The following is a 61079-nucleotide window of genomic DNA, read 5'->3' as shown; positions in this document are numbered from 1 at the left end:
ACACCTGGGTGGAGAGGCACCGTGAGAGTAAAGTGTTTTGCCCAAGAACACAACACAATGTCCCCGGCCAGGCCCCGAACCGGGACCACTTGATCCAGAGGTGAGCGCTCTAACCATGAGGCCACCGCACCATAAGGCTTTCCTTTACTCTCAATTTGACTCTTATTTGAGAAATGATAGAGCATGTAAATGAGGCTTTACCCTTACTTTGGAGAATGGAAGCTTGGCATCAATGGAAACCAAAAAACGATGTTGTTTCCTCAATAAAGCTCTTTTTGTAACCAATAGTTGAATGAGGATGATAAAAATAGGCAACAATCTGTATCAATCTGAATGATAGCCAAAATGAGGAAAACAAATGTAAAATCAGAGCTCGTTTTCCTTTCACGTTTATTTAAACTTCTTTAAAATACCACGAAATGAAAAGGACAAAATTTTCATAACATATGTCCATTGACAAGCCAATTTTTCTGCCCTACAGAACATGTAATCAATTTCCAGTTAAAGAGTTTGCCACATTATGGGAAAAAAGTCCATTCGAAGTTGCACATGCTGTTTCTTTTGAAGTAAAATAAATGTACATCAAATAGGTAAGCTTCCTCTCACAAAAAAAAGAAAAAAAAAAAACCCATGGTAAAAACCCAATGGCCACGAGTAGACAATCACTATGTTGTGCTTTCTAACAAATAAAAATCAGTTTCTGTCCTATATATATATATATATATAGGTGTTTTGAGAGTAACCAACTGATCTATGGCCTTTCCTGGCGTGCTTTGAAAACCAATGTTTTCTGTCTGTTGAGGGCTTTCTTCATGGAGTCTTGATCTCTCTTTACTTCTGACATGCCTTCATACAAAGTTTTCTCCAACTCGCTGATTTGTCTATTCATCAGTCGTGTTTCGTCTTCCTTTTGTGTAGATGTATAGGCATCATTGACTTGTCTTTGCTTGAGATTCATAGCTTTACCTCTGGATCTGGATAACTCCAGGTTCAACTCGTTCAGGTTAGCTGTGGAATCTTGGAGCTAAAAAAAAAATTAAAGTTAAGTGTCATGATTAAGTGAATTACGATTGTTCCTATGGTGATTGTAGTCCTGACATGCACTGTTTAGGATGACATTGACTGACATTTCCACAGCCTGAGCAGAAGTCATCTTCAGAGTCAAGTGATTTTTTTAACGTCAGTAGATGGTTTGAACCATCTATGATTTAAAAAACATTAAAGAGGAAAAGTTTACTCTATTGGACTTAATAAGGTTGTTTTCCTAACATTCAAGGCCACTTGTTTGATAGCCAATCAACTCCAACCCATGATTAAACAACAACCAAGGTTCTAGTTTCGCCATGAATAACAATAATCATTATTGTCTTAATTAAGTTAACAATATAATACCGAGCTGGAAGACAAAAAAAAATTATGCGAACAGTGGAGGGCAAAAATCTTCTGGAAAATCTTCCTTGATTGATAAATAAACTTGAATTAAATTTCCCACCAATCCAGGATTTGGTTTCTAAGGCTTGGAATATCTGAGCCCAGTAAGCTAATGTGTTGGTTCAGGATTCTGAAATCCAGAAATCCCTATTGGTGCTCAGACTTCAAAGTAATCACTTATTCCGTCCTTGACTGACCAAGTGCAACCAGAACCAAACACATCATTAAACCATCTTAAAGGGGCTATACAGTACCATAAATATTATTTCAGGGTGTTTAGGGGAAATCTTTAGTTAATCACAAGTTTAAAACCCAAAAATTGTAATTACTAATGTGGAATTCCTTATTGATAAAATCATCGTTGCATCACAATCAAGATCATTCTGAGCAAAAACGACCTTTATTGGGCAATTTGCAATAAACTTGACAAATATTAATGTTGGGCCATCCGTCCATCCATGCTTCTCTTTCTGTTGCTGTGTTTCTTTCATGTTGTTCAATAGTCTTAAGTGGTTATTGCAATGAACATTTCATTCTACTTTTTGGGCATTTTGGGTGACGTAGGCCCTTTAAGATGGCTACTAACTTTATGGACTTGGGCGACCACTTAAGAAATTCAGGAGACAGCTGTCTCCTTGAGAAATAGTCAATTTTGTGCCCTGAGTCAAGTATTGCAAGGTACTACATTGTAGGAATATTTGCACAAGCATGCTTCAAAATCTTGCTGAGGGATCTGAGGGCATGAACATCCACACAAGAGTACCCAAGAAGTAAAATAACCAAAATAGTATTACATGTACATACATAACATTAAAACATTACCAACATATCTGTATTAAAAAATGTAAATAAACGAGATAGGGCAAAACTCTTAAAATAAGTTTAAGTGAGATTAAACAGATTTTACTCTCTAACGCCATCTGATGATTCAATGGATTAAGGTACACCAAGCATTTATTTGGAAAGACAGAGATAAATGAATGTCCACCTAGGATTTGATCTGCAACTGCCTACGAGTAATGGGATATATCAAAGTTCAGATTATCCCAAAGTCCAGCATGGGCTGGGACGGAAAGGCTCGGATTTGGCCATTCTTCCCACCCAACCCAAAAAGATACTGTACCTGGAATAAATTTCCCCTTTAGTCCTCTGCTCAACCAAAAATTATGTCAAGGCACAAATGCAACTTTAACAAATAAAACTGGAATTTTTTGCATCTTCCTCAATGGCTTTTAAGTTATGTTTTTCAACATTTATTTGGTATAACACTATGATTATGTAGTGAGGATGTGTCAGACTTTTTAACTGCAAAGTTTTAATTTAAGCGTAAGTTACACATCCTGCACATCAACTGAGCGACTCCTCGACTGGTCTTTTACTGTTAAAGCATGTAGCCCACCTTTGATAAAGCTGTTGTGACAGCTTGGTCTTGTGTTTTCAATTTCGCTGGTAATTCAGAATAGCCATATTTTTCTTGCAACTCTTGTAACCATTCTGCCAGCTCTCTTTCGCGAAGCTCTTGCAAGTAAGTCTTATGGATTATCCAAGCGGCGTCGATGTAAAGCTTTAGATCTCGTTTTCCCCAGTCATTGTACGCACGGTCGCTACACAATTCTTCTGCAGTGTCGTTCCAGAACCGCCAGTATTCCTTTGTCATTTCAGCGTCCTGCGACTCTATTTCTCTATCACTGAAAATTCGAATTCCCCGCGATCGAGCGTAGTGATACTTGTCTTGGCCAGCGGCGGCTGAGTTATCAGCTTTTTTTGGAGTGCTTTTTCGTGCTTTTTTCTTCGGTGGTTCGTTGTCATCATCGTTAGTTTGATTTTCCGTTGTATCTGCTACATCGCTTGGGTCATCCGCTGCCTGTTCGTTTCCTTCTGTTTGCGCGGATTGTACTTGAGATATTTCACTTTGAGGCAGAACCTCAGCTATGACGTTCTCACTCATTTGCACGGCCACTAAAAGTTTTAGGACTGATTCTGTTTCTGCAAATTGTCGTGCTTTAGGACAAGACTCTTTCCAACGAACAAAAAAGTGCCAGTGTGGAAATAAAACCACCCCTCCCCAACAACTCCTAGCATTTGATTAGTCACCAGGCCGTGCTCGTTTCTCTATGGGTCCGCAATGGGTACCTTTGCATAATAAGGTAGGTGGCTTAATGAGGCCCACCCAAAATTCTCTTAAGGCCCTTTATTTTTAAGGGATTCACTGTTACAGTCCCGAGTAATTACGAAAAAGAAATCAAGTGAAACTATGATCCTGAAGGAAAACATTATATGGTCAAGAGATGTACTCCCTTTAAAGATGACTGCGGGCAGACTCAGAAAAAGACACATTGCTCATTTGCTGTGGTTGAGCTTTCTGATTTCTAGTTGTGATGATCCACCACTGAGCTGTAGGATACTTGTGAGAGCGAGCACATTATAGCCCATTGTAGGTTCCAGTGACAATATTGAAACAATAGAACAATAGAACATCTAACATCTTCATTAAAATGGCAAAAATACTCCATTTTGAAAATTCTAATCCAAGCAGTAGAGCAGGAAAACTGTAACCTGAACCTAGTTTAATGGCCTACATCATGTAGCCCTTTGATCCTCCAATAGATTAGTGGTGGAGCATCCAAACCAGTAATTGCAAGATTGTGCAAATTCAACTCCCCCAAAGGGAGTCAAGTCACCTTTTTCTGAATATCCCAAGTCACCATTGCAAAAAAAAAAAGAAAGAAAAAAACAACAACAACAAAAAACACATCCCACATCATTTAGCAGGTTAACATCTAACATTGCTTTTATTACATTAAAGAATAATATGGTGTTCAGAATCCTTCCAAAGAAAAAAAAAACCCTTCTGTGCCCCTGCATGAAAAAAAAAAAAATCTCAACCCAAGAGATAAGCTGTCATTGTTGATGCATTGTCATTACATTGAGGCTCAAACACCTGTACTCATATTCAAATCATAAATTTCATGTTAATAATATTATACAATTATTTCCTATTTTCCCTCCCTGGACAAAGAAATTATAACAAGGGGCTACGGGTAACTTCCTCTAAGTTCACCGTAATTCAGTGGGTTTTTTTTGTTACAATATCTTGGTAAATATCCAGTTTAGATTCCGTAGTCCGAAGTCCACAGTCCACACTGACTTATAGGGTTATTAAAGTGCAATCGTGGATATCTGTTTACATTTGAAACTGTTGTTAACAGCATTGATTCCAATCAAAACCAGAAAACAGATGCTAATTTGCAAGTTTCTACAATGATACTCTAAAATATTTAATACTTTTTCTTAACAATACTGGGAGAATTATAAAATTACAATATAGAGTCATACGATATATAAACTGGATATTGGATTGCATGCAGTGAAAACACAAAAACTCGTTTCCGGTCACACAAACAATTCTTTAATACATATTTCCCTGACAGTCTGTCATGTGGTCTTCCATGGTTTTGTGGTCATTGCAATTGGCTCTGAAGGAAGATACCACTGTCCCAGCTATTCAAGTCTAATTTAAAGACATTATTAAGATATGTGGGGAGGAACCGGTTTTCATAAGATCAGCTAGATATTATATATATATATACAATCTCAAATGACGCATCATCAAGAGGGCAAACGCTTATCGGGGAAAACCTTCGCGCTGCAGCTTATACTTATCCAAGAAATTGTGCATTTTGTCCACCCATGGCGCTTATCTGTTAAACAAGAGATTTGAAATGATCACAAAATGTCGCCATGAAGCCAAGTTCTTCGCTACCAATCACGGAAAGCGTTGTTCCAAAAGTCCTTAATTTAAAATTTGAATTTTACCGTTAAATCTGAGGGTTGCTCGCGCAGCAATTTTAGTCTGATGATCACTTCATGCGTGAAACTAGAGTAAAAACTCTCTATCTTTAAACTTATAATATAAATGTGGTGGTAGAGTCTACCTAGGCATAAAGATGAGTAGCACAATCATGATGTACATTTGTGTAACATAGTGAAATTTTACAAAATTTTTCATGCTGCCATAAAATTGGATGAAAAGGAACCTGACAAAATCAAATAGCCTCTTAAGCTGATATCTTAATGTAAAATGAAATTTTTTGTACTGATGGATCAAAAATAAGCAATTTTAAATTTACCCATGACCCCTTGCAGGCATGGTAATTTCCTCATTTTGCCTAGATTATCCTAAAAATTTTGTTAAATAACCCGAAATATTCTCATTTTTAACTTTGACATTACAGAAATGTTAATTTCAGAGTTGATTATATGCTTTGCTTGATTCGCAATTGAGGAATTCCAGCGAAATGTTCCACATGGATTGCAAAAAACAGGGCAAAATGGGCTGAAGTCCAGAAAAAACTGGTTTAACTGGATAAAAACAAGTCAAGGCCTGGTAGCAAAGCTTGCTCTGAGGGAACGTTTCGAAACGTAATGGCGGATCTGCAAGGAGAAACTTTTGGTTCTTTCACGCTCTAAATTCGCTTTGTCAACCTCTGAACGTCAAGAAGTGTTTCAGACTCACAAAGAGGTCTCGTTCTTTCACAATTTGAATTGTTTCTTTCTGAGCTTTGGCATGTAATTTGTACATGAGATGAGCATTCTGTTTTTCTTTGGGTTTTGTAATGTGAGCTCGGACAAGCAAGATACAGAGGACATTTTGCGAAGCTGTGCTTTGGCTCTAAGGCAAATTGTAATGGCGGACAAAGTGTTTCAGACTGAGAAAAAATGCTCTGGCTTCTCGTGTGCTGAGAAATTTTCGGTAAAACTTTCTCCAAAGCAACTACCACAAATGAGCATTCTCGAACCATATTTTATTCTGCCTAACCACAAAACATCCGTGGGTTACAGACGCAAATTGCAAAACAGCACTGAAGATTTTAGGAGCGTGACGCTCAAGACTGTTGTGCTTTTCGGCCTCTTTTCTCCGTCATTGGTGAGAAATCAACCACATTTTTTTATTTACCGGTTGCAACATTGTTTATGTGAAATATGTTGTCGATTTCGTTGTGAGGAATAAAGTACAAGCCGTCTCAAGAACCTTGTTGTGCTCGTCTTACTAGTTTGCGTGTTACGCGTGACACGCAATTTTTTGTCTCCAAAGTGGAAAACCTAATCCTTTTATTCTAAACTTAAGCGACCGATTTCGCTAATCTACACAGTAAATGTTGCTTAATATGTAAGAAGCATATCTGTGAAATGTGAGTGGCTAGCACTTTTTACCAGCGGAGATATGGCCTGAAGTGTTCGTTCAAGATACTGGTTTCCCAAATGTACATCATGATTGTGCTACTCATCTAAAGTGCTCAATGCTGTGGTAGCAGAGCTAAGTATATATAAGTTGAAGGATTTAAGAGGATGCATCGATTCTCTGTGACTCTGAGTTTCGCACCTAAGAGCTTGTCTGCCTGACGAGCGCTTACAGTAGGTGCGAAACTCAGAGTCACAGAGAATTGATGCGTCCTCTTTAATCCTTCAACTGATATAAACATATAATTATATATATATTGCAATAAATGTATTTTCTTTACCTTTCATTACCAAAAAATTAATACAGTTCAAACAGTAGCCTTTCCTTTTCTTCAATCCCAACCTCAAACACTTTTAACAACCAATTCACACTGATAGAAGAACAAAAATGCATTTGCATGTATTACATGATTGTAATAGGTGTGCAAGAAAACAATAATTATGACAATAATTATCATAAATTTGTTAAATTGTATACAAGGGTTATTTTATAATTACAAAATTGAGGTCACTATTTCCTTAATGCTTGAACAATTGTTTCAATGGTCATCGTGGCATTCCTTGATAAATTGATCATACTCTGCCTCCGATAGAAGTCCTGGCTGCATAGCTTCAGTGAGTTGAATCTTTACTAGCCAACCTTAAATGAAAACCAAAAAATTATTGTTGAAAAACAAAATTAGTTTAATTTAGTCTCAAGCTATGATGTAGAACAAAACACTGATTGGGGGGACTGTTAATCAGATCAAGTTAATTGTTGGTTTTTGATGAGGAGAGAAAGCCAGAGAGTACCCTGAGAAAAACCCATAGGAACAGCTGCTTCCACAGCCAATTCAATCCAACCTGCTTCCATATCAAAATAAGGAAGAAAAAGAAAAGGAAGTTCAAACTTATTTAGTTTAAAGGTAAATGTTTGCCATGCATAAAGGTAGAGTTGAGGAAGACATGCAGTGTGTTATTAAAAGTACTAGCCATCAGTAAGACTACTTGATACAGGTGGCCTAAGCTCATGACAAAACAAAATTAATTTGTAAGCAAACCTGCAGAAAACACAAGTGACATTTTATGTCACACACTGTGTTAAAAAGATCAATTTTACATAAATTGTATGGGAACTTGATGTACATGTTCATGGCACAAGTTTGGGCTACCTGTTGACTACTTTCTGCTAGCTTAGCCAAACTGATTAGAGGATAGATCATCAACAAACAATAATATCCAGCACTTTGTTCGTAATTTTAGCTGTCAAGTGAGGTGTTATAATCATACAACATGTACATGACAAAACACTTTATATTAGTCAATAGCTAAAATAAAGTTGTACATGAAGTGGCCAGTCATGTCACAATCAATACTTTTGGTGTGAGGCAAGAAGAACGTATATTCAGAAACAAAAGTTCAAAATGGCAGGCTTGAGAAGTCAGCGGTAAGACTTGTATCCCTCAATGAGTAAATAAAGTAGTTGAGACTGGAAAGACTACAAAAAGGTGAAAAAGAAGGTCTAAAGTGTCTCAACCCTTTTGTCACTTATTGTAGTATCAATAATATTGAAAATATTTAGTCATGGTGCTTGCATTGAAAACTTGTCCTTAAACAAAGAACCAGTCAAAGACAGAGCTGTACATGTACATGTATGTCTGACTCAGTGACGAGAGATTATTCTCTGGTAATTGACTTTTTTCCATGCAAGCAATTTTTTTTGTTTATAAGAAGTGAAAAACATCAAGGGAATAAAAACCAAGATTTATATACAGTACTTTAAAGGTTGTGTGGTTGATATGTGATTGTGGAGGGGGGATGGGGGATGGGGGATGGGGAATAGGGAATAGGGAGAAAGGGAATTAAGTGACTGCTAATAAAATCACAGACTGTTCCATCATCATTTCCATGTGCATGTGATGCTCACCATCGTCATAGGGTGATTTATTTACTAATTCAGGATTCTCTTCCAATAAGCCATTAATCTCAGCGATTGTTCCTGATACTGGTGAGTAGACATCAGCGGCAGCTTTCACACTTTCCAAAGCACCAAACACCTCTGCAAATAAGCAAGAACGATTGGTAAAGATTGACAATGGAAGCAAATATGAATGGAAAAATGTCATTCAAAGGAGACTAAAATGCACAAAACAATTCCAAATTAATACAAATCAGGGCAACCTATTTTATTTAAAATGTACAAAAATTAACAATGAATGGCAAGTTATGATTATCTTACCTCCCTCTTCCACTTCTAACCCAATGTCCGGAAGCTGAACGTATACAATATCTCCAAGTTGCTCCTGGAAAGAAAACAATGGCCAATTTCTGTATCATCAGGCTGTATGAAGTGCAAAGATTTTCGCTAAATTATCAACATTATACATAGTCATTTTATTGATGAACTGGGAGCCACATGCTTTATCTGCACTGCAAGATGAAATGGGAGTAACTGAAAAATACCAAACCACTACTGTGTTCTCGTAGTGGCATCATTTGAAGGATCAAGTATGTAAGAATACACGCCATTCAAATACAAATACTTTGTTGGGTATTCTGCAATTTAGGAATGAAATACAAGGTTGGGGGACCATAATTTCAAGTCAAAGAACAGGTACACGTAAATGCTCATACTCAAGCTGACATAAATTAGGATGAATTGTTTTGGCATCTAACATATAATTTTTGACATTATTACAGCAGCTGACCTGAGCATAGTCTGTTACACCTACTGTTCCTACTCCATTGTCCACACTTATCCATTCATGCTTTTTTGTAAAATGCCTCTCTGAAAATTGAGAAAAAAAAACACTACACCAACAGAAAAACTTTTGCAAAAAGAGAACTCTTTATTTCTACATCCTATCGCTGACAGGTCCTTACGCACTGCGGCTGCCACAACTTTAACAATCTCTGCTGCAGAATAGCATGTGGATATATTTTTAAATAAGCTCTACAAAAATTTGAAACATTCACATTGATGATTCATGCTATGCCTTATGACAAACTATTTGTAACTCCTACCAGACACGGTTTGCAGATGGGGAAGAGAACTTATTACCGCCTGCAAACGCTCAGAAGTCACTAATCCTTTGCACAACGTCCAGCATTAACCAATTGCTTTACAGGTTTGAAAAGGTGCCATACCTGTTGTGCTGAAAACTAGGGAGAGCCCTGCTTAACCGGGCCACACAGGATGTCCCGAGTTTATTGACAGACAACGAGGCCCAATCTCGACTCCAAAGGGAGGGAGGGAAACAACCAAATCATAAAGCACACTAATATATTGAGAGCTAACTGCGCTGAACAACAGAACATAAGTGATCTCTAAATAGCTTTCATATGCTTTTATAGCTAGACAAATGTCTGCTGGCATAGCCAGTCGAAAGAGCTGTACTACGAGAGAACTTAGTGTTACATGTGCCAACTCTTAGCTATGAATAGAGCTTTGAAAAAAGCACCAATGCCATGGATCGTACTAGCCTGCTAGCGACAACAAAGCTGCGAAGTTCGAAGCGAGAATACAATAAATCCTTAGTGTTTGCTGACCTTGGCAACTAGACGGCACAAATGCTACATTGAAGACAGAGCTGCCATGAAAGGGTTACAGATAATATTGTCATGATCCATTAACTATATTTTACTTGCGTGACAGTAAAATTGCCTTATACAATATAGGATCTGGTGTCTCACAAATAATAGGAAAAGGTCCATATGAATTTTCGACAATGTTGTACTTAGTAATGAGCACTGCCACAGTCATCCTCCAATCCTGACTGAAGTTACAGAACTTTCAACAGATAATTATCTAGGGCTAGATTGCAGAATTACCGGCCCACCAAATGTCCTACTTAAAAAAGCTGCCACCGCGGTCCCGCAGTCGTGTTTAACAATGCTGCTTCCGCATCCACTAAATGTCTTACTTAAAAAACTGCCACCGCAGTCCCGCAGTCGCGTTTAACAATGCTGCTTGTCTGCAGTGGCATGGGACAGAAAACGATATTCATATAAATAACTCTGTTCCTAAACCGGCATTCTGCAATCGCTCCACTTCTTAAATTTCATTTTGCTGTTCCGTTAACTACACTTTTCAAGAGATTGTGTGAAGAAGAAAGGATTCGTTTACTCATTAAGCCTAAGCGCTCATTTCAGTGATTAGGTCTAACCACTCTACCAAAATTTTAGCTTTCATTTTGCGGTTCGGTTAACTACACTTTTCATGAGATCGTGTAAAGAAGAAAGCACTCGTTTACTGATTAAGCCTAAGCGTTTGCTTCAGTGATTAGGCCTAAGCATTCTCGTAAAATGTTAGCTTTCATTTTGCGGTTTGGTTAACTACACTTTTCACCAGATCATGTGAAGAAGAAAGCAATCGTTTACTGATTAAGCCTAAGCGCTCGTTTCAGTGATTAGGTCTAATCAGTGATTAGGCCTATGCATTCTTGTAAAATGTTAGCTTTCATTTTGCGGTTCGGTTAACTACACTTTTCCCGAGATCGTGTGAAGAAGAAAGCACTTGTTTACTGATTAAGCGCAAGCACTCGCTTCAGTAATTAGGCCTAAGCATTCTCGTAAAATTCTAGCTTTCACGTTGCGGTGGTAGTGCGTTTTCCATGGTTGCCCATTCATCGACTCAACCTCGTCCCCGGGGTCTTTCTTCCCTGGGGACGAGGTTGTCATCGACAACGGGACTGCGGACAGCGGTGGCAGTTCATTTTACTGCTTGCCCTTTAACACTTTTCATTCAACAACTACGGGACTGTGGACCGCGGTGGCAGTTCATTTTAGTGCTTGCCCTTTCATTCAACGACTACAGGACTGCAGACTGCGGTGGCAGTTCATTTTAGTGCTTGCCCTTTCATTCAACCACTACGGGACTGCGGACCGCTGTGGCAGTTCATTTTACTGCTTGCCCTTTAACATGGGTCATTTATTTATTTCACACTATTTACATAAAATTAACATAGAAAGAAAAATATAGTCACAAATAAATATGTTTACAAGATAAAATAATTACAGTACAGGTTATAAAATGTGTATGGTGGTCAAAGTAGCGAGGGCTTTCTAGTTGACCACCAGTTTTCATTCAACGACTACGGGACTGCGGACCGCGGTGGCAGTTCATTTCACTGCTTGCTCTTCAACACTTTTCTTTTCATTCATCAACTTCAGGACTGCAGACTGCGCTGGCAGCTTTTTTAAGTAGGACATTTGGTGGGCCGGGTATTCTGCAATTGCTCCTTATCTAGTATCGATCAGTGACTAACAGTGCTTTCAGTACGTTTTGAAGTAGACGGCTGGGAAAGTAAGGTAGACCTTCATGGAAGCGAGCGCCGAAGGCGTAAGCTTGTAGGGGGGTCTGTGAGCATGCTCCCCCAGAAAATTTACAAGCTTGGAAATGCCATTTCCAGCGTTTTCCAACATGTACATTTATTTCCCTCTCAAAGGGAACGAAAATTAGGCAGTAAAACACTAAAATTATTGCAAAAACCCTTACACAGTAAAACTTTCAAATGGTCGTGCAAAGTCGCCGACGGGACGGAGCAAAATAGTAACCCGGCGGTCAATCAACGGTAGCCGCCTTCAATTGAAAATAAACCTCTGGCGATATTAAACCTGTTTTGCTAATTTCACTGACTCAAAAATAACCAGATTTCATTGCAATTCTTCACGATCAAATGGACGAAACAACCAATTCGCTTGATAAATTTGCCAGTGTTTTCCATTTGAACAACGTTAACAGCATGCCATTTACGCGTGTCAAGTGATTTTACGCGCGCAACCTCAAGGGCAACTTCAAAACGTTCTGGAAGAAGAGGAAAGCTAAAATTTGGTACCTGCTAAGAGCCTTCTAGTAACATGAAGATGTCGTTTGAGTTGATAGCTAGAACTGCATAACTCTGTCCGTTTCGAGGATAAGTTGAATACACGGGGAAAAACCCTGCAAAATCCTCCCGTTAGAGCCGCCATTTAATATCAAGTAAATAAGACGAGTAGAGCTAGGCACTAGTATTGGAAGAGTACACTCAGTGCGCATGACAGCACGTGCGTCAAAACGTAATGGCGGCGTCCTTGTAAGTTGTATGGCTTTAGCAATTCTTTGCAAGATCTTCAGACGTTAACCGATATCCCTTGTGATAGCCTTAACAGGAAGGACTGTAGGAACCTTTTAGCTTTGAAATCGTAGGTCAATTAAGGTGAGTAGATATAGCATACTTTTGACATAATGAAAAGCTTACTGTGTAGTTCGAAGATCAATCAAGTTGATGCACTTGTGTTTCACTTATGGCATGTTTTCTTCAGCCTTAACAGCAACATTATATCGAAGCTCGATTGTTGACGAGGTTGTTGTTTTAGTGTCGGTCGTTTCCTTCGTTCCAGTGGGTTTCTTTCAGACATTGTGATTTTTTAAAAAGCTTTTATCACAAAGCAGCTCAAGTTATAATTATTACCTCTTAGTATACATTTAACTATAGAGTACATTTTTACGATTGTTATCTTCCTTCTTTCTCAATTTTAGCAGATCAACATGCATCTCTATGCATTAACTCTCCAGAAAGCCTCGACCATCAATCATGCCATTCATGGCAATTTTTCAGGCTCTAAGCAGCAGGAAATTGTCATCTCAAGAGGAAAGATCATAGAAATCTTGCGTCCTGATCCCAATACTGGGAAAGTATTTCCTTTGTTAGCTATGGAAATGTTTGGTGTAATAAGAGACTTAATCGCATTCAGACTCACTGGAGGATCAAAAGGTAAGCACTTGCAATAGGCCTTATCACGGTTTTCGACGCCATCTTGACGGGTAGACAAAGCGGTCAGAAATTACAGTGTTTGTATGGGAATCTGATAGCAAATAACTTCTTCCAAAATTGAATTTTACACAATTTGTGAATCAAAACGTTAAAATACTAGGTAGAAGGTTGTATTCACCTACTTTGAAGGATGTAGCTTTCCTATAAATCGCTGAGCTATTTTTTTTTAATTTCCATACATTTGTCTGTAAATTTGGCTGGTAGACGTTTTGGTTCGCGGTCCGCTTTGCCTACCCGTCAAGATGGCGTCGAAAACCGTGATAAGGCCTATTATTAGTAAAGTCATGCGCGAGCCACTGGAGCTTATCCTGTTTCCAAGTACATTTGTACATGTAGTATGAAGGGACTGAGAGTATTGAGCACTTCCACCCCCCCCCCCCCCCTCCCTCCAGTACAGAATGGTTGTCCATTGTACATGTATAACTGTCATGGTTCTTTTTTTTCCTGATTTTTCTTTGCACAATGTTCATTATCATAATCTGAAACAAAGGAAAATCAAAGTTTAAGTGGTTTAAATGTTAAGTCAGTAAGCAATGCAAAATCACTGTTTTTCAACCCACTTGTAGTAACAGTACTGTTCTAATTTTTCTACCTATGTCAAAATTTGAGGAAATCCTCTACATGGAATGATTTTGGCATAAACTTCTAATTTCTTTCTGAATATAAGATTAATGTAAATTTGAAGTGAGAGTTTTAGGCAAAAGAGCTGAGTGATCCTTGTACTTAGCTGGACAATTTAAGCTACCGCTGTAAGTGGATTCTTTTAGATATCTATAAACTGGCAATTGCTTATTATAAATTGTCCAGTTAAGTGGGAAGGTATTTCTATCCTTCATCCGTAAACCGCCCTTCAAATAGACAGTTCTTTCATTTGTCCGTCCTTTCTTGGGAACAATGGGAACACATGAGCCCAACAGATTGGCCTGCTCCCAACTGTTTAATTAACTACATAAACACAGTACCGTGCAAAAGTAAGTTGACAGTCTTAACTGGAAACTCGATCCCTGATCCTTAATGTTTTTTTAAAAAATTGAGTTTTGAGGCTCGAGATTCAAGTTTCGAGATTAGAGAATCTAGGATTGAGTACAGTAGTTCTAGGAAATATGCATACCCCCCACGGAAGGGATTTTACCTACAGTACCGCTCAAAAGAAAGTTAAGAGTCACTCGCAAGTCGCGAAACTCGACTCGAGACTCGATTCTAGGTCTCCCTCCCCTTCTTATATGGGATCCAAAAATTTTTGCAACAGTATAAGTATAAAACAAAGAAGTAAAAGTATCTAAAGTATGAAAATGTAAAAAAGGGGTGTTAAAAATCATGAAAGAACCTTCACTTTTTTAATCACCGCTCATGTTTTCTTGACTTCATTGTTCTTACCAGAATACTATTGATAAACAGCCCTAATCTGGACGCTGAAAAATTGAGAATGATCTTTGGTAAATGGAGAGTGGCGGCTGAAGTCTTCCACCGACCATACCAAATGTAAACAAACTTCAAGTCGGAAAGTTACATGATACTGTGCGATACAAGAATTTTATATTTCGTGAAGACCATTTTAATTCATCTCCAACTGATTCTTGTGCTGTCAACTAAGTTCAGATGCTTTCAGTATTGAGTAGTGAGTGTGGCATGACTATATCGGTGGTGAGGGGTGAAGGAGATGAAAACTTAAAGAACCCAAACCTTTACAAAAATGCTAACCTTAGGCCTAAACATTACCCAAAGCATGTATGCCTTTAAATAACTGAGGAGAAAGTGCTGCCTTTGTAATTACATCTGCAAATTGTAGCTAAATTACTTTATTTAGGCAAAGTTAACCTCTAGACAGGGCTTGCTGGCCAGCATTCATTCCCCAGGCTCATTTGCTTATGTGGGGCAGCTGCTAGTCTCCAGGGGCATGTACATGTGATTGCATATAATTATTAGCTCTCTACTTTCTTGCTTGCTTGATCTTTGTGGATCATTTGCAGTCATTGCTTGCAATAGCTGTTTGTTCCTGCTCCCATCCCTCCCTCCCTCCCTCCCTTTGATGGTAAGTATGAGGTTCGATAAGCATTCCACTGAACTCGTTTCAGTGTGACGGTGCCTGGTGGTTGGCGCTCGCATGGTTGTCATGGTGTCCATGGTTGCCTTTGGTGCGATGCTGCCAGTCGCACTCTAGACCCTTCCACCTTTTAGGCACCAGCACCCAAGCTCATCTTGTCGATGACTTTGACTGTAGTGAGCGTACCACTCTCATACACGGCAGAGGGAGTATTAAATATTCAAGTGGAAACCAACAGCACGGGCACAAAGCAACCAATCGATATCGCAAAACAATTGTAGGTAAACACGTTTTTTCCAAGTATGTGAAATAATTTAAAAAAAAATTGAACAAAGAAAATTTGTGTCTTGTCAGAGTTTCTGACGAACACGAAAAAAGATGGAAAGGTACAGTAAGATCAAACCCATAAAATAGAACTGAAGAGACGTGTGAAAAATTAATCGAGTGAAAACTCCTTTGTTTTCTTCACTCAAGATCTAGAGTCTCGAAAATTTCTCGAAAACCCTCGAATGTTTTGAAACTAGACTCCAGTGTCGATCCGCGAAGTTTTTGAGAATCGAGGATCTAGAATAGAGTTTCACGGATCAATTTTCGAGGGGCTGTCAGCTTACTTTTGCACTGTACTGGACATACACTGTAGCTCAGTTGGTATCTAGAGCTTTGCAATGGCATCACAGAGGTCATGGGTTTGAATCCCATTGAAGACACCTGAATGTTTCAGGTGTCGATAAAGTGACAATTATTGCTGAATTAAATTGTCCAGTTAATATTTAAAGTGCGTGGATCACTCAGTTCTTTCTTTTGAGTTTTCTTGTACACCTGACAGGTTAAAATGATCTAACCTTGAATTTTCCTTCATGCAGAATTCAATATTAAGCAAATAAAAAGTTAAAGGATACCTCGCAAAATGAGTGTCAGACATTTTTTACATTGTTTGACTACCGTGCAACGGTGGCTCAGTTGGTTGAGCATCGGGCTGTCATGCAGGAGGTTGTGACTTGGATTCCGGCCGGACTAACACTCAGGGTCTTTAAATAACTGAGGAGAAAGTGCTGCCTTTGTAATTACATCCGCAGATTGTTAGACTTTCAAGTCTTCTTGGATAAGGATTATAAATGGTAGGCCCAGTCTCACAAATATCTTCCATGTTTATAAGTTCTCTGTGGGGTGTTAAAGAACCCTCAGACTATTCGAGAAGAGTAGGGGATGAATTTCCCTGTAATGTGGCTGTCCTCAGCTGTGCAGCTGTGTTCTTTCCAGCAGAAGTGGCCGGCTTGCTGTAATGTCTCCAAAAAGGCTTGTGGTGTATGAGGCCACCAATGCAAAAGCAGCCATAAGTCAAAAAACCTTTGCCGAGTGCTGGGCCATGTAGCTGATGTAGATGTAATAATATTGTAGTCAATAAAGTAAGAACCATAACCAAGTTGCAATAATTATAGTAATATATTTTAATTGTATCATCTCTGCTGTTATTTGACTGGTAAACAACCTCCTGCTCCTGCCCTTTAATGCTGACTTCTATAATCTACAGCTGTACTAAAATATTATTAATAATTATTGCAACTTTCAGACTATGTGGTAGTTGGAAGTGATTCTGGAAGAATTGTCATTTTGGAATACATTCCATCAAAGAACACTTTTGAAAAGGTACCAAATTGTTCAATGTATTTTTTAAATTTTTTATGTATTAAAACACTATGCCAATTTTTTGGGGGATACAGTACCGCTCAAAAGTAAGTTACCACCTTGTGCAAGTGTAAAAAATCTGTAAATTCATTAACTGGAGGATCATGCGCATTCTTAATTGGCTTTTTGGATTTGTTTATGAAAGCCCCAGACGCATAACAAACACGCATTTAGTCATAGTTGACTGAAAAGCCGCCATACAGTTGGCTGGTGTGCGCCAAATTGTGAACTGTGCTGTCAGGAAACATGGCAATGTGAATCGTAAGCAGTTTGGAAAGGGAAGAGATATACATGTACATGTAGTACAGTTGTGGTTTAGATCAACATGTATTTTCGTTTGTTTCAAGTTGGCATATTAATTAAAATTGAGATTACCCGACATGTGATGGAAAGTCAGGAAATCCTAACAGGCTTTGTCGATCCGAAATCTTCACACAACAAAATTATTTTGAGTCCACAAGTATTACAGTGTACAAAACAACCTCATCGCTTTAGGCCCATTCAGTCGAAAGAAATTCAAATTTTTACGCATGTCTCGGCGTTTGTTTCACAGCTGCTGAAATTTTTATACTGTCATACGTCAGTGTTCGCACAACAAGATTTTTTCTTTTGTGTGGTCTAAAAACTACAATTCCTACAGCAAGATAAACAAGATATTAGTGACTTTGTTAATCATACCGCTTCAAACTTTGGCATCTCTCTTGCATTGTGTGCAAAAACTGTGTTCAACTCCGCTTTCACTTTATAATTAATTTTATCAATTTGGAAATGGCTTTCAGATAGATTTTGTGTTCGATAGGAAATCCGAAGATCCAGATTTTAAGATCTAAATCCGGACGGGGAAGCTTGTAAAGGGTTTGGGTAAGTTGGCAACTCATCTGTCGCACACAGCTTATGATCGTGCAATTGTTACTTGCTGTGTGAAATTAATTGATTTCGCGTAGGAGTCCTCCTAAATTTATACCCAAAATTTCTGCTTCAGTGACTCACGCTACGCGTAGCGCAGGACGCGAATCGCATCGTGCCTGGAACGTGATATGACTCTGTCTGGTGACTTACACTTGAGCGGTACTGTACATGAATGTGTTGCAGTTAATTTTTGTTTTCAGTTAATTTTTATTTTCAACTAGTTAGTTTTTTTCTAACTAGGCGACTTTTATTTTTAACTAGGTAGTTTTTTTGTAACTAGGTAAATGTTTCAAAAACTAGGTAAATTTTTTTCTCAGGTGCTGTCAAAGACCAACAAAATTAATTTTAATGTCACACCAGTAAATGTTTGTCCCCCAGCTACTTTTTTCATTTCCCCGCCTACTTGAAAAATTAGTGACAGCCCTGACTATACCATTCAGTCGATCTCTATCAAAGAGAGGAATGTTGGAGCTGCCATTGGTTGGTTGGCATTTTCTAAGCATGGAATAAGCACATTTACACTATTGCATTGACCCCCTAAAAAAACCAAGCCCCTGTTTTTTAACTACATCCCCCAAAAAGGGAAAATCCCTTTTTAAGACAGTTGATATAAAAACCTAGTTTAAAAAAATTATCTTCTAGTAGTTTAAAAAAATTACCTAGTTAAAAAAAAATTAACTGAAACGAAAAATTAACTGCAACATATATGAACAAGCAATTACAGTATTTCATTGAGACATCCACCATTTGGTGGACAAAATTTGTAACAAAAACAATGCATAGTTGTACTAGGGATCTGTTTTGTAAACAACAAAATTAACGCATGGAAATCAATCCGTGCATGTTTCTTTGTCGATCATTTGTAGGTCTGAATTTCTTCATTTGTTTGAAAATTAGCGATACACTCTCATATATCGACGAAAAAATCCATCTCGAAATTGCTCTAAGGAAATGACGTTTAAGCGTCAATAAACATGCGTCTGGTTTACATACGAGAATTCTGATGGAAAATAATTTCATCATACATGAACAAGCAACGATTTCGTTGAAACATCACCCATTTTGTGGAAAATTTTGTAACAAAAACAATGTCCATAGTGGGTAGCCAAAATTTCTTGCCAACCGCAAAACTTTTGGAGTGTTTTTATTATTATTATTATTATTATTTTATTATTATTTTTTCCACGTTAATACTCGAAAATCAAAAAAAAAATTTAATTAAGCTAAACGTGGGAGACAGAAACTTTTGCAGTGTGCAATTTGAAACAAACATTTGTTAAATATCTGAAGCCTGAACCAAAATAGGTCTACCTGTGCCTGGAGAAGCTGGTAATTGTGCAGTGGAAGAGGCCGCTGGCAAACTGTGGCCCGTCAAAGAAAAACTGGATGTAGCTGAAGATGTAGCCGCCAGCAATGATACAGCTGAGGTGTCCTGAGTAAAAATCGAAGCAGTGAACAATTCTAGGGATAAACCAGGGCCCGAGTCGTGATAAACAGAGCATAATGCTAGCTGAGCCCGCTGAAAAAGAACTTGCTCTGGTCTGACGGGAGAAAGATCCAAGTTTGGGTTTTTCTGGATTGCTGGATATGTCAAAATAAGCCCTCACTGTAAGCGAATGAACGCAAAGTACTTAGTGCTTTCATTTTTGATGAAGTAAGTGTAGGAGCAAACAAAGAACCAGCAAGAACAAACAAGCAAAGAGCAACTCAAGCAAAAGCACATGGCAATGCCCTTGCAAACCTCTGTGGAGACCCTGCCAAATATCCCAGGCAAAACTGCTGCAATTGGCTTGGTTTTAACTTTGCCTTTTAGCAGTCTTAAAAAAATAATATTTGTATATTGCAGGTGCTATGGCATTGCTTACCAGCATGTTAAAAGTCATTATTTTCTGTTTTATCCACTAGATCCATCAGGAAACATTTGGCAAGAGTGGGTGTCGTCGCATTGTTCCTGGACAGTATTTAGCAGTTGATCCCAAGGGTCGGGCAATTATGATTGGTATGGATAACATGTAGCCAACTGTACTAAGCAGAGTGCAGAAAAATTTTAAACTCTTATTACAAATGTAATTATTTGGAGCATGTTTGTTTAGGTTTGAAGACAACATTTTAAAATGTTGTGAACAGTAATTGGGTCGTAAGATAACTGGATATCGAGTGGAACGAATAATACCAAACTGGCCTCCCACCAATATGGCCCGGGTTTGATTTCCACACTCGGCGTCATATGTGGGTTGAGTTTGTCGGTTCTCTACTCTGCACTGAGAGGTTTTTCTCTGGGTACTCTGGGGACTTCCCTCTGATACGTGTAGCTATAGCTTTAAATACAATGTACCTGTAAAACAGAGCACTGACCAAGGCAAGAGGGTAAAGGGTGTACAGGCTTCCATTGATACCAGCCTTGTAGCTGAAGGAACTACCGATGTTAAATAAAGTTACTTTACTTTTACTTAATAATAATAATAATAATAATAATAATAATAATAATAATAAATAATACTTTATAATAATATTAACAATTATTGGACGAGGTTGAGCAAAATATCGTGATTTGTCAGTGGCGAGCAGATCAATTATTTGATCTGAGAGACACTGACAAATCACGATATTTTGCGATAGCCGAGTTCAATAATTGTTTTATCATTCGATCACCGAGTTTGTCTTTTGTTTTTGTTTCCGGGAAGCCGTAAGCGCGCGCTGCCTTGCAGAGTCAAGTTATGGCACCAATCAATTGATTTCCTTCTCAGCATAATTATATTTGTAGATAGCCATTTATATTTGTTGATAGCCATGTTACAAAACGTCTAGTTAAAATTAGACGGCATTCACTCCCATGGATGAACAGTGAAATACGCAAAGCCATGAACAAGCAGTATAAACTCTTAAATCTTTGTGATGGTACGCCAAATACCAAGCAATACTAGGAGGAATATAAATTCGCTCGAAATCAAGTCACTGCTTTATTAAGATCTGCAAAGACTCAATATTGGAAGGAAAAGTTCGATAAAGCCAACAACTCACGTATGTTTTGGAAAACTGTACATAGCATATCTGGTAGCCAGAAGTCCTCCAGAATTGGACCAGTCAAAGATGAAAACAGCTTGGAGGTTTTGGATGATGACATGAAGGCTGACTTATTTAACCAATATTTTGTAAATATTGGCAGAGATGTCGCAGAAAACTTCCCTAACATCCCAAACCAAACCGATATACAACATATTTATAGAGTCTCGGCACCTTCCTGCAACTCTTTGGTTCTGGATTCTGAAGATATCCTCAAAAGTCTTAAGAATATCAAAAGTAACAAAGCAGCAGGCCCTGATGGTATATCAAGTTCAATTATTTCTCTAGCCGGCCCTGCAATCATTAATGGCTTGGAAAATATCTTCAAGCGCAGCTTTGTCACAAGAACTGTTCCCATTTCATGGAAAAGAGCAAAGGTTACCCCTATCTTTAAAAAGGGAGTTAGAACTGACATTGCCAACTACAGACCTATATCTTTGCTGTGTATTCCAAGTAAATTACTTGAACATCAGGTTTGTAACATAATTGATGAGCACCTAAGTAACTCCTCTCTAAAAAGCCCTTCACAGTGGGGCTTTACAAAAGGTCTATCATCAGAAGGCATGTTACTAAAAATGACAGATACCTGGAAGATGAATATGGATAAAGGTATGATTGTGGGTGCAATATTTGTTGACCTTAAGAAAGCTTTTGATAGCATCTCACACAACATCTTGTCATTAAAACTCCCAAGCTATTGGATTAAGTGGGAATCTCCACGAGTGGCTGATGGATTATTTAAAAGACAGATTTCAATACACTGTGGTAAATGGCCACCCTTCTAATCTGGATGAAGTAAAATATGGTGTTCCCCAAGGATCCCTCCTGGGTCCAAGGCTTTATACTATCTACAATGTACGTCAATGACCTCCCTAATGCTATTACATCTGGAGATGTGTTTATGTATGCAGACGATACAACATTATATTGTGTGGGGAAGAACTTTGATCAGGTTTGCTCACAATTAAATAACATTCTCAAGCAACTTCTGCTTTGGAGTACAATAAAATAAAATTTGTATTCATCCTGTAAAGTCTGAGTTATGATCCTTAGTACAACGGGCTTCATTGGTCCTGTTCCTCCAATCTACTTTGGAAATAATTTTATTAATGTTGTGAATCGCACTACTTGTTTGGGATTAATCATTGACAATAGGCTTACATGGGCAATGCATGTAGACCATGTAAAAAAATCTTTTGCACAGAAAGTAGGTGCATTAAAAAGAATGAAGAAGCTTCCTGTGAAAGTGCTGGAGGAAATTTATTTCAAATCTATTGTACCAGCGGTATCGTACGGTATTGTGGTGTGGGGAAACTGCAATTACTCTGTTATGGAATCCTTAAACCCTATTCATGCAAGAGCTGCACGAGTTATCCACCAGGATAAAAGTCTTGAGGAGCTAAATTGGTTGCCAATTTCTTATATATATATAAAAGAAGACTCCTTCTTCTAATGCATGATGTTTTAAATGATAAAATCTTATATGCCCCTTTTAATTTGAGGTTAGGTAACAGACCATCACGTACAGGAGGGTTACAGGTTGAAATCCCTAGAGTGAACTACAAAGTGGGAAAGGAATCAGCACAATATAGAGGACCTGTAATCTGGAATTTTATTGCTAGGCTGACAAATTTTAATGTAAACATTCAAAAAGACAGTTTTAAAAACATTATACGTAGGCTATCACAGAACATAAATAGCTTATCATTCGAAGCGCCTATGATTGCTATGAAAGACCGAGATTTTGTATATTTTTAAGTTTGATTATATTGCATGTAAATTTTAGATTAATTCGTAACTTATTTACCTATGAATCTTATTTTAATGATTCGTATTGAATATTTAAGTACTATAGGATGATTTTATAAATTATTTTAGATTCACATTTTATTAGTTCGTTGTAGGTCCACATCAGCCTTTTGGCTGCCATTCTGTAACCTGCATTACTAAATAAAGTGATTGATTGATTGATTGATTGACTTCAAATTGTACTTACAGCCTAACATTCAATAACACTAGGCATCAACAAAGCTGAAGAATTTCACAGTTTTCAAAGCGTATCCCGAGAAGGGAAGATTTGGTGTAAAGCTCGCCATTCTTTTTCTGGCTTCAGCATAAAATCTCGTCAGTACATATGCATTCGCCAACTTGTCGTGTCGATGACACGAGTGACTCTTCGTCTACCTTTCTTTCCTTGAGGTACTTTCGAAATACGTTGAAATTTTGTTCCTTTGTTAGTATTCTCACTGTTCTTTCTATCAACTTAAGATGTCCAATCATTCTCTGACAGCTCGGGGAACCAATCTGCCATTTTCTCACAAGAGCGTGAATTGCGCATGAGCAGAATATTATTTGCAGCAAAACACTTATTCGTAAGCAGTTATTTGCAGGTCACGTGGTGACAAAATACATCGAATGATAATAATGGTTTATTGCAGAGTATCTGACAAAGTGAGGTTCTTCATCTACAATACCTACAATATAAATCAACTCAAAATAAAATAAAATGAAGAATAGAATATGTACATACATGTATTAATTTTACAATTCTGTCTACTGCTTAAGGTTCCTTACATGAACAATTTCTCTTCACACTATAACAAAAGGAATTGTACTCAGTTATGTTTCTATTGGCTGCAGGGAGCTTATTAAAAATAGTTGCTGCCAACTGCTGAAAAGTACCTGATTCTCTCGGAGTAGAAAGGACAGGCGCAATCGAAAATCTCAAGCTATAATAACTGACCTTAAGATACTCAGGAAATGTATCATCATATAGGGAGTTATGAGTTAACTTAAGTATTATTTAGTTCACTTTACTTTTACTTTACTTCACATTACTTTACTTTACTTCAGGTGCTGTTGAAAAACAGAAGTTGGTTTATATTTTGAACCGAGATGCTGCAGCTCGTCTCACCATTTCATCCCCACTTGAAGCCCACAAGTCTCACACCCTGGTTTATCATGTTGTTGGTGTTGATGTTGGCTTTGAAAATCCAATGTTTGCTTGTTTAGAAATGGATTATGAGGTAAAATTAGCATTAAAATAGCACAAGTGTGTGCCAGTTTGAAACAGATAATTATACACTCTGTTAGTGGTGGGCCGATGATCGATTATAATCGAAAGTTGATCGAAAAGTTCAAGCGACCCGACAATCGAATTTTATTTTTTAATAATAGATTGACGACGAAAAATTAAAAAATTATTGGGGACAAACAAAAGTATTCTCAACTCTTGTGTGAGTTTTCTATATTCATGGACTCTAAATTCTAAGTCACAACAGCAGATATAATCTAAGATTGCCTGTGTTTACCTGGCGGTACCCTGTTCGCTGTGTTGTTGTCACTTCAAATACCTCACGCTTATTTGAAAGATGTGGCATGCTAAGCCGCTTTGTATTTCGTAAACAACTGAACCAAAACATAAATTACAAGCTCACTGTTTTGCGTTTGTAGTATCACTACCGTCCAAAATAAGTTTTGAAATAGATCTCAAATGTATTTACAAATCACCAGAGGAAGATAATGTCACCTCTGATCCAAGATGAACAATTGTTCGTTTTGGCTTGAAAATGTTTGTTTCGCTCTCCCCAATCTCTCCCCAATTCCCAGTGTCCTCTCTCAGACATGCCTCGCTTACATGTTGCTGACGAGTCCAACATGGCAGCTAAAATGGACGAGTTGGAGATCTTTCGCTATCCTGGAAACGCCAGGTCAAAAGTGTGGGAATATTTTGGTTTTCATCAAGTGAAGGAAGGGCCCACTTTGACTTCTATTTAGATGAAAAATATGTGGAATGCTTATTGGTACATGTAGATTTTTCCAATTATATTCGATGATCGATCGGTTGGGGCAATCTGATTATTTCTGATGATCGAATGTGAAATCTCAACCGATTCCCACCACTACACTCTGTATAAATGAGCAAGACTGCTGCCTGACCATCGCCCGGTCGCCTGGGGTACCCTATTATTTTGTGAGCGCAGGCAAGTAGCCTTTATCACAACTGAGGGTGATTCATCCTCACTTTTAATTAATTAATTCTGGCCTCTTTAAAAAGTGACTTGGGCTACTAACTTTTAATGCTGGAAGTGCAAAGGGCTCTGGAAAAACTTTCTTAGGCAGCAGCCTTGATGAACCTTCTTTACTTACAATTGTAAGTTTGAAAAAATAATAAAAACAATGCTTAATATGCACATTTTTGGAGGGACAAACAAAGAGACTGTGTTATGGTATTTTTTGATATTGGCTAATGTTGCACTCTGTTAAGTACATGTATCATTCTGTATTCTGAAAAAAGGGTTGTTATTACTTGTTTACAGTATGTGTAATCATACTAAATCACCACTAACAGAAATTTTAAATATTATTGCTAAAAACCAGTGAATAAATTAAAGCTGCAAATGACTGGATGTCATTTGTTTTTTTTTTAATTCACTGATGTTTCTCCAATGCAGTAAATATTATTATAATTATAAAAGTAACATACACTGTAGTATACAGATTCAGTGCTGCACATACAATGTTGTATTACTAAATGCAATATTAAGCATGAAAACCACAGGGCTCTTATAGTAAGTACATTGCAGGAGGAGAGGAGATGACCACTGCAGAAGTATCGTAACTCTCTTTGATTAATTAATACTGTACCCTTTATACAGTAAACATGCACTCTAACTTAGGGCTTTGTCTGTCTTCGCAGTTCTATTATTCCTAGCACTTCCTCACCCATTTCAGTGCAGCTCAAAGATAAGCGAACCAAAATAATTATATGAGTGAAACTCCTATATTACACGTGTAAGACCCTATGGTTGTGCTCATTGACCTGTGTGCATATGTGTATGTGCGAATATGAATTAGCTTATTGCTTTCTCTGTTGTGGAAGTAAGATTACTGTTGATCATGACTACAATGGGAATTGTACTGGTAATTGCTGGAAAAATTGGTGGTCAACTTGCACCAAATGTCTGTTGATTGATGTTTGGCATTCTTCACTGAAAAGTAAGGTAAAGCCCGGTAATATACATGTAATAAGCGAGTTCAGAGTTTAAAAATATGTGCGCATGTCAGAATAAAAGCAAGCATATAATGTGTATTTTTAGAAAAAAACAAAATTATGATTTCTAAATGCAACTTCTGGCAGCTATTAATTTATCATAACAAAAAAGACAATACCAGTAATTATTATATGCTTGTTTATACATGCACATTTGTTTCTTCTAGGAGAGGCACAGGTCATGCATCATGTTTTTTAGTATTATTTTTTGACTCAGTGGTTTAATTTTAACATGCCGTAGGATGCAGATTCTGATCCAACTGGGGAAGCAGTCCACACCACACAGCAGACCCTGACGTTTTATGAGTTAGATCTGGGTTTAAACCATGTGGTGCGCAAATACAGTGAACCTCTTGAAGAGCATGGCAACTTGCTTATTTCTGTTCCTGGGGGAAATGATGGCCCTAGTGGTGTACTGGTCTGCTCTGAAAATTACATCACTTACAAGAACTTTGGTGATCAGCCTGACATTCGAATGCCCATCCCACGGAGAAAGGTTGGTTATCCACTTGTATTCTCTTTCATGAATTTCCTTTATTATGTATTAGGGCTCAATAATAACTGACAATTGTTTTAACTTTCTCAATCAAATTGGCTCACACCAGTTAATCTGTGGTACAATACATATAGTTAATGATATATATAGTGCAACTGAAAATCATATTATCCTTCTGTGAAGTTGCTGTTTTCAAGAGAAAGGTAATGGTTACACTATTACAGTGATCATAAGCAGCCATTTGTGAACAAAATAGTGGTTACAAGGTCAGAGCTTTTAGGGATGTTTGGTGTGACATTAATCAGTCGTATTCATGTTCCGACTAGGGTTTTATTAGCTGTTGAGATAATTTTGTCTTTTGTTCAGTGGTTGGAAAATTTGAACATCAAATTTACTTTGATGTGTGTCAACAGTGAATATCACTTAATTAATGTAATATTTATACTACACAGTGGATACATGTACATTTAACATAATGTATATAAAACAACTCATTTAATAACTAAGTTATCATGTATGTTACTTAAAGTTGTGTGTATTGCTGTGATCGTGATGATTATTCTTGTCATGCTCTTTTGTACAGTTAATGTATTGTTCTCATTCTTACATTTATACCTCAAGTATAGTGCAATCAACCAATTATGTTACTTAATCAAGATTATCAAATACATGATTATTTCTTAATTGTCAGTATGATCTGGATGACCCAGAGCGAGGAATGATCTTTGTATGCGGTGCTACTCACAAGACAAAGGTAAAAATGTTGTTATCATGTCATTGTACATTTATTTCATGACTGCACATTAAAAGCTGGTTTTTGCCACTCCATGGTCATCATCATCATCATCATGCTTGTTTTGTTCATGTACATTGAGGAGTAAATAAAACAGTCATGCATGTACATGTAACTGACCTGAACTAGAATGAACAGGTCAGTACCTATTAGCACAAAAGGCTTCACCAGGGTTGTCGCTCCTACGAGTAGCCATCGGATTGCAATAAACTAGGTAGCTTTCATTCCAGTTTGCACACAATAGCATGCATTTGGCAGGGGTTTCAATAACTTCTGAAATAGCCGTCCATGATAGCCCATTGAAGGCGGCAGTTTGACAAGTTTATGATAGCATTTTTAGTGAAAATCAAGGCAAACTAGCCGGCGGTGTGAGGCAAAGCAGGGCGGCAGTATACCGCCAGTAAACGGCTTCTATTGAAACCCCTGATTTGGGTGACAGAGTGGATCAGGGGGCATGTCTCCTTCCCAAGAAAGTTGGGAAGCAGCTTCATTTACATGTAGCTGTCATTTCATGTGATCTGGGATACATTTTTTAGGAAACGTTTCATATCCTTTTAGTTAAGAATTCAGCAACAAATTTAGCATACGCTATTTTGCAACATATTACATGCACCAAGTCCATTTTTAGTGTCCTTCAAATTTGTTTGCAAGTAGCCTGGTTCTTTGTTACAGCGAGAAACAAATTTTCATGAAATTCACTATTTTGTTGGAATTATTTTTTTGAGGATGTGATGCTACATTTGAAAGAATATCACAGGCAGAATCTCTGATAAGATCAGAATAAATTATAAAATAATGATAACAAAAACAGGTTATCAGATTAAATGAGGCATCATCAACACCAAAATCTCTATCATAAAATAGCATTTTATAGATTTCTTTTGGTTTTTACAAAAGGGCTGATTTAAAGACAGAGCTTTACCGAACAAATAGTGCAAATCAGGTGAAAATGCGAAATATGTGTATAGTGACTGAGCTCCTGAAGGGGGGACTGGAAACTAGACATTTCATAAGCCTTTTTCTTGAAAACTAGCCACATAACTAGGATTAAAGTTGGGAATTAGTAAACAATATGAAGACGAAACTGTCAACATTAAAAAAAAATGTATCGGACAGTTTTTCAGTTATTATCAAAGTAGACAAAAATCAACGTTTTTGCTATTTGTGAAAAACCTGTCTGACAGATTTAGCTACTTATTTCTATACATGATTATTTTTCTCGCTGAGGAAATCCTGAAATTTTCAGGTGTGGTCCTTAGAAAACTGTAGCCACCTAAACTGCTGTTTGCCTGTACATGTATTTCCATACAGTGGCACAATGCCCATCCTACCTTATCATCTTTGCATGTAGCAGTTCCCATATATGCTTTTGGCTGCATCTCTTTAAGCAGTGTCCTTTGTTATTACATTGTTAAGATTACAAGGAACAGTGCAATGCGCATACACCTGCATGTCTTTTTTGTTTGTTTGTTTGTATTTTCACATTTTTTTATACTTCACGCAGGAATTAATTAATTAACGATGCAGAAGTTTGAAGTGTAAAAAAGTTGCAATTAATTTTTTCTGTATAATTATATTATTAATTGTTTGAATTTTGATAATATTTGCATGTTTTACACATATATTTACAGTATGTTTTCAATGTTCTTTTGCTGTCTAGTCTATGTTCTTCTTTCTGATGCAAACGGAACAAGGAGATATTTTCAAAATTACTATGGAAGTTGATGAGGACATGGTAAGTACATATTTTGATAACTTTAAAATAGGGCAAATGTTGAGCTAATGCTCACCCTGTAGAACTTTGTAAATATCATTTCCATGCTTAGCCTCAAAAGGACCTCAACATACATATATATGTGTCACATATCAACCACCTCGGAAGATGCGTAGATAACATACGATAGAGCTGTTACGTCTTCAACGTTAATTTGTCGACTAAGCTTTACCCATTCTGGTAGAGTTACCTGGGTCTTGTTGTTTTTTTGGAGTGTTCAGTGCAATACAGTGGTGGATGTACAGTAGTAACTGGCTCTGGAATTACAGCACTAAATATACATCATTGTAGTTATGTAATTTGGGCAGCTATGTGTACTGGTACCAGCAAAATCTGTGGTTTTTGGAGAGGTCACATTGTCCATGTTGGTGTCCCAAAACTAAGAAATGTCAGCCATGTTGGTGTCGCAATATGACTTCTGATTTCATGAAAACTAAGAATCTAAGTCTGTCTGCAACTTTAGGCTGATGATTGGATGAATTTAATTATGTTAGAGCACAATCATCACAATAATCACTCCTTCCATTTGCCAACTAACTTGTGTACTGACTCTGATAACAAAAATTAATGTTGGATATTTCCTTCTTTTTTTTTCGTCTGTGCATGCTTATAATTATTTGTTGGTTTTAGGTAACTGAAATCCGCATGAAGTACTTTGACACTGTGCCAGTATCTGCTGCCATGTGTGTTCTAAAAACTGGCTTTCTGTTTGCAGCCTCTGAATTTGGAAACCAGTAAGAACTGAATTATTTTCCTTACATTCTTTCATAACCTGTGGCAATAATAATTGTGTATACACTGTCCTGTACACATGTACATTGCAGTGCCAAATGTAATTAGATCTGAAAAAGTCTTTTCAACCTAATGCTGTTTCCTTGGAGGATTTTAGTTTACACAAAGGAGAAAAAAATTAACTGGTAACATAATAATACAAGTACAAGCATGTGTAACATTGAGGACACTACTCAAAGGATTAATAATTATTACTGTAAAGAAAATGTTTGGAAAATAAACAGACCCTTTGTTCTCAAAAGGTGTGGTCATTTGCTAGCAGTTTATTGCTTCAGTCTCATTATGTTTGGTTTGTTTGATTTTTGACAAAATCAAATTGCCTTATATCTTTGTACTTTTTTGAAGTAAAAATAAAGAGGTGGTTTCAAAACACTGGCCTGTTTAGTGCAATTTAAGAATTAAAAATAATTCTTTTAACAGCAAAAAAAAACCATTAGTGCAATTTAAGAATTAAAAATAATTCTTTTAACAGCAAAAAAAAAAACCAATATTGGTATTGCTCTTCTGCTCTCCATTCTGTTCCTCAACTTTACTAAACTTTAAAAAATATTACCGCTGCTGTTTTGCCTCTGATATCAGTTTTGACTAGCTAAGGTAACAAGAACTAATATTTAGATCAAGAACCGCTGTAGAAAAATTGCATCCAGTTTGGAATATTCAATAAGGTGCATGATGATGCATTTGTCCTTTTCATCACAGTTACTTATATCAAATTGCCCATCTTGGTGATGATGATGATGAGCCTGAGTTTTCCAGTGCAATGGAGCTTGAAGAGGGGACCACTTTCTTCTTTGCTCCTAGAGGCCTTAAGAATTTGGTGCTTGTGGATGAGATGGAGAGTTTAGCACCTGTTATGTCATGCCAGGTACAGATTGAAAAGTAAATGTCTCCTTGGTTTCTAAAGTAACTTGTTAAGCTCAGGGTTGGAAATTTATTTGAACAAAGTGTAATGTACACTGTGGTTTTAATGAAAATTTGGTTTTCTTGGACTTGTAGTAGTGTTGTTGATAACGTGTTCACATTACATTTGTGCTCTTAGATAGCTGATCTAGCCAATGAAGATACACCGCAGTTGTATGCTGCATGTGGAAGGGGTCCTCGTTCCTCCTTGAGAGTTCTGAGGCATGGTCTAGAGGTAAGAACCTTTTGTTCTCAGTATGAAACTGAGACTGCCAGCAAAATCAATATTTATTTAGTGAACTTAGTGAAAATCAATGTCCTTTCAAACAGGAATGGTTTTGCTGCAATTAGTAAACATTATTTTTTGTGTGACACAAGTTGCATGAATAGCGTAATTATATCTTAGCTTTGTGTGTTTATCTCTTTGCAATTGGGCAGGAATTCGGAAAATAAATAGCGAAAAAAATGACTTTGGAAAATGTTTTTCCTTTGTCATTCTTACAGGCTCTTAAATGCCCATTATGTTCCTTTCTTTATTTTTATCCCATAGAGATTTTTTCATTAATATTAGCTTTGGTTAATAGGCCTCTTTTGATGTATTAAAATTCAGCGCGAAAGAGATGTTTAGAGGACAAAGGCAAAGGAAAGTGGATGATAAATTATGCAAATATTTTCCACATTCATTCCAACTTGTTTCTATGGTTTTTGTCCTCACTGCCTCACTATCAAGCTGAATACGTATTTGATATTTCGAAAATGGCCTATTACTTAGAGGATATTATGTCATGGTCGCGCGGGGATCTGAATTTTATCTTCGAGTGCTAAAGTATCTCTCAAGAGTGAGCAAAGCGAACGAGTGAGAGATACTTTCAGAAGGAGAGGATCCAATTCATATCTCCAAGCGGCCATGTAAATTATGTTCTGTTAATTATATAGATATTGATGAAATGTCTAGATTTAAAACAACTTGTTTTACTCATTTTTGAAATGATGAAAAGTGGTCACCAACCTCTAAAACATGCATGTTGTGTAACATGAAAAACAAATCATGTAAAATTTTGCAATAAAAATGTTTGATGTAGTAGAGAAGAATTGTATTAAAGCACAGAAGTATCTTACAATGAAGAGGAAGCTCGCGTTTTATTGGCTAATCGTGTTCATTACCATGATGACACCTGTATTCTCACTTGTGAAAGATAAAAATGATATGTTCACTGCAAGTGGTGAAGAGATGATTTTTAGTAAAAGGAGAAATCCTGGTATTTCATCAGTATCTATATAATGCATGAGAAATGAAATGATGGTAGAACCAACTGGGATCTCGGAAAAAATCCGAGCCCCAGATGGGATTCGAACTCACGACCCGCCGTGATCTAGTCAGATGCTCTAACCACTGAGCTACTGGAGACTCCATGGCGAGCAAGGGTGAAATGTGGGGCTTGGATTTAGAGGAGTAGCTCAGTGGTTAGAGCATCCGACTAGATCACGGAGGGTCGTGGGTTCGAATCCCATCTGGGGCTCGGATTTTTTCCGAGATCCCAGTTGGTTCTACCATCATTTCATTTCTCATGTGTTTATATCATTCTCACATTCGCTTCTCTATATAATAGATGGTCATAATCTATCCACGGCACTCAATACATTAGACTTAACTGGTTAAAGTGTAATGTGAAGTGCTAGTTTTCTACTCCATATCAACCATGTGATCGTTAGCCCTACTAATGGAAATGGGCCCACGAAAGGACACAGAAAAACTCTGACCAGGGTGGGAATTGAAGCCACGACCTTGGTGTTAGATCACCTCTGCTCTACCGACTGAGGTACAAGGTCAGACGGGAGCAGTCCGTGGGAACTGAAGATGTTCAAGTCACGGCAATGAACATGTACAAGTATATGGAAGGGTTAGGTTTTTGCAAACGTTGGCCGTGTAGCACTTTATAATTATTTGAACAGACTTAACTGATTAGAGTGTAATGTGAAGTGCTAGTTTTCTACCCCATATGAACCATGTGAGCGTTAGCCCTACTAATGGAAATGGGCCCACACAAGGACAGAAACTTGCTCCCGTCTGACCTTGTAGCTCAGTCGGTAGAGCAGCGGTGATCTATCCCGAAGGTCGTGGGTTCAATTCCCACCCTGATCAGAGTCTTTCTCTGTCTGTTGAAATATAAGTGCTACACTGCCAACGTTTGCAAAAACGTACTCAACGTACTTCCTTGTACTCAAGACATTAGTTTGCTGATAAGAAGTTGAAGCATACTGGATACTTGTGTATCATGTTTATTAATATTTGTTTATACTATTAGAAAAGTGAGCACATCAGGGATGGGAGCAGGGCTGGCACAGTGGTGAGAGCATTTGCCTCCCACCAATGTGGCCTGGCTTCTATTCCCAGACTTAATGCCGTATGTAGGTTGAGTTTACTGGTTCTCTACTCTGCACCAAGAGGTTTCTCTCCGGGTACTCCACGTGGTTTTCCCCTCACCTCAAGATGCTATCAATTGATTTGATTTATTTTTGTACACGGTGCCACCCAATTACTGCCCCAGTCCTAAATACACGTGGCCTTAAAATAAATAAATAAATAAATAAATAAATAAGTAAATAAATAAATGAAGTTCCTCTAGAGCACCTGGGGTGTGATATCCAACCTTGAGAAGTTAATGTTGAGACTTTTTGTTAGAAAGGGAATTGTCATAAAATAAAATGAAAATGTGTTCCCTTTATAGGTATCTGAAATGGCCGTATCTGAACTTCCTGGAAACCCTAATGCTGTTTGGACAGTGAAGACGCATACACAAGGTGAGTTCAAGTTGGATCAAGATACAAAATGAAAAATTTCCTGCAAAAATGAACTCAGTGGATATTGTTCGCCGAGATGGGGCCATGTAGTAGTTGCCGCTAGCACTCCTTCATTTGCTCTCCTCAGTTCGCAAGGAGAGGACAGGAATGAACTAGGGAACCCCATCATGATAGGTTTTGCCATATACCCAAAACAAAAGTAATTCATGACCACTGATTTGATTTTTTTCCGTTGTTCAACTTGCAATATCAAACTACTGTACGTAATGCTTTATTCACCATGTCAGGGGCCGTAATTTCTTTGCAACTTTCAAACCCATGCACATGTTTCCAGTTCTATTTTCAATGGCAACAATGCCTGTTTTGATTTTTGCTCTCTAGGCCTGATTTTATTTTAAATGGAGGCATTCCCTGTGGTATATAAGCTTAAGTTTACACATGGCGGTGTATTGCAAGCTTGCAGCGTGTGGGATAGCTTCATGTATATGTAGGTACCCGAGCATGCTCAGCGCCTTGGTTGCCTTCCAGCAGTGACCTTGGAAAACTCTTTTCAGGATTTGAAGATTGAGGGAAAAGTTTAATACTTATTTTCAAGTATTCTTAATGAGTCTCACGGAATTACAGAACTAAAATGTTGACCTACGCTTCCCTTTACAGATGAATACGATTCGTACATTGTGGTGTCCTTTATTAACGCTACGCTGGTTTTGTCCATTGGGGAAACAGTTGAAGAGGTTACTGATAGCGGTTTTCTGGGTACCACACCAACCCTGTCCTGTTCACAGCTGGGTGAAGATGCACTTTTACAGGTAATGTACATCTGAGAATGCTTGTGATGTCATAAGCTCTCCCCCTTTCAGAGTTACACTGTGAGCATTTTCATTTTCGCGTAGTCCATTGAGAAATGACGCAAAAATTAATGCTAACGAGAGAAAAATAGCTGTACGAAATGTGAACGCAAAAGAAACAAGGGCCTCTTTCGCGTTGAATAGTTTTCCTCTCTGTAATCTTTGTCTGCTCCAATCAAAACAAGGAAGTGTTTGATGTTAGTTGCTTTACGCGGCTTTTATCATTTGAACATAAAAGAAGATATCAATTTATACCCACATTTTACGTACATGTTAGGTATAAGCCATAATTCATCCTTGCTCTTTTTAACCAGTTGCTACAGTGTTTTACCCATTTCTGTTTGCACCAGTTGTAGGTGCAAAGGGTTTGTGTTTGGGTTGCTTTAACTTCGTGCCTGTGTTTACCTGTAGGTTTACACCGATGGTATTCGTCACATTAGAGCTGACAAGCGTGTAAACGAATGGAAAACGCCTGGAAAGAAAACCATCGTCAAATGTGCTGTGAATGAGAGACAGGTAGGAGCAGTGTCGTTGCTTGTGCTGTAGTGTAGTGTGTAGGGAAATGCTACTGCGGTCGGTAGCATCAGACACTGCGTCATTTCGATGCAATTGTTTTGACTTGAAGAAACTCGTTAGAGACGGAACAGGTTAGGGAGAAGACGCATCACCAATATAAAGATATCAATTCAAGCTTTTCGGTGTAGGAAAGAAAGGCCCTAGCATATTGATTGTGATTTTGTTCAAATAAGAACGCGGAATCTCCACATGAAACCTCGCAGTATTTACACGCACTGAGGCGTCAGCACTTATCACTGTTCATGCAAACGTTTGTAAGTTTTCCAATTGGCAAATTTTTTCTCCACCGTATTGAAGTTGAAACCCTAAGAGTGAAAACCTGGAAAGCAGCGCAAATACCTATAACTTTGCTCCTGCAGATTGTGGTTTAAAACGCTGTTTGCAAGGGAAGAACATTAAGCCAAACCGAGGCTTTAACACGCGAACTTCCTAAACGTCCGAATAAAATGAATGCATCTGTAATGTTTATCTAAGATAACGCTCTTTAGAGGTCCGCTGTATACTGCGGAAGAAAAGTTAATAAGCGTAGCTTTGGTAAAATGAGCTGCAAAGGTCTTTCCAGATTATCTTCTGAGGACTAGGCCCTCGTCTTTTGGTTTTCCCGACCAACAATCAACACCTTTTCTTTATTCAGTTGCTCGACAATGGCCATGTTAGTGCATAAACCGCACAACTTCTTATGTTGTTTGTGTATATGTAAAAGGGATTTACAATTGAATATTTTCAATGTTGCTCTTAGGCGATGTAATTAGCAGAAATTCCCAGGTACTGGAAAGGATTCCGGCGACAATATTGTCATGTTGATAACACTAATCATGATGAAATGAATTTCATTTCAGGTTGTGATTGCGTTAACTGGGGGAGAAATTGTTTATTTTGAAATGGACCCGGTAAGGAAAAGACATCGTCGCATAATGCCGTCACGAAGAGTAATTGATTAACTAATCAACTGCATGAGTTATTGATTGGTTAATTAATTAATTTTCTCCATCTGTTAATAGTACTCTTAAAAGGCCACATTAAAAAAAAATTGACATATTCTAGTACGTAGAAGATGACAAATTGGATTCTTCATATGGAAAGATTCCGATCGTAGTAGTCGAAGACATGGCAACAGAGTTATCCGGCTGTCTTGTATGAATGCATGGCATTTTATTAAATGGTTGAATCGTGATGCGAAGTAATTGAGGCTGTCGGATAAATTTGTGTTGGATTATGAGTGATAAATTCAACATAAGTGAGAGTTCTGTCTGATACAATGCATGGCCAGTCTTTAAGCGTGGACGGCTAGTAAGTAGTTGTGTAATGCGAAGTTGACCCGTGCTTATTTTTTGTTCTTTGTCCAAATTACGGAATGTTCAGTCAAATATCAAGATTTCACAGATTTGGTAAAAAAATGTGCCATTTGTTTTCTTTCTGTAACTTTTATTTAATTCAGAAGTCTATTGACTATTCAACTAACTGAAAGTCTGATAGGTTTTGATAAAGTATTGAGGAAAAGGAGGTTTGTTGAATATTACTGTCGATAAGGGAATTAAACAGATTAACTGTCAATTTCTTAGATTTCTTTTCCCTACTTACTTTCGGCTGTCTCTCTCATTAATTATGATTATTATTATTGTTATTGTTGTTGTTGTTGTTGTTGTTATTATTATTATTATCGTCATCATAATTATGTATTGTACAACCTTTGGTAGATGTTCACATCTTATTTTGTCTCAGTCTGGCCAACTCAACGAGTACACAGAACGGAAGGAGATGTCCTCAGACGTGCAGTGCATGGCTCTCGGGACAGTACCCGCGGGAGAACAGCGCTCAAGGTTTCTTGCCATTGGTCTTAATGACAATACCGTGCGAGTGATATCCCTTGACCCGCAAGACTGTCTGCAGCCACTCAGTATGCAAGCTCTACCCGCCACACCAGAATCACTGTGTATTGTGGAAATGGCTATGGGTGGATTGGAGAGTGAATCTGGCCGATTGGGAGGACTTTTCCTTAATATTGGATTATCTGTGAGTTGAGATTTATGTCTTGTTGATCGCCGGATATTCTCTAAGGTGACTAGGCCGCCCGACTAAGGTTGCTTCAGAAGCGATAATACAAACAAAATGATACAAGGAAGTAAGGGTCTTATGAAACAGTTAGCTTCAACTGGAAAAAAGAAATCTTACACGTATAATATTATGTAGGGATGCCTTAAATCATGTGTTAACTTTTTAATTTGAGTGCACGGATATGCATGACTTCATCACTTTTGATGGAGCTCAGATTTTAAACACTTTTATTTTATGACCTCCTTTCACACGTTGCAAAGCGTTAAATTTGCTCCATGCACGTCAAATTGTTCCGTATCTTTATCGAAATGAATTCGACAGTTTGCCTCCGTGGTGTTTCAAACTACCAAGTAAAGTGTCAAACGGTGAAGTTCATTGGCATCTCGACGGGGCACAATACTCTGGCTTGGTCACACGCAATATTGTGGAAACTATGAATTGCGCTAGATAATGGCGAAGTTCAACCGTAGCTTTATATAACAATGCAATTAGCATGCGTAAAAATACTAAATTGGTCAATATCTTCTTGCTTAATAGAATGGTGTGCTTCTAAGAACAGTATTGGATATGGTAACTGGAGATTTGTCCGATACGAGAACAAGGTATGGTAGAAAAATGCTTCGCAAATAGAAACAAAGCAAGTAAACGAACATGAACAATGAAATGTGCGTTTTCAAATGACGTTACGGGATTCATGTTTCGTGCCCTGAGAAAAGAAAAAGGTTGCCTTGTTGTGTTAAAAAAGTCATCTGAGATATGAACGCTTTTCTTTGCAACGGTTTGCTTTTTTTCGCTAGAAACATGCCCGCTTGTTATATTTGTGAAGACTTACTCGATTGAGTTGTTCCGTTCGTAGCAAGGTCGGCGTTAAAACCGTTTAGATACCATGGTAACGTGCAGGAACCCAGCGTTAGCGTTAGAGCTGAAGTTACATGTATATTTGTAGAGAGTTGTAAACTTGTAAAAATATTGTAAAGCTTTATCTAGAGCAATGGTTTTCTTTGCTGTTCATGTTAACTATGCACGACATCTTGCATGTCTTTACCAGATACCTTGGCTCCAAAGCTGTCAAGCTGTTTAAAGTTCGAATGCACGGCTCTGATGCTGTAAGTATTTTTATGTTAAATACTGTAAAAATTGTCGTAAAAGCGCAGTTTTTATGATGTCGATACAAACCTCTAGAAGGTTGTGCATGCACATAGCCCAAGAACATCAGATTATCGGTGGTGGCGCTTTTACCCCTCCTTTTGCGTTCTTTGGTTGACATGAACCTCGTAATATTCTTTTTTGTCAGGTTCTTGCGATGTCAAGTCGTTCATGGTTAAGTTACTCGTATCAGTCCCGTTTTCACCTCACTCCGTTATCATACGAAACTCTGGAGTATGCGTCGAGTTTCTCATCTGAGCAGTGTCCTGAGGGAATTGTGGCCATCTCTGCAAACACGTTAAGGTATGACGGTCCCTTCCTTGTACTTGTACATATTCATTGCCGTGAAATTGACGTTGTAAATTCCCACGGTCTGCTCCCGTCTGACCTTGTAGCTCAGTCGGTATAGAGCAGCGGAGATCTAACGTGGAGGTCCTGGGTTCATGTGTGGGCCCAATTCCATTAGTAGGGCTAACGCTCACATGGTTTACATGGGTATGAAAACTGGCACTTCGTATTACCTTCTGTTGAAACAAAAGGACTACCCAGCCAACGTTGCAAAAGCGCAACGTTTCCTTGTGACTATCACCGTTTTGTTTCAGCTAAATTTGGTGCAAAATAATATCCGTTAGCTCTGTTATAGAAATTGGTGTTATCCTTCGAGCATTTTCTTTTTTTTTTTTTTGCAAATAAAATTGGCTTTAACTTTTGAACTACCTTTATTTTAGGATTTTGGCTCTCGAAAAGCTCGGTGCTGTGTTTAACCAAGTTGCCACTCCACTACGCTACACGCCTCGAAAATTCGTCATCCACCCTCGGAGTAACAGTTTGCTCATCATAGAAAGCGATCACAATGCTTTCACGGACACTGTCAGGGAGGAGAAAAAACAGCAAATTGCCGAGGTTTGTAACATAACAGTCTTCGAACGAAAACCGGTTTTAACTACAAGCGAGATCAGGAAGGGTGGAACGGATGGAAGAAGGTTGCTCTGGAGCCAACGGCTCGCGTAACCAATCTTACAAATTTCTAGCTTCTAAAGAAACTGTGGTGCTGTGTCGGTGGGAGAGTAAAATACCAAAATTTAATTCCCCACTCGAACGCATCCCTACTTCCGTTATTCAAAAGGGAGCAGAGATGGCGCCTCCCACCGATGTGGCCCGGGTTCGAGTCTCAGATCCGGCGTCAAATGTGGGTTGAGTTTGTTGGTTCTTTACTCTTCTCCGAGAGGTTTTTCCTTCTTCATGCACAAAAAACCAATATGATTTGATATGTATTAATTTGATTCTATTTCATGTGTGCGCGACCCCATAAGCTAATCAGCTTTGAACATTATCGTGCGAAAATATAGCCTGCGAACGCAGACGTATTTCCGGCCGCCGGAAATACGTCTGCCTTCGCAGGCTAGCGAAAATAAAGTTCTGTTTTTATTGACCGGACTAAGCTGAGGTTACAGGAAAATCCATATTTTCGGATTGCCTATGAAAGAAAACGGAACTCGCTGCGGATTTCCTTCATTTAAATCCATGCCAGGATTAACCCGCGAAACGTCCATAACAGTCAATAGTCGTTTTTACTTCACTGCGAGAATGTTGGTTTAGGCAAAGGATCTTTCTCGTGTCGTTTCGGCCAATATTTCATACAAAGCTTTCCACTTCTATCCAGCGGTATGACGAAATCGTATCGTTTAGTTTACTGAACGGTGCCTATGATGTCGTCATGCTCTTAAAATTATTCCATGCCTGTTTTTTTTTATTTATAATTAATTAATTAATGTTTTAATGTTTTAATTAATGTTTTAACGCAGGAAATGGTTGAAGCAGCAGGCGATGACGAAAAGGAGCTTGCTGCACAAATGGCGGCGGAGTTTCTCAACGAAGATCTATCTGAACAGCAGTTTGGCGCGCCAAAGGCCGGCCCCGCGATGTGGGCCTCTCTTTTGAGAATGATTGATCCCATCAAGGTAAACATCAAAGACAGCTTTTTCCCCGCGTATTTACAATTGTCGCCATCATTAATTGCTTTGTGTGTTTATGTTCCTTTTTGTTTTGTTATTTTACCTTTTCTCTGTGCAAACAGTGTTGGAGACAACTAAAATAAACGAAAGCCGAACGCATAAGCACTCTGGCGGCTATTTCCACGAGCAACCTTTGGACAAAAGTCACTTGGAGTGGTTATGCGTAAGACGTTTCAAATGTGTGGAGTTTCTCTTAGTTTTTGATTTGCCGATTGCCTCAGGGGCTTAAACTTTGACAAGGATGAGTGGTTGTAGCGCAACTGTGACCAGGCATCAAACTCGAGCGATAAATGCATCAAATTCCATATTTCTTTATAAGCGCAGCGCTACTGTCTTGAGGTGTTTTTCTTTTTTAAATCGGCACTAGAAAGACAAAAAAGTAGTGCTACTTCTAAGTTGCAGGGGTGTGGAAGAGAGGAGTGCAAGTAAATGGTTACTTGTTCTCGTTAAGCCTTGTGAGTTGCAGTGTGTTATTGTACCCGTCGGCTCGTGGGCTCCCTCCCACTGTGGGAGCTCAAGCTGATGCGTTTTTCATAGAACCACGGCAGGCAAACGATAGTGTCTGTTGCTGTTAGTTTGGGTAGACGATTTCGCCCAGATTCTCAATTGAATTGTTGCTATAGGAGTGAAGACACTTTGGTGGGCAAATGTGGTGGTTTCACGGCAGGGTAAAAGAGGAAACGTTTCAGATCCGTTTGCCCTCCGTTTTACAAAAATGCTTTCGCTTCAGTTCCTTATTATTAAATCAAAGCTTTTTTTTTTCTGCTATTACATGAAAACATTCCTTTATTTTTTCAGGGTGAAACTGTTGACGCAGTTCGACTGGAACAAAATGAATCTGCTGTCAGGTTTGTGTTGATATCGTGCACGTGTGTTTTCGCCAGTTTTGAAGGTGGGACTAGATGGTGTTGAGGAGGGGGAGATGATTAAATGAAACTTACAGAAATGCTGTTTTCGCGCGTTCTGACTCGACCTTTACGAAACAATTAAGAGGTGGACTTAGTGGTTATATGTGGATTAAGCCCAATATTTTACGCGATGCAGCGTGCTGCATGAAGATGAGAAAAAGCGATCGAATAGCAGAAGTCAGATTCTCTCTTCGTTATTTGGCATGTTTATACAACTTTAATAGGCTCACAGAATTTAGTAATTTGTTCATTTTTTTTCCTGTCTAATAAAAACACACAGATGGCACCAGCCAGAACCAACTGAGCAAAATATCTCGGTCAGCTCCCGCGTTAATGGTTAATTTGGCTCAAGGGATTATTTCTTTGAATTTTTCCTTTAGAAATTTGTTAATTCCTTATGGCTTTGTTTGTTTTTGTTTTTCGTAGCGTGTGTGTGTGTAATTTCAACACTCGCCCTGACGAAACTTACGCTTTGGTTGGCACCGCAAAAGACTTGACACTGAACCCTCGCTCATGCGCAGGAGGATTTATTCATGCCTACAAGATAACTGAATTGATTGACGGAGGATACAAACTGGAATTTGTTCATAAGGTTAGCAACCACATTTTAAGCAGCGAAGTACTAGAATTGCAATCAAAGCCAGTAATGTCACAGGAGCCCGCACAATGTGTTTGTGCAACCGTTTGTAATTTGATAATAAGTCATTAAATGTATTGGATTCACCGTTTACTTCTTCTGTAGCGATATATGCATGGACTAACGCTATATAAACGTTGTATTACCTTAACTGCGGTGAACTGTCGTTCTTTTGCCTCAGAGCTGGTATTTTGAGCGATTTTGAGGATTTCGAGTTCGCTGTTTACTGTACCCCTCAATAGAATTAAGGACAAGGGTGGAAACTAATTTTTGAACAGCTCCAGGGTCGGGGCGAGTTTTCACCCAGAAAATCGCATCGCTCGAAATAACACTTCTGAGGCGAAAGAACGACAGTTCACTGCAGTTAAGGTAATACAACGTTTATATAGCGTTAGTCCATGCATGTATCGCTACAGAAGAAGTAAACGGTGAATCCAATACATTTAATGACTTATTATCAAATTACAAACGGTTGCACAAACAGATTGTGTGGGTACCCTGCGGTAATACGAGCTCTTGTTAACGAAGAGGAGCCATGAACTCAGCGATATCAATATCATTATCAATGAAGCTACATGTGGGGAGCACGTCAATTTGTTGTGGGGAATCTATTTGTTGCCCTGACTAGCAACACTGAAGACTCGGTAAGTTTGTACTAAATCCATGTGTCGGTTTTATGTCTTGCGATTAATCCGAACAACGTGCATGAACAAGTGACAAGCTCAGTAACCAGCACATGCATGGGAAACGGCAAAATCATAGGCTGATCGCGTAGCAACTGACAGAAAAAAATCAAGAGATCAAAGACGTGATCTTGCCACACAGTCCTCGTACGTTCAATGCATCTGTTAGCTTTATGTGTCTCTGTGGCTTACAGTGCAAGGCGCCTTACCGTGGCCACCCAACAAACTTTCACATTTGACAACTACGTGTAAATACGTCAACTCAACAACCCATGCAACGGTGTTCAACTTACAACTGTGCGAACTTTTCAAGGAGGCGTGACTGTCAATCAAATTCGCACACCCTGATTGGCGTATAAGTTTTAAAAAAACTTTGTTAGGTGGCCACGGTAAGGCGCATCGCACTGTAAGTTCTCTGTGGAGTTGCAACGATCGTTTGTTACATTCAAACTCAGATTTTTTGCCTTTGTCTTTAATTTCAGACTGAAGTTGATGATATTCCAGGAGCTCTAGCCCCTTTTCAGGTTGGTGATTTTTTGTTCTATCCCATGGTGTTTAATGAATGCACTTCTTTTAATTCTGTAATTATTTATTTCACCCATAACATGTATGATAGGAATAATGAAGTAGCTAACACAAACATAAACAATGTTCAATATAGACTAGACACCTAAACAAAGTTCCTTTCCTTTATACTAAGTGCTTAAAGTTAAAACCTCAAGGTCAAGTAAGACACGTAGGTGTCCAGCTAATCTTACGTATAGTCACTGCTGTCCCCATTTTCAATACAAACGAATGGATTAAATTAGTCCCTTTAATCCGTAATCGTTGATAATAATATTGGTTAGATTAGCAGTAGTCCTTCTCTATGTCACAAGCGAGAGCTCATCTCTTTTGCTGTTATCATATACAGGGGCGTCTCTTGGCAGGTGTTGGCCGTCTGTTAAGAATTTACGATCTTGGCAAGAAGAAGCTTCTCCGAAAATGTGAAAACAAGGTACCATTCTCTTCCCTTTCGACGGTTTACAAGATTTTCACTTCAAAGTAGTTTTAATTGGTTCGCAAAACATTGGCCTCGTTCGCTTGAGAATTCGCCGGATAAAACAAATAAAATAATGTAGCATTTCGCTATTTCGGGCGCGCAAGTGGTCGATAATATTGGCAGTCAGGTTTTTCATCCAAGAGGGCTTCACAACCGAATATCCATCGTTTCCCCGCCAAAATAGGTCAACTCTGTACAGTAAGCGAACATAAATGGGCCCTTTTTGTGAACTGAACTGTCTTTGTCTTTGGAGGGTATCACCTGTTTCCTCTGCCTTATAAGAATTGCACCATTCTGCTTCTACTGATGTACTTTATTCTTTTACAGAAACTTCCTAACTTTATCATGGGCCTCAACTCGATGGGAACTCGTATTGTTGTTAGTGACATCCAGGAGTCATTTCACTTCGTGAAGTACAAAGCGCGAGAAAACCATTTGGTGATATTCGCGGACGACGTGAACCCGAGGTGAGGAACCGAGGACGCGATATTAATTTCACTTGATCACTAGTTAAAAATTTAGTTGATTACTCAGTTCACATGAGTGGTTACATGGGTCAGTTAGACGAGTGCTTTAAAGGGAGAATTTAGATTTCTCAGCTTTGCGTTCAGTAGAATGTTAGAGCAGTTTCCAATTGACTGTCGAAACTAATTTCGCGATTGCAATTTCCACGCTTATTGATTGGTTTCAAAATCTCACGCCAGTTTATCAACCAATGAGAAGGAAAAGCAAAACCAATCGCGATTGGTTCATTGCGGTGATTGCACCTGCAGTGATTGGTCAAAGTAATTACTTTGGTACTTGAAAACAGCTCTATCTGCGTCAAACATTATAGCGGTACTAGATATTCGGCTTTCATCGTTATTTGAGCTAGGAGCGATTAAACAAGTCCGAAAGTTAAAAAGGGTTATGGCTACTAATTTTTATGTCTCTTTTTTCCGTTATGTTACGACCTTTCCCAATAAATTGACTACGATTAAATTTCTAAGGAACTATAAGATCACCTAGATTGCTATCAGAGCCTCGAAAAGAATACCCTTTCGACATTAGATGCGTTTGTAATGAATCGTTGTCTTTTAAACAACACTGGTACTTAGGACTTCGCTTCCTTGTGAGCGGTGTCCTCGTCCCGCCATCATTCCTTGCAACGCCTTTTTAAAATCGTTCTTGAAAAACGTGTATAGAAGTGGGTTAATCAGAGCCGTGCTGAATTTTAAAACCAACATAATAATTACCACAGAAAAAGGAAACGAGCTGGTCATGTGACCTAAGTCAGTCAGCAATGTGATGATAAAATACGGGAACCAGCCGAAAGCGAACACGAAAGTCATAAGTGCGTAAATTATGGCCGCTTTACGGTCGTTTCGTCTCTTCCTGCGCTGTTTCTCAGTCTTGTGGAGTACTTTTCCCTGAGTTAAAGCATACCGCATTTTCCTCTCTTTGTGGATGAAGCTAAAAATGTGACTGTCCATGCAAACGATCACAAGAAAGGGTAAAAACGCCAATACGGCTAAGCAAAAAATGGAATAGGCCCTGTCGAATTCGAGTATTTTCTCCGTTGGTGGATCTCGTATGTTGATCCAGGCAAGTTGGATGAACGATGCGCAACAAGAGAAACCCCATACACTAAGCAACAGCATAACCACGCGGCGTTTGGTTACCACAGAGTTGTACTTAAAAGGCATTTTGATCTTGAAATAGCGCTCTGAAGTCGCGACAAGCAAATGAAGAATGGTGGAAATCGAGAGAAATCGTTGACACAAATCCATGCTAACGCAGATTTCGGGCAAAAGGGTCATTGAACAGGCGAGCACGAGTGGTAAAGATAGGAGACCAGCCAGAAAATCGCTGGCAGCCAGGCTGACTAAACAGTAGTTTGTTTTTGTTCGTAAATACCGTGTGTTGAAGAACAGCATAAACACAACTGAATTTGCTAGGATTATGAGAAGAGATTGAATGGTTAAGAGCGCTACGACTACTTGACCTTGTTGGGTTTCATGCAGTAAGCTTCCTTCTCCTTCTTCCTTGCTTTCACATGTGAAATTGCCAATACATTGTAATGTTCCGTTCTCCATGTTTTGTGATGTTCCTTCGTTTTCAAATCACGTTTGTCGTAGCGATGCCCGTTCCTAGAACGTTCTTTTCAGACCCCGGTCACAGACAGAGAGAAAGTTAACAGCCTCCGTTTTGGTAGAAAGACTTTTCTAACAGGGAAAAGAACAGAAAGAAAACTGGTTATCCCTTGCTACTAATTGCAATGATAATTTCAGGCTTGTGTTATATAATTATAATTCCATCTTGTTCAAATTTTATGGTAAAAAATATCAACTCATTATGCCCCTTGTCAAACGAAACGGATAATTGTCAAAAGGTGCCAAAGCCATTTACATTAACGGCTTGCAATATCCTTACCTAAGAGGCACTTTTTCGGTGTCATGTTGGTTTTTGGTCGAAATTTTCCAAATTTCCTGTTCGTTGTTTCAGCCTTAATTACTTCACGACATCTCGTGGATCAAGAATAAGAACGTTAAGATACATCTTAGTGAGTTCGGTAAAAGAAGGAAGTTAAAAACACCTAAGTTTTCTTTCGATCGAAAGAACTTTGGATCTCATTCACTGCTGCCATCAAAGATAAATATCCTTATTTTCAATGTTACTCACAACAGCTGACTCTTTTCCCCGATTTTCGTCACTTTTTAGGTTTCAAAGAGACTTTCGGATATTCCAATTACTCAGTGTGACTTAATTATTGTATGTTTTCTAGGTGCATCAGTTTTTCAATAAATTATAAACTTGTTTAAAGATTGAACCTTTTAGAGCAAGACCATTCTAAACGTGTGAACGCATTTAAAGAAAATCTTTGAAAAAAGAAATTGGTTTTTTTCGAGACTTTCGTAAAGAGCACTCAACATTCTGGTCTTTTACCGTTCTTAAAAATTGTGCAAAATATACAGGATGTGTTTTAAAACCATCTGTAGTTTTCTTGGCTGAAGTACCTTCCTTCAGCCGAGCTTAGAAATTAAGGATGACCAATGCTGTTTGCACAGCTTATTGAACAGTAGAGAGGTTACTGACTATTCGTTCTAGCTACAATTCTAGTCTCTTATTTCTTTCTCGCTACTTTGTGGTTTATTGGCTACTTCGTGATTCCAGTATTGCTTGGCCCAATGCTGTAGGATACTAGCGCAGGATTGAAGCAATCTGACGCGAAGAAGAAGTTTCTCGATATTCATCAAAAAACACTATAGATTTTCGCATTTCTATCAAAAAACGTCTTCGCCCTAAGAAGAACTAAAACGCCAGGACGGGAATTCGTAACAAATTTGATCATGTCATTGACGATTCTTTAATTGTGGATTGAAAATAGTTACGTTTCATGCGGTTTATTTTGAAATAAACACAGGGAGAGTAAATGATGCAGTTGTTGCTTAGTAATAAAGCCGGCTGTCAAACGTTTCATGAACAAAAAGCAATTTATTTTTTTCAAATAGGACCAACAGTTATTGCAGGCGGACTTTTTCAAACCAACCTCCAAAACGTTTCGGCAAATTGCATTTGCATATTTCATATGAAAAAGTTGCTTCAAAACTAAAATTTCAATTCTTTTTTTAAATCTTTCAGACACAAAGTCTTTGTAAAATTAACATTTTTTTTCTAGTACTGACTATTGATGCTTAGTCTTCTTTCATTTCCGTCCATGAAACTATAGGCTTTCTAAATATCCTAATTAACTGGCTTGCACTCATCCGCTTTTGCTATCAGATCAAATGGAGGCTTGACATCATTTTGTTTTCAGGATCTCGCGGGATTCATATCGCTTTTCTTAAATGCGGGAAGCGAGAAAAACTGTACAGGAAGAAAAGCAAGCTGTTGAACGAGCCGGAAAGACTAGTGAACTTGGCGTTGATTTTCGAAAAAGATCTAGAACTTTATTAGGCGCGATGAAAATCGGGATTTCCTGATTTGTACGAAATGCAAATTGGAACCGCAGGATTAGAGAACCAAATTGTGGACTCTCTAATGACTTTGGGTAGAAAAATTGGCCTTTTTGGTGCACTTTTTAAAACTTAGAATCTGTGTTTTTAGTCGGCTGAGAAATCTCTTACTGTTTTTGGACCTTTTTGTAGGTGATAGGAACCCGTTTCATTTGTCGCTGTCGAGTAAATGAATTACTTGTCAACTACTTTCGTGCCACTAAGCAATTGGTTACAAATATAAAAGAAAAATCGTTTCCCATACCTGGTGCCTTTAACCCATAGTTTTGGTTGCATGGTATTATTGTACTTTATCGACAGCAGAGAAGCTATTAATGGCCTCTTTCGTCCATCATTGAAAAAGAAAAAACGCAATTTTTTGTTTTGGCGCGGTCTTCTGGCCGGTAAACGGCTCTTTTCAGCTAACTGGTGTCTTTTGAGTTTCTTTGTGTCCTTTCTTGTCAAAACTGTCTTTCAATCAGTGGCAATATAATATCTAATATAACTTCAAGTTCTATCTTTGTCGACACCTGCTAAATGTCCTTTGATTTGCCGTATTAAGTACCACAACCCTGTCAGAGTGGCGGCTTGTTAGCTTTGTTCGTTTGGGTCGTTAACTTAATGAAAAGAAACAACTTTCAATCAGAAAATTAATCGTCTGTATGTTTCAATTCAAGTCAATGTTGCCACACCTTTTGTAAGTGATGATCTTCATGCTTTCCAATCCAGCTCGTTATTTATTTTTCGAACAAACAGTTGCAAGTCTATGTGTCAATTCACAGTGCACTCATCACTTGTTTAAGGTAATTGTTCCCGTACAGTGTTGCACTGTGGCTTCCGGAGTTGTGGTGTAACTTGCTGATGCCTAAATTGTCCTTAAAAGGGGACAAATCCTTTAGCAGGAACACTTATCATTGTCGTCATTAAAAAATCAGATTAATATGGATAGTAGTTTTCATTTTCATGTAGTATTTGGCCATATGGAGCAGTTTGATATTCAGATTTGTTATCAAATGTAGTTTTCAGTTAAGTCGAGAAAAAAAGTTTTGAAGAGTGGAAATTTGAATTTATTATGGTCGTTGGTTTGCGTTTTTTGATCAATTCTCTGTTTCTGTCATACAGGGCATTTTTGCGGGTTTTAGTTCCCTTTCTCCTCTCCCTCTGTAACGCGGAGTTACAAACCCAAGGACCCCAACCTCTAGGTTAGGCCTTTTTTAAGTTCATACATAAAGAGTAGGGAGAATAAAGTTGTTGATATCAATGTTAAACTGGAGCACCTTTTGTACCGTCTGTATCTTTTGATGTCATTTTTCGTTTCTTGTAAGTGGAAATTTCTCCTTTTGACACAAAAAGAAAATCCGCGCAAAATATGAATTTTACCCTCCTGTTAAAGAAGAGGAATTTTTGGAGGGCTTGTTCGACTCACGCATAGTAAATGTTCAAAATTTCGTACGATGGTAAAAAGTCGATTTTTTCCCCAACTTTAGATCTAAATTATCGCCTTTTTATCGTAATGAAATTCTTAATGAATGCCGATTTTATCCATGTTTGAATTAGGCATGGGTTGCTGATACTACTTGAATATCTCGAATTTTGCACAAATTATCATTTGTATCATTTTTCCCTTTGGCTGAAAAGTACGTTTGAATTTTGTTTTCAATATGACTTTCTTGTCATTGCGTGTTGATTGTTGTTGAGTCATCGTTCCTTTCCCTAGCGTAACTGTATTTTGCTGAGCAATTTCGTTGAACTTTCTTGTGGTTTTAATCTTACAGCCCAGATGATTTTTTTCAGTCTGGTGAAAAATTTTGCAATAATATTCATAAAGATATTGAATGCGCCAAAATACTGCTAAGTGAAAGACTAGAATTTCAATGAACCGCTATCTGAAAGTGTTACTATACCTTGTTCTGTAGGTAAAAAGCGATCGATTCACCCATTTGCGGTTGAGTGGTGGTAAGGCTTTGGCCAAGAGGCTCGTTCCAGCAGTGTTCACAATCACCTTTCAGAATGTTTGTATTTTTAACAATGTTTAGCTGTCTCACAAAGAGAGAGATTACCGCAGCTTTAAAAAAAACTTGTACACGCTGTGAATCTAATTTGCTCCCCGTTGCTTGGCAGACTCCTTGACCAGTCAAATTGTATCTTTCAGCTTGTGTACCTAATTGGCAAATTAATAATTTCGCTGGGAGTCCTACTGCCATTATCTGGTGATATTGGGTTTGTCGCATGCAAAATGCTTTCGCGTAATGATTAATTTTTCGTAATTGGTTTTTAAGTTGACACGAGAGACAGCACAAAGACACCGCGTACTCCTCGGATTTGCAGGGCCGCTGCATCGCGGATCTTATCAAAGAACTAGTGCAAATTAAACTTCTCCATGCTTAAAATAAACAACGTTTTAACTCATCAGTTAGACTAAAAAAAATCGCGTTTTTGCTCTTACGTAATTTCTACAGTTTATTTGGTTTGATTCTTGCCACTTCGATTTTGCTAAATTCGTATAGTATTTCCTTGGTTCTTGGCATACAATTTTCTTATTCAAGTGTTTTTTTATTAATAAATGGAAATTGAACCGTCCCTGCTTTTTATTAGCGCTAGGGAGGTCCCACCTTAAGGACGTTCGCGCTAATTGTTTGTGCGCAACGTAACTGCGCAGGTAACGCGACTGTAATATGTCACGCATTACTTCGAGCATTAGTGAAGTTGAGGTTTGAAAACCTTTGCAGAAACCGTGGACGATAAGTCTTGCACAACGTTGGATAAGAGAAGATCGTGATCAGTCAAAATTGATTAAAAATATTTAGGAAAGTCAAGTAGACTACTGCACGACTGATGTTCGCGTTGTTTTTATCAGTCGTGCACTAGTCTACTTGACTTTCATAAATATTGTTCAAGCATTAGTTAAAATAACATGGCGACAAAAACGCCGGGGAAAAATTTCCAGGTCGGCAAAAGAATGGCACATTCCGAATCATCATGAAACGTTAAAGAGAAGTGAGCGGGAGGATGGAAAAAGCTTTTTAAAAGGTAGCTGCTGATCGAGTAGTGGCTGGAAGTTTGGAAAACTCGAGGACGAACCGTTGCGTAAATTTAATGGGGCTGTTTCTTTTTTTAATGTTTTTATTACCCTACGAACTTAAATTCAAAATGAATGTATGTTTTTAAAGTTCTTATCCTTTATTTTCGTGAAAACAGAGCAGTATTTTCGTCCTCGTCGGCTTGAATAGTGCGGACCTGCGTGGAAAAAAACAGCGATTAAATTTCACAAAAACCACACTCCAGAAGACGAGCATGAAGGCAATGGAGAAATATTATACAAAACACTAACCAAATGAAGATGACGACTGCTTAAAACTTCGTTGCTGTGCTCGAGAAAGCTTTGTTTTGGGGTAAAAACTTTTCATCCCTTCAACGATCGATCCTCTCTTGGGTTCCAGTCCTTCCCCGACAAGTCACGCAAAAACGTGACAAACGAAGTTTTCCAAGAGCTTCGTAAAATCACATCGATTTTACTCCCTTGGATCATCGGTGACCCCTATTTTTTTAATCATGAATCACTTACTCTACTTACTATCTACAAAATATGATAAAATGAAAAAAATCTCACCGTAAGAAGTTATCTTTTTTTTAAATTTTCTTTCCTCGTGCCATCGAATTCCGGTAGTGGTTGCAACGGATAGAGGTTACGAAAACGCTGGTCCAGGATGAACTCTACTGTTTACGACATCCCTAGCGGCATGAAATTATCTTAAAATCCCCCCCCCTAAAAACCTATGCACGGAAACCTTCACTCTAACAGTTTATTTTTAGGATTTTCGATGGATGAACAGATGAGGCTACCTTTCGTTATTATGACAGATTTATCGAAATTAAGGCATTTTTCCACTGCCATTTTCTCCGAAACAAAGTCGGTGACCCCCAATTTTTTTTATATTTTTGGAGTAAGTACTTATTGACCTAACTCTAGTCGAGAAATGAAGAAAATCTCACCGTAGGAAGATTTTGGCGCGAACGTCCTTAAGTCCTTGAAATTTTAAAGGTATTTTTTGTTATGGAAGCTCTGTGCTTGGTGGAACGTCCCTTGTGGTATTTCAACAAGCTGGATGTGAGACTGGGCCCACGGTTTATAGCCGTTATCGGGAGAAGACTTGAATGTTTTGACATTCGCAGATAGCAGCACGTTCTCGGCCTCAGATCTTCATTCAGGCCCTGTTTGTTGCAAGGTCCCCCGTATGTTGTTCAACAGATTCAGAGCTAATGACACATTTGGATTAATTAAGGTGGCCCTTAATCCGCTCCTGTGAATTTTGTTAACTTTGAAGAGTTTTATGTTAGCCCACTGATTACTTTCCAGTGTGTCACCGAGTTCGTTTTTGAGGTATAAGCATGTGAAGAAAAATTTAGTGTGGTTTTAGATGTCTCTTTTGTTGCTATGGTAACTTAGTGTGTTACATTAATCAGTGCCATTACTTGTGTTTCATAAGGGACCATGACATTGCCATGATGGGGAAAATAAATGTATAGTCAATCATTTAAAGAACACAGTCTCTCTTTGATCCATCGTAAAGGGGCTATGTCACGTTCTTTTTCGCGTGTTTAGGGGAAATCTTTGACGAATGAAATGATATATGGAAGGAATCATATTGAACTGCGGATACGAAATCAAGTGAAGCTATGATCTTCGCAGTTATGAACGGAGTATTTTAGAAATTGCGTAGAGAAGCCTGAAAAAATGACCAGCCCCCAACATCAGTGGCTTCATAGGTCATTGGTTGGAGCGTCGCACTGGCATCGCGAGGTCACGGGTTCAAACCCCTTTGAAGTCCTGAATTGTTCTGGCTCCTCTACGCAGTTTTTAAAATAGTGCGTTCATAACTGCGAGTATCATAACTTCACTTGGGATATCTTTGGTTAATCACGAGTTTAAAACTGGAAAATCGTTGTTTGATATTCCTTTACTGATAAAATTGTCGTTACATCACAAACGAGATGAATCTGAGCAAAAACGATCTTTCTCCAGGCGATTTGCTATATACTTGAAAAAGGTTGGGCCGACTTTTTTTAACAATACCCTGATGAAATCCGTTTCAATTTGTCCATTTGTGTCCATCCATGCTTTTCTTTCCTTTCGCAGCATTTCCTTTATGTGGTTTTTGCAATGTCTCATCCTACCTTTTGGGCATTTTAGGTGTCGTGAAATTACATAATTTTGCGTGACAAAGCCCCTTTCATTGATCTTTCCGTGTCTTGTTTTTTCTTTCCAGGTGGTTAACCTGTTGCAGTTATCTTGACTATGACACTGTAGCCGGTGCTGATAAATTTGGCAATGTCTTTGTGGTAAGTAGATTGTCAAATTTAAATTCCATCCCGAATTAGAAAATATAGAATACTGTTAAAAGGATTAGCATTTGTTGTATTTGTAACCTGCACTAATTCCTCTCTGGTCTTCTCTTGTTGGCTGAGTTTTGTGTTGGTGCTGAGTTTGCTTTAGGAGGATTTTTCTCCCGTTGGCTTTTTTAAGGTTAACACGAGTGCTCTTTGAGGCCAAACTGGGGTTCTAGTAGAAATACTTAAATGCAATTATCAGAAATGCATTACACGGCTCGTTGCAACCAGTTTACAGATAAGTGTTTCTCAAAACTTGACCACAATTGTCAACTGAAGGAAAAAATAAAACAAACGTTGAGGTGTGTTCGAAATTCCTGGCTGTGCCAGTGAAACTGACAAACATGTCTTAATTTCGATAGGACCTCCTTAGCTCATCGATGCTCAAGCTACTTTTCAGTTATTGAAACGAAATAAGGATAAACCTAGAAACGGGGGCCATTTTTCCTTTTTTTTTTTTCCTGGGAACGAATGTGTCGACATCATTTACTGGCAGTCTGACGTTGACTTAAAAATAATTTGTCAGTGACTGAAGAGGTTAGAGACGTAGTCGGAAGGAAACATCCGAGTGCTATTAACAGGGATGGAATCTATGACCAACCGATCTCGAGTTCGGCCGTCCTACTACAATGCTACAGGAGACAAGGGGGTGCTACAATTAGGTCAATGAGGTCAATAATCTAGGTCCAGGTAACGATGGTCTTGCTATACTCATCAGCAAGAACCCCGAATAACGAAAGTCGGCATATTCGCAATCATGGTAAATGAGTTGTTGGATTTTGGCTTTTATATTCGTAGGTTCGTCTCGCTGCCAGCACAACGGACGAAATAGATGAGGATCCAACAGGAACAAAAGCATTTTGGGATAGGGGCCTTTTAAATGGTGCCCCCCAGAAGGTAGTTTATGCGCTGTCATGAATTGTAAAATGCGATGTAAACTGCAGGGTAATCGTGTTAGTGTCGAAGTTTTACGTAGTTGAGATTGTTGATTGGCTTAAATTCGCGTGCTGCTTTCTCAACCAAAATCAAAACCAATAGCGACTTGCACGTGCTTATTTTCCCGTGCTACGAGTTAATCACATGTAATTGCTTCATTGAACCGATTGGTTCATCGCGCTGTGCCTTTTGTAAAGACGTACCCTTCGTAGGTGAAACATTTCGCTTATGCATTACTGTGACTGTTAGTCATTTTAATCATACAAGGCTCTGCCATGACACTGACCCTTTTGAATCATCCACATGACATGTTGACATGCTGATTTACGCCAATTTCAGGTTGAGACGCTATGTAATTATCATGTGGGCGAAACAGTCCTGTCGCTACAAAAAGCGACCCTAATCCCTGGTGGATCCGAGTCTTTGGTTTACACAACACTCTCAGGAGGTGTCGGTATGCTGGTGCCATTTACGTCAAGAGAGGTAGGTGTCATTACCCTCCCATTACATGTAATTGGCTTGACGGACACACGCGAAAAGGGTCACAGTCAAGGCTCCGTTATTGTCCAGAATCAGTATTCCCATGAGCCGTAATTTGAATGGGAAGCCCTTTTTACAAATCCACACTTGTTAATTTTAATTGACTTGAGTTGATTTCACATGAAGTTGCAATTTATACTGTTGACACATTGTGTTGTGTTCGTTAAATATAGCATTGAAGTGGAGAGTGAAAAGAGGGAACTGGAAGAGAAGCTCGGTTAAACTTGATCTAGTGAGACTATTTTGCCGCCAGATACTTTTAGACCTTTGGTTGACAATATCTGGAAGGGTAGTTGTTTTGATATGAAGATTACGCCCATTTCAATCTTGCGTTTCTTTTTGCTCCTTTTCCCAATCTGGTCATGTGGATGAATGACCTTGGGAGACCGCACGGGCAGAGACGTTCTGTCGTAGCGTGGACTTTCTTTTTCTTTTTTTTTTTCTTTTTTTTTGGTTGACTTGTCTCGACAATAATCAATTCTGTATTTGTCACACAGGATATCGACTTTTTCCAGCATCTTGAGATGCATTTGCGCGCTGAACAGCCATCACTATGTGGCAGGGATCATTTGTCGTACAGGTCTTACTACATGCCTGTCAAGGTAAATTTGCCTTTGTCTATAACGTTATTTCTTTGAAAGACCATTTCCCCCATAAGCTTATGGGCTCTCTTGCTGACAGCATTTCTCGATAATGTCGTCTATTTGAATAATTTCCAGAGCGTCGCTATCTTGGTTTTAATGGCGTCTAGCCGTGGCCTAACAGGAGCTTTACTCTTCCAAAACAATGGACTGAAGCAGCCGAGGGAAAAATATGCGATTTCTCTTTTTTTTTCCTAATGCATTTTAAATTATATTTTCAGGTGCAAGTTTTAAAATCTGTCATTGTGTCGATCAAATTTACGCTGAATTCGTTCTCCTTCATTCTGCCCTGCTCATTTGCAACTTGTATTTTTGCAATTTCTCCTGCAAAGTGGGTCATGCGATTTGTTATTAATCCTGTCAGAGAGAACCGTTAAATGACTTTGTATTACTATGTTTTTGTTAGAGCGTGATTGATGGCGATTTGTGTGAATATTTTAATTCCCTTGACTCATCCAAGCGACGGAACATCGCAGAAGAATTGGATCGAACTCCCGCTGAGGTGAATGTTCAATATTTGTTACTGCTTTTTTAAAAAGCTACACTGCGTAGCGTGATTTGCTTTGTTCTTTCGGTTTAAATAGAGGTCATTACATGGCCGCGCGGGGATACGAATTTTATCTTCGAGTCTATCTTCGGGGAACGAGTGGGAGATGCTGTAAGCCCGAGAAGATAAAATTCTTATCTACAAGCGGTCATGTAATGTTCTGTTTATTGTGTGGATACTGACTGATGAAACCTCCAGTTTAAAATCAACTAGTTTTATTCATTTTCGAAATGGCGAAAGAGAGGTCTCCAACCGGTAAAACACTCCTGTTGTGTAATACGAAACTAGTAATGAAAAACAAATCGTGATAATGTCATATTGAGTCATAAATATGTTGATGTACTAGTGGAGAAAAATTATATTACAGCACAAAAGCATCTTACAAACAAGTGAAAGCTCCTTTCTTTTGGCTAATCGTGTTAGTTACTATGACGACATCAATATCCTCACATGTGAAAAATGAAAATAATATCTTCACTGTGCGCGGTGAAGATATGACTTTTTTAGAAACAGGAAAATCCTAGTATTTCATCAGTATCTATATAATTATATAAATTATGAATTCTCAACGTTTTAACATACCACTAGATGTCGGTTATTAACCAGTATGTTTACTTCCTGGAAATGTAGATTAGCTTCAGTTTTGTCGGCGGAAAACCATTTATCGTCGACAAATAAATGGAAATGAGTAGTTTGAGACATAATTAAAAGTCTTCTTTATTCGGCCAAAATTGGCGGCATTTGTTTATCGTTGTTTTTATCAGATCCTATCTAAGTTGGAAGGACCACATTGAGACCGGGAAAAGATCCCGTCGAAGTTGGCTGTGTTGTGTCGAACTCGTTAGGCTTGCTTCCCGTGGACGATTGGTCGTCAGTTCGGGATAACTAACACTTTGGGAAAAAAATTGGCCCAGCACAAGTGCGAAGCTTAAGCACCATATAAGGAATGGTTGTCATCACGAGTAGGGAAGGGTAGGATGGGCAGAAAGGCTACTTACTTAAACTTAAATCTGTTTTTGTTTTGTTAATTTTTTTTTATGTACAGGTGTCCAAGAAATTGGAAGATATCAGGACGCGATACGCCTTCTAAGATGGAAAAAGCTGAGACGAATCTGTAAACTGAGCAGTTTCCATGACCAGATGTTACATACAATGTGTTTTTAGTCGCGACTTATGTTAAATACTGCTTCAGTTGTTTAGCTTTGGCCATTAATGGCGCTAAGGAAACGGAATTCTAGCCCACCGGTATTTTCTCAGTGATCTTTTGAGTCCTAAAATGGACTGACGGTAATTGAGCATACTAGAGGGACTCTTGGTGGTCCCTTCGTTAAGATCTTGAAAAGAAAAAACAATTTTAAAAAACCTCATATTTTCGTATATTTTGGTAGAACATTTCCCGAGACCAAACTGCAGTTGAGCCATAGCTCTTAAATAATCTAGGCTGTTAGTATCCCTTTGCAGTATGGCCTTGGTTAAAGCTTTGAGTCATTCTTTTCAACACATAGAAATAGACGTGTTAAGTTCACATTTAAACGTACATGTAGAGTGAATTCGCTAGTAACATGCGTATTAAAGTGAAAGAAAGTCGTGTATTTGTGTCAAATTTCTTATTGCTTTACGGTTATACGGACTTCTCATGTTGGATTAAACCAATAGTGGGTACGATTTACCCAAAGTGGCCTAGGCCCAGTCTTTTCATCAGCGTCAGACAAGTGTCAATTTTAAAATCAAGTTTTGCGGGAAAATACACAATAGACCAAATCGGGCTAACTCAATGTTTTGCCCAATAGCCCACTTTCGATATATTAAAATTCAGTCCTAAACAAAAGGCATCATCTATAGCCTCTGGGGAATAAACTCATACAAATCCTTATATTTTTTCCCCAGAGCCTCGATATGATGTCTTTTGTTTAGGACTGAATTTTGGGCTATTCAAACCCTTTGGGAATAAAACGTTTGTACCTAATATTTCCATATCATTGAAATGTGAATGCTACATTCTAATTCAAATACATTACACAAAGAATCTAACCCCTAGAGATTTGAAATCGGGTACAATATTTGGTCTACTGTATATTTTTCCGAACAAGTTGGTTTAACAAAAGACACTTTTCTGACTTTTCTTACTATTGGGTAATGGACTCTTGATAAACCAAGAACAAGCCACATCCCATGCGTACTTGTACAAACTAAGTTGCGGACAGCCGAACTTTACAAACTTTGTAACTTGGGAAATACGTATGATCCGTACCGATGGAGTTGAAATTTGAGGTGTATAAAATGGTTTGACACCAAGTGGTCCTAAAAGAGCTTCATAACGTAAGATGGTGGTGGCGAGGTAGGCCCTGAAGTGCATTATTTTTCTGAAATCCACTGACGTTTGGACAAAATCAACGAGACGACGACTCCCTATTCGGTTGTCGAAATGTCCATCAAATTCCATACACCCATGGCCATCTGGGCGATCTTACCTCCTCATTAAATTATGTACTTGGTGTCGTTGGCAAAATTGAGGAAAAGCAAACTTCATCTACTGATTACGATTAAGCGCAACTCGACATTTGCGAGAAATGTTTTTTCTTGGCGCTGAGTGAAAGAGGAACGATCTTCAGGGACGAGAAGGTATCGCACTGGTTGTTATTGGGTGGTCAAGTTATGGATCCATTCACCTCAAGAAATTCGATTGTACAGCTTTCTTTTTACGTTAGATTTGATTTTGATTGTACAGCTTTCTTTCGTTTTTAAATTGTCTGGCTTTATAGAAACAAAGACTTTGGCACCCAGGGTAGGGATTATGGCAAGTCTTGGCTTAGTGCAAGGAGGAAAGAAATTAGGTGTGTCTAGTTCCTAGCTTTTTACAAGCAGCCTAAAGACACCGTCGGGTCAAGACAACTCTCTCCTATTTACGGAACATCCTTTTCAAATACAGTGTCAGAGAGGCGTTTTGTTGGGCTGTTGGATTAGCGGGGCTATAAGATATGAAAACAACTTGAAGTAAGCTCTTTCTCTCTTGCATCATGCATTGAGCTATTCTTATTGCAATTGCGTTTACTTATTATAGTATCATAAGTTTCGAGTAATATTTTTCCCGGTAATATCAAAGGGGTTTGTACATTAATTTTAAAAATTCCAGTTTGCACAAAACAACAGAAACATTTTTGTTTCTGTGGAAATACTTCCGAATTTATTCTTAATAAGATGTTAACAAAGTTGATTTTTTCAGCCAATTTAATTCCCGTTGCTGAGCATTTTAGTATTTTTTCTGTTAAGTGAAAAGGTATTGATATGATTACAAACCGTCCTTATTGCGAGTTAGAGTGTTCTGATTTATAGAGAAGAACGGATCGGCTTAGTTTCACAAATACGGATCAGTTGGAATATATTCGCATAAATCACTATCTTAAAATGCTGCGATTATATGGTACAACGATGTACGAGTGAGTTTAATCTTCGACAAATCAACAAAATGGGATCTTCTGCGGCTGACATTTGCTCGCAGATTGGATTTTTATGCTTTTACTTTCACATTTTGTTTTGTTTGTTTGTTTGTTTTTGGACATGCGCCTTTAATCAAACAGCCACCATCTTGAGTCCCCCGCCCCCGAGGGATTGAAAACTCTTGTTTTGCCCTACCGAAACTTCACAACGTGGGTCTATTGATCTATTGTTTATGGCCAATATGGTCGCCTCGCTAAAAGGCCCATGGTTTTTTTTTTTTTTTCGGCTGGTCTAATTTGCAGGTCGCAGGTCGCCGGTTGCAGGTCATTGCTTCACCAATACAGAAAGTATCCTAAACATTCTTAAAAGCTAACCTTAGGCCTAATTAGGCCTAAACAAACGCTTTTAGGCCTAAGGTTAGCTTTTATGAATGTTTAGGATACTTTCTGTATTGGTGAAACAAAGACCTGCAACCAACGACCTGCGACCTGCAAATTAGACCCGCCGGGTTTTTTTTCGGGGACAGAAAGTGATAGCAGCAAGAAAAATATGGATGCAGCTTTTTTGTACAGTCCCAAATAATGTTATACGTACCCTGTTGCGAATAGCTCCCTTGGCCAAAAAAATCACGACAGCTCCCCTTGGCCTCAGTGAAACTCGGGTTACTATTGGTAAGTCCGATTTACTACCTCGGTAGTAAAATCCCTACTTTCTCTCTCCCTTCACTTCATTTAGCTCCCCGCCCTCTCCCCTCCCCTCCCCTCCCCTCCCCCTGCGGTGTAGGTTCAACCGGAAATCTGTATGTGTAAAACTGCAGCTTTAGCAACTATACTCGATTGAATACGTAATCGTAAAGAGTTGATACTCATTGGCGCCATTGGAGTCTTTTCTTGTGTAAGAAGGTCGTTAACAATACTAGAGTTTATGAAGCACGCCGCGTTTTTAAGACGCGAACGGCAACCGGAAGTGAACTTTCCGCACGCCAGGACAGTAACGTCTCCCAGAGTTTTAAACAATAATCATCTCTAATGGAGAAAAAGATTCTTAGCAATATAAATGTGGTTACGTGAAGACAAGTTAAAATGGAAAACATCTCACCTCCAGTTGCCGTCCACGTTTCAAAAACATCGCGTGCTTAATTAAGCTCCCTGTCGTGCGTGTGGAACGTGTTGGGAATTTAGTACTATAGTTAACTTATTCATATTCTTCATAAGTATTTAACGCCTCAAGTTAGCCTCTTTCAGTTCTCTTCGTATTTTAGTCGCTCTAGGAGTAGTTATCGCCATTGCTGTATTTTAACGTCGACGATTTCTAGCTGAATCTTCTTCGCTAGATAAATTATTCATTTTATTCGTCCAGCTACAAACATTTGCCCTCGAGTTTCTGTTTCACTTCGTAACGCTTCGTGTTTTTTAGTTTTTGCGTCTTTCAGTCACTTAATTTCTCACCGCAAAGGCAAAATAAGGCGTTTTGAAAAAATGCTGGAATCAAGGTACTTTTGATAAACTTACATTATTCACTCAAGAAAACAATACTTAATTAAAACTCTCAAGTCTCTACCTTCTGCATGTAGAGCGATATCTCTCTCTGATTTTACCCGCGGCCACAGCTGTGGCTTCTCGGCAGGAGCGGAACACTAACAGTAAGCGCTGAACAGCTACACCGTGTCATCCTCTAACGTAGCTTAGCGGACGACAATTTATTTGGAATTTTACATCTAGATTGACATTACTGAGATCGTCCCTTTCAACGTTGCTGGATACTCTCAGTGACAACACAGATTCGACGTTCTAATTGTCCTTCCGACCACGGTGCTCTAGAAAGGTTTAAGTCCCACTGCGTCTCTTATGCATTTTCTTGTCTCGCTGAACCCCTCTTGGCCACTTGGCTGGTTTGATTGCATGATGTCTGTCCATTGCCTTAGGAC

At 38.5% G+C, this 61079-nt stretch overlaps 4 protein-coding genes across 8 annotated transcripts; 1 reads left to right on the top strand and 3 right to left on the bottom strand.

Annotated features, from left to right (window-relative positions):
- Positions 1-373: 373 nt before the first annotated feature.
- On the bottom strand, positions 374-3495 carry LOC138018500 (uncharacterized). The gene is made up of 2 exons (XM_068865137.1): positions 2831-3495; positions 374-1024 (listed from the first exon to the last, which is right to left on the bottom strand). Exons 1-2 carry the CDS (start codon positions 3377-3379, stop codon positions 752-754), a joined length of 822 nt encoding a protein of 273 aa, XP_068721238.1. The 5' UTR covers positions 3380-3495; the 3' UTR covers positions 374-751.
- A 700-nt stretch (positions 3496-4195) lies between these two features.
- LOC138019204 (glycine cleavage system H protein-like) lies at positions 4196-12642 on the bottom strand. The gene is made up of 6 exons (XM_068865911.1): positions 12489-12642; positions 9360-9439; positions 8891-8954; positions 8579-8710; positions 6716-7312; positions 4196-5366 (listed from the first exon to the last, which is right to left on the bottom strand). The coding sequence occupies exons 1-5, from the start codon at positions 12619-12621 to the stop codon at positions 7212-7214; spliced, it is 510 nt and encodes a 169-aa protein (XP_068722012.1). The 5' UTR covers positions 12622-12642; the 3' UTR covers positions 4196-5366; positions 6716-7211.
- Positions 12643-12686: 44 nt separating this feature from the next.
- On the top strand, positions 12687-57306 carry LOC138019144 (splicing factor 3B subunit 3-like). 2 transcript variants are annotated; one of them, XM_068865815.1, is made up of 32 exons: positions 12687-12848; positions 13172-13406; positions 17081-17157; positions 20011-20104; positions 24022-24194; positions 26463-26717; positions 27409-27471; positions 29171-29245; positions 29915-30018; positions 30776-30941; positions 31116-31211; positions 33706-33778; positions 34436-34587; positions 35038-35142; positions 36042-36092; positions 36925-37215; positions 37795-37859; positions 38306-38363; positions 38552-38706; positions 39132-39306; positions 40209-40364; positions 41217-41266; positions 41753-41918; positions 43129-43170; positions 43560-43643; positions 44016-44155; positions 52930-53002; positions 53849-53947; positions 54326-54469; positions 55024-55128; positions 55574-55669; positions 56760-57306. In XM_068865815.1, exons 2-32 carry the CDS (start codon positions 13181-13183, stop codon positions 56802-56804), a joined length of 3654 nt encoding a protein of 1217 aa, XP_068721916.1. In that variant the 5' UTR covers positions 12687-12848; positions 13172-13180; the 3' UTR covers positions 56805-57306. The 2 variants fall into 2 exon arrangements, with proteins under 2 accessions (XP_068721916.1, XP_068721918.1); XM_068865817.1 differs by having other exon boundaries at positions 12695-12848; positions 13175-13406.
- Positions 44167-50051, bottom strand: LOC138019152 (histamine H2 receptor-like). Of its 4 annotated transcripts, none has more exons than XM_068865837.1 (2): positions 49567-50051; positions 44167-45892 (listed from the first exon to the last, which is right to left on the bottom strand). In XM_068865837.1, the coding sequence occupies exon 2, from the start codon at positions 45761-45763 to the stop codon at positions 44765-44767; it is 999 nt and encodes a 332-aa protein (XP_068721938.1). In that variant the 5' UTR covers positions 45764-45892; positions 49567-50051; the 3' UTR covers positions 44167-44764. The 4 variants fall into 4 exon arrangements, with proteins under 4 accessions (XP_068721938.1, XP_068721942.1, XP_068721939.1 ...); XM_068865841.1 differs by having other exon boundaries at positions 44167-45887; XM_068865838.1 differs by lacking the exon at positions 49567-50051 and adding an exon at positions 47928-49456.
- Positions 57307-61079: the final 3773 nt, after the last annotated feature.

The sequence above is a fragment of the Montipora capricornis genome, chromosome 10 (assembly GCF_036669925.1).
Source record: "Montipora capricornis isolate CH-2021 chromosome 10, ASM3666992v2, whole genome shotgun sequence".
NCBI classification, from domain to species: Eukaryota; Metazoa; Cnidaria; class Anthozoa; order Scleractinia; family Acroporidae; genus Montipora; species Montipora capricornis.
The sequence above is the reverse complement of the archived record's forward strand: the minus strand, read 5'-3'. Positions and strand labels throughout refer to the sequence as shown.

Coding starts and splice junctions, on each gene's coding strand:
- LOC138018500 (XM_068865137.1), bottom strand. CDS start 3,379: ATGAGTGAGAACGTCATAGCTGAGGTTCTGCCTCAAAGTGAAATATCT. Junction 1,025..2,830: donor TCACAACAGCTTTATCAAAG/GTGGGCTACATG, acceptor TTTTTTTTTTAG/CTCCAAGATTCCACAGCTAA.
- LOC138019204 (XM_068865911.1), bottom strand. CDS start 12,621: ATGGCGGCTCTAACGGGAGGATTTTGCAGGGTTTTTCCCCGTGTATTC. Junction 9,440..12,488: donor TACTAGAAGGCTCTTAGCAG/GTACCAAATTTT, acceptor CTCAATTTTCAG/AGAGGCATTTTACAAAAAAG. Junction 8,955..9,359: donor GTGTAACAGACTATGCTCAG/GTCAGCTGCTGT, acceptor TTTTCTTTCCAG/GAGCAACTTGGAGATATTGT.
- LOC138019144 (XM_068865815.1), top strand. CDS start 13,181: ATGCATCTCTATGCATTAACTCTCCAGAAAGCCTCGACCATCAATCAT. Junction 20,105..24,021: donor GGGTCGGGCAATTATGATTG/GTATGGATAACA, acceptor ACTTTACTTCAG/GTGCTGTTGAAAAACAGAAG. Junction 43,644..44,015: donor TCCGAAAATGTGAAAACAAG/GTACCATTCTCT, acceptor ATTCTTTTACAG/AAACTTCCTAACTTTATCAT.
- LOC138019152 (XM_068865837.1), bottom strand. CDS start 45,763: ATGGAGAACGGAACATTACAATGTATTGGCAATTTCACATGTGAAAGC.